Source organism: Aegilops tauschii, chromosome 5 (genome assembly GCF_002575655.3).
Source record: "Aegilops tauschii subsp. strangulata cultivar AL8/78 chromosome 5, Aet v6.0, whole genome shotgun sequence".
NCBI lineage: Eukaryota > Viridiplantae > Streptophyta > Magnoliopsida > Poales > Poaceae > Aegilops > Aegilops tauschii.
In genome coordinates this window covers 565113766-565185854 of record NC_053039.3, presented here as the reverse complement: position 1 = coordinate 565185854, position 72089 = coordinate 565113766, and the positions used below count along the sequence as shown (strand labels likewise).

Here is a 72089-nt window from a genome sequence, read left to right as displayed (position 1 = left end):
GAGGATCAAAGCCTACGACAAGCATGTATTAACCGCAATGATCAAAAGCAACAAGATGAACAATGACGAGCTAGCTCATGCACACGATGTTGATAATGCAGTAGGATCAGGAGATGTCGGATCCTGCTGAAATATGGCAAGAGAAAGGTAACTTCTGCGAGACTAAACTATATGAGCTACGGTCCAACTATTATAGCCTTATATTTTTGTTTTGTTTCTTTGAAGGAAAAATAGCTTCCCATATCTATTGGTGGTATACTTTTCCGTCACTCACATTTTTTTATTGTGTTCATTGCTTGCACAAAGTTTCTTCGCACTGAGTCACCGTGTGTTGCGCCGTGTCTTGATGTGGTAGTCAAGAACAAGGATACATCAGAACAAGCAACTCGAACCATTGATGATGCTAGTGCATATGCATATGATCAGGAGATGTCGGATGCTTCGTCGCCATTTCTGTCCAATGTAAGACGTGATATATATTATTTGCACATGCTGTATGTTCATAAGTATACTTATCTCCATTTGTTCTTCATCTCACCATATAGGACCAGGAGAGCATCATTGGCAAGATAGCATGCATGATAGCCAAGAAAACCCTCAAGCACATAGAGTAAGCGACAAAAGACATGCTCAGGTCCAAATGCAGACGTCTCTTGGATTCAGATGGTGGATCGGACGGTGTATGGAATGCATTGATGGCGGATGTACAAGTACACAACTCAGGTGTCTATTTGATAACATATGAGTTGCATGTAAAATATTTTGCATACATCATTGCAAATGTAAGCATTATGTTTCATAAACAAAATCCAACCTCGCATGATAATTAAAATATTTATGTTCTTGTTCTGCTGCTTACAATAAAATAAAATCCAATTGCAGGAAAAGCGACAAGATCCAATAATCAAGATGAGACGGATCACAAGGGCAAGAAGATAATGCCAGGGGAAAATCACGGTACAGATGGTAAGTACTGCACATAATAACCTGAATATATTGCCCGAATAATGCGTTGAGAGATGCTTTATGTTGTCTGGACAGAAGCGTGCCGCAGTTACTGTAGAGACAAGATAGGGGTTAACACCCAGTTGAAGTCTAGGCTGAGCCGCACGGTCATGCATGATAGCAATGTGGTGGCCGCGGGACAGTCAAGCCCGCATGCATTAACTGATCAAGAACCCACACCTCACTTGCGCCCCGATTACCCAGAGTCATGCACACAGCAAGGTGCCAATCATCGTGTTTGCATATAATATGTTTATGCATCACCGTATCAAACGAGCTCATTTATGTTTCTGACAAATTCCAGAACATTTAGGCGGCACAGGGTCGCCTGAAGAGGAGCGTAGGAATGTGCAGGGAGCAGACGATCCAGAAGCTGCCATTGTGGCTGTATCAGATGAGAATTGTATGTGCAGTAAACACAGTATGCTCTAGTTTAGGCAGCACAGTATTTATAGACACACGCCTGACATATTAAATGCTCAATACAGGTGCTGACACTAACGTTCTGGCATCGAACATTCAACCTCTGCTCGTAAGCCCTATCGCTGTAGCATCTCCAGAAGCGGGTATGTCAACATCAGCATATCACTTAAATGCGACCGTGTATAGTTTTTCTGAAATAATCATTGATAATTGATGAAAAAATCATGCACTAAACCACATTATTACCAGTTAGAAGACGAGTACCGTTTTCCAAAGTACTAGTCATGATTAAATATTATCTATTAGATATGCTTACTAGAAAATGTATACTGGTTATCTGGTTATCAGGACGACAGCAGCCACTTCTAGCAGACATAGCAAGCCAACAGATGCCAACAGATCATGCCACTAATGAACACATCACATGTTACAATACAGACTTGTTGAATGTTCCGTCTTTGAGATACAACACTATTACAACTTGTTTTGACTCCACCGCCATCTCTAGCGTTGCTTTAACGTTTGAATGTTCGTGACTGCAGAATACATTGTGGACAATGATGTCGAGGCAACTCGCAATGTTCAAGTGCCCCAACAGGATGGAAGCCATATCTTACGCACAACCGGTATTAGCACAATTTAATTCCATATTCGAGCAAACATATGTCCATGGAAGTAATAACACAACACAAAATATTATTGGACTACTTGTGTGCTCCTTGTAATAAAACTTGCCTTGATAAAACCTATCAAATAATAAATGCAATTTTTTCATATGTGACATATTATCTCTAGAATGTGCTCATGTTAGTTGCCATGAAAAATTATACTACAATGAGTCACATTTTAAGTCTTTTGTAGATCACCATACGGACATTGGCATCCAAACGGTTCATCATTCAAACATGACTCCAGGAAGGATTAATCATGATTCTAACGGACATGGTGAGCAACGCTCCCAATAATCTTTCAATATTGTGGCCATACATAATTCCCGCTACAATTAGAAAGATTTTTATGACATGCATCTTTTTGACTGGAAAAATAATAGCTCAACAAATGCTTCCAGATATAACACATTCCTCGATTCCAGCTTCTACACCGATGGCTACTACATGCGAACATGTTATGCAGCTCATGGAATCTGGACCATCTGTAAGGTTTCATGAGCACATAAGCTCAGGGCCAATTTTTGACACGTCTGGTGATCACAAACACATCGAAATTTGTTTTATGATTACAACACACTTATTCTGATGCACAATGACATAATTGCAGTTGTGAACTCACATGTTATACCGTATGCAGGTGGCACCATTTCTCCACAGGCGAACTCGGTCAGGGTTAACGCAATACGGCGCGGAATCCTAGCACAGATTATCAATGATGGCTTCAGAGATGCTGACAACAATGATCTCCTTATCCGGTTCACCATGCCTACGCCTATAGCAAATCTTGATCATAAGACTGAGAGTAAATCTTTCCGCCAATGGCTTGAGGATTGCGCTACCGATGAGGAATTATCGAGGTACAACATACCATCGTCTACCGTCATAAAGTGCAACACGTCGTCCCTTGTTAATGTTGATGTACTAACTCCATTTTTTTTCTTCAGAACATGGGTGTCCATCGGTTATCCAACACGTGCCCATATATCTGGTAGTCATCTGAGGGAGGAGACTTTAGCTGAGGTTGATCTTCGTTGGGACACAGTTGATATTATTAGTGCACTAGTCAATCAGCTCGAGTCATCATTAAATGTGGGAGCGGTCTACGGACTAACTAGACGGCCAAGGAGACGTTTCCTATCACCCACTTGGACTGTAAGTACATGTGCCAACCAAAACAATTGTATCTATTCGAGTAGGCATAATATCCTCATACACTCTGTCTTCTCACGCATTCATCTGTTATATTGTACAGAGTGCATGCATCAGGTTCAATGAGCGTCCACCACGCAGACACGTAGAACGTATGTTTGGTGTGCAAGCACTTGGACACACTCCTGACATGAGTACTGAGGTAAGTTGCTGGAAACTCCGGATCAAGATGCATTTGTGAAGATGGATATTGTGAATGCGTATCATCATTATGATACTATTCCAAATGCATTGCAGTACATAAACTTTGCGAGGCTACATGATGTGTGGGCAACTTACATATTCAACACCAGCAAGAAAGAGGTCAGGGTGGTTGATACGACCATCGGAGATGATGATTCAGCTGCGCTACATCTTAGACATGACTACTTTGTTCACTGTCTCGTTAGTTCGCTGCACTACTGTCTTGATGAAATTTTTGATGAGGCGCCGTGGCATAAGGACGATGTATCGCAGATCACACATATGAAGCATGGAAGCGCCAACCTTGACGGGTATGTTTCAATTTCATCCTCTCTCTATTACAATCAGCATGCTGACACTTGAGGAGAAATGATGGTATCATAATAACTGACATTATATCGCTTTTATCAAACGAACTCCAGTGCTGACAATGGTCTCCGAGCTACATATGCTGGCTGGCATTGCGGTGGGACGAGGCTCAAGTCCCTCAAGGATGAGGTTAGCAACAATAAATCTTCTGACGAATAACCCATCGCAAATTACAATGCATGTTATGTACCAGCTCAATAATTTTTTGATAACGAAGCAACTGTTTTGCTTTCAGAGAGTTCACAAATACTCCAAACGGCTCGCCTACCTCATGGTCAGGATGCAGGGTAATCTCTTCAAGGAGGCAGTCACTGAGATGATGGAGAACATCTACCTTATGACATAGTCCGTCAGATGTTTACTCCCTAGAGTTTCACGACATCTTATTTTGCGTTATATGTAAGCGTAGTATGGACATGTGGACCATCAGTTATATCGTCGCTGTTGTATTCTGAAAAACTATGTTGTCTTTCCTCCTTTATCAGTTCCAAGAACATTGGGTAATCAACTACTTGCTTCGTTATGGCATCTTGTTATGTTCATCTGATATCTTCAAAAAAAAACGGGGCGCGGCTTGTGAGATTGTGTAGAATTATTATACACGTCGCGTAGAATTATCTTGATATGTGGATTAAATCATGCATATATTTAGTTCCAAAATTTTATTCGTAAATGGTGTTCCAGACAATTAAAAAGAAAGTGCAGTCTTTCGGCCCCAATGACTAATTAACAAAATGGGTATGATACAAAGGCGTCAACCACTGCGATATCAGACCAACGACCACGAAATACATTAGAGTTGATTCAAGATGATCCGATCTCTAATCATCACAAGATATATGAGATGGAAAAACAACAGAACATGAACTGCAATAATAACACCGTTTCAAGGGACAAGAAGGCTTAATACAAAGGTGCACACCACTGGAAAGCCACACCAACGACCACGGAGGGAATACATATCCTTGAAGACAATCCAATCTCTATTCATCACAATATATATGAAATGGAAAATTAACTGCAAGCAGACCACTGATTCAAGGAACCAAAAAGGCATAATACAAGAGTGCTGATCACTGGAATGTATTACCAACGATTACACCAATGCACTACATATTCTCAAAGATGATCCAGTATTTAATCATCAAATGACGTGTGACATGAAAAAACATCAGAACAATAACTAAAACAATACATCTCATGCAAATGGGAGTAAAAAAACCGCAACGGCCGGCATCATCATCGGCCATGGATTGGAGGTGGGGAATATTCTATCACATCAATATAAGGACACCCGATCCCGTCGGTCGTAGATCATGATAATAAACATATCAAACTAGTTCTTGTGGACATGTCTATATCCAGATCTGGTCATACATTCAAAGCAACATGACACAAACCGTTAGCATTCAACATATATCGTACTACATTTGGGTCACATGCAACTCACATTATATGCCTCTAAGACTGCAAGTCTTCCTGTTATGTCCGATTGTCTTGCATCTTCCACATTTGATTCGCTTCCCAGAGGGCGACTGAAGGGCATCAGCTTCCATTGTCACACTGTGATCATTGATCTTGCATGGCTGTGAGTTTTCATTGCCATATAAGCTAGCAACAGGTTTGTTCTTCTGGCCAAATACCTTTACGTACTCCAACTTTGATTTTTGACGAACTGTCTTTGGCCTACCCTTTGATTTCACACGCTTAGGCGGCTGCAAATCTAGATTTTGGCAACTGTTGGTTACGTTACCGTCATCTGGCCGACAATGATTCTCTTGTAACACCATTGTTGCATTTTCATTACGCTTTGCAATCGCTTCTGTCTTCAGCTCACGAAAAACCTGCAAGATTTTTCTAGCATGCTCTTACATTGACATATTTCTTTCACTGCATCTACAACCGCTATGTATAGTATGTTTTGCCGTGCTGCTGAATCATCCATATCCTCACTGTTCAGGCTAGGGCAACCGATATCATCAAATCCTTCTTTCGCTTGCCGTGTCCATCGTTTCAATATGTTGTTAGCGGGTATCTTGAATATGTCTTTACCCACAAGTACCTAGCAGGGGTCATGAGACGTCATTACAACAATACAAAATCTATATTATCACACATAATTTTCATTTCTGTGGTTATGATGCCGGATTGCAACATGATGCCTATATCTAGATGGCAGCATAATGAAATACATATGATCGCTAATCGGAATCAATTTTTTACCTTTATAGAATGCTGGCATAGCATTCCAACATGCTGAAAATACCCACAGTTACACAATATGAGATCACCGCCCTCGCTCAAAGTCACCGTGTATGACTTCGTCTCATAATCGACCATGAAATCCTGGTGCGCACGTGTGTGTTGGGGAACGTAGCAAAATTTTCTACGCATCACCAAGATCAATCTATGGAGTCATCTAGCAACGAGCGAGAGGAGTGCATCTACATACCCTTGTAGATCGCGAGCGGAAGCGTTCAAGAGAACGGGGTTGATGGAGTCGTACTCGTCGTGATCCAAATCACCGATGATCCTAGCGCCGAACGGACGGCACCTCCGTGTTCAACACACGTACGGAGCAGCGACGTCTCCTCCTTCTTGATCCAGCAAGGGGGGAGGAGAGGTTGATGGAGATCCAGCAGCACGACGGCGTGGTGGTGGAAGTAGCGGGATCCCGGCAGGGCTTCGCAGAGCGCAAGCGGGGAGGAAGAGGTGTCACGGGAGGGAGAGGGAGGCGCCAGGGCTTAGATCTTGCTGCCCTCCCTCCCCCCCACTATATATAGGGCCAAGGGAGAGGGGGGCGCAGCCTTGGCCCTTCCTTCAAGGAAGGGTGCGGCCAGGGAGGAGTCCATCCTCCCCAAGGCACCTCGGAGGTGCCTTCCCCCTTTAGGACTCTCCCTTTCCCTTATCTCTTGGCGCATGGGCCTCTTGGGGCTGGTGCCCTTGGCCCATATAGGCCAAGGCGCACACCCCTACAGCCCATGTGCCCCCCCGGGGCTGGTGGACCCCCTTGGTGGACCCCCGGACCCCTTTCGGCACTCCCGGTACAATACCGATAAAGTGCGAAACTTTTCCAGCGACCAAAAAAAGACTTCCCATATATAAATCTTTACCTCCGGACCATTCTGGAACTCCTCGTGACGTCCGGGATCTCATCCGGGACTCCGAACAACTTTCGGGTTACCGCATACTAATATCTCTATAACCCTAGCGTCACCGAACCTTAAGTGTGTAGACCCTACGGGTTCGGGAGACATGCAGACATGACCGAGACGACTCTCCGATCAATAACCAACAGTGGGATCTGGATACCCATGTTGGCTCCCACATGCTCCTCGACGATCTCATCGGATGAACCACGATGTCGAGGATTCAATCAATCCCGTATACAATTCCCTTTGTCTACCGGTATGGTACTTGCCCGAGATTCGATCGTCGGTATCCCGATACCTTGTTCAATCTCGTTACCGGCAAGTCTCTTTACTCGTTCCGTAACACATCATCCCGTGATCAACTCCTTGGTCACATTGTGCACATTATGATGATGTCCTACCGAGTGGGCCCAGAGATACCTCTCCGTTTACACGGAGTGACAAATCCTAGTCTCGATTCGTGCCAACCCAACAGACACTTTCGGAGATACCTGTAGTGCACCTTTATAGCCACCCAGTTACGTTGTGACGTTTGGTACACCCAAAGCATTCCTACGGTATCCGGGAGTTGCACAATCTCATGTTCTAAGGAAATGATACCTGACATTAGAAAAGCACTTAGCAAACGAACTACACGATCTTGTGCTAGGCTTAGGATTGGGTCTTGTCCATCACATCATTCTCCTAATGATGTGATCCCGTTATCAACGACATCCAATGTTCATGGTCAGGAAACCGTAACCATCTATTGATCAACGAGCTAGTCAACTAGAGGCTTACTAGGGACATGGTGTTGTCTATGTATCCACACATGTATCTGAGTTTCCTATCAATACAATTTTAGCATGGATAATAAACGATTATCATGAACAAGGAAATATAATAATAACCAATTTATTATTGCCTCTAGGGCATATTTCCAACAGTCTCCCACTTGCACTAGAGTCAATAATCTAGTTCACATCACCATGTGATTAACACTCACAGGTCACATCACCATGTGACCAACACCCAAAGAGTTTACTAGAGTCAACAATCTAGTTCACATCACTATGTGATTAACACTCAATGAGTTCTGGTTTGATCATGTTATGCCTGTGAGAGAGGTTATTAGTCAACGGGTCTGAACCTTTCAGATCCGTGTGTGCTTTACGAATATCTATGTCATCTTGTGGATGCTACCACGCGCTACTTGGAGCCATTTCAAATAACTGCTCTACTATACGAATCCGGTTTACTACTCAGAGTCATACGAATTAGTGTCAAAGTTCGCATCGACGTAACCCTTTACGACGAACTCCTTTTCACCTCCATAATCGAGAAAATTCCTTAGTCCACTAGATACTAAGGATAAGTTCGACCGCTGTCATCTGATCCATTCCCGGATCACTATTGTACCCCTTGACCAACTCATGGCAAGGCACACTTCATGTGCGGTACATAGCATAGCATACTGTAGAGCCTATGTCTAAAGCATAGGGGACGACCTTCGTCCTTTCTCTCTCTTCTGCTGTGGTCAGGTCTTGAGTCTTACTCAATACTCACACCTTGTAACACAGCCAAGAACTCCTTCTTTGCTGATCTATTTTGAACTCCTTCAAAAACTTGTCACGGTATGTATTCATTTGAAAGTACTATTAAGCGTTTTTGATCTATCCTTATAGATCTTGATGCTCAATGTTCAAGTAGCTTAATCCAGGTTTTCCATTGAAAAACACTTTTCAAATAACCCTGTATGCTTTCCAGAAATTCTACATCATCTCTGATCAACAATATGTCAACAACATATACTCATCAGAAATTCTATAGTGCTCCCACTCACTTCTTTGGAAATACAAGTTTCTCATAAACTCTGTATAAACCCAAAATCTTTGATCATCTCATCAAAGCGTACATTCCAACTCCGAGATGCTTACTCCAGTCCTTAGAAGGATTGCTGGAGCATTGCATACTTGTTAGCATCTTTCAGGATTGACAAAACCTTCTGGTTGTATCACATACAACCTTTCCTCTAGAAAATCGTCGAGGAAACAATGTTTTGACATCCTATCTGCAAGATTTCATAAATAATGCAGTAACTGCTAATACAATTCCAACAGACTCTTAGCATCGCTACGAGTGAGAAAGTCTCATCGTAGTCAACTCCTTGAACTTGTCGGAAAACATCTTAACGACAAGTCGAGCTTTCTTAATGGTGACACTTACCATCATTGTCTGTCTTCCCTTTAAAATCCATCTGTACCTAACAGCCTTACGACCATCAAGTAGTTCTTTCAAAGTCTATACTTTGCTTTCATACATGGATCCTCTCGGATTTTATGGCCTCGAGCCATTCGTCGGAATCCGGGCCCACCATCGCTTCCCCATAGCTCATAGGTTCATTGTTGTCTAGAAACATGACTTTCAAGACAGGATTATGTACCACTCTGAAGTAGTACGCATCCTTATCGACCTACGTGGTTTGGTAGTGACTTGATCCGAAGTTTCATGATCACTATCATAAGCTTCCACTTCAATTGGTGTAGGTGCCACAGGAACAACTTCCTGTGCCCTGCTACACACTAGTTGAACTTGTGGTTCAATAACCTCATCAAGTCTCCACCATCCTCCCACTCAATTCTTTCGAGAGAAACTTTTCCTCGAGAAAGGACCCGTTTCTAGAAGCAATTACTTTTGCTTCCAGATCTGAAATAGGAGGTATACCCAACTGAAGATGCATTTATCCGCTTTGGGTTCGAGCTTATCAGCCTGAAACTTTTTCACATAAGCATCGCTGCCCCAAACTTTTAAGAAACGACAACTTAGGTTTCTCTAAACGGTGTCGTCTCAACGGAATTACGTGGTGCCCTATTTAAAGTGAATGCGGTTGTCTCTAATGCTTAACCCATAGACGATAGTGGTAATTCGATAAGAGACATCATGGTATGCACCATATCCAATAGGGTGCAGTTATGATGTTCGGACACACCATCACACTGTGGTGTTCCAGGCGGTATTAATTGTGAAACACTTTCCACAATGTCTTAATTGTGTGCCAAACTCGTAACTCAGATATCTCTATGATCATATCATAGACATTTTATCCTCTTGTCACGACGATCTTCAACTTCACTCTGAAATTACTTGAACCTTTCAATAATTCAGACTTGTGTTTCATCAAGTAAATATTCTCAGCATCTACTCAAATCATCAGTGAAGTAAGAACATATCGATATCCACTGCGTGCCTCAGCACTCATTGGACTGCACACATCAAATGTATTACTTCCAACAAGTTGCTCTCTTGTTCCATCTTACTGAAAACGAGGCCTTTCAGTCATCTTGCCCATGTGGTATGATTTGCATGTCTCAAGTGATTCAAAATCAAGTGATGAGTCCAAACGATCCATCTGCATGGAGTTTCTTCATACCAATAGACATGGTTCGCATGTCTCAATCTTTTCAAAAACGAGTGAGTCCAAAGATCCATCTACATGGAGCTTCTTCATGCGTTCTATACCAATATGACTCAAATGGCAGTGCCACAAGTATGTGGTACTATCATTACTATTTTTTTTATCTTTTGGCACGAACATGTGTATCACTACGATCGAGATTCATTTTAGGTGCAAGACCATTGAAGGTATTATTCAAATAAACAGAGTAACCATTATTCTCCTTAAATGAATAACCGTATTGCGATAAACATAATCCAATCATGTTTATGCTCAACCAAATAACAATTATTTAGGTTTAACACCAATCTCGATGGTAGAGGGAGCATGCGATGCTTGATCACATCAACCTTGGAAACACTTGCAACACATATCGTCATCTCACCTTTAGCTAGTCTCCGTTTATTCCGCAGCTTTTATTTCGAGTTACTAACACTTAGCAACCGAACCGGTATCTAATACCCTGGTGCTGCTAGGAGTACTAGTAAAGTACACATTCATATAATGTATATCCAATATACTTCTGTCGACCTTGCCTGCCTTCTCATCTACCAAGTATCTAGGGTAGTTTTGCTTCAGTGACCGTTCCCCTCATTACAGAAGCACTTAGTCTCGGGTTTGGGTTCAACCTTGGGATTCTCCACTAGAGCAGCAAATGATTTGCTGTTTCATGAAGTATCCCTTTTGCCCTTGCCCTTCTAGAAACTAGTGGTTTTACTAACCATCAACAATTGATGCTCCTTCTTGATTTCTACTTTCATGGTGTCAAACATCGCGAGTTACTCAAGGATCATCATGTCCATCCCTGATATGTTATAGTTCATCACGAAGCTCTAATAGCTTGCTGGCAGTGACTATGGAGAACCATCACTATCTCATCTGGAAGATTAACTCCCACTCGATTCAAGCGATTGTGGTACTCAGACAATCTGAGCACATGCTCAATGATTGAGCTTTTCTCCCTTAGTTTGCAGGCTTAAGAAACTTGTCAGAGGTCTCTTACCTCTTGACGTGGGCACTAGTCTGAAATCCGAATTTCAGTCTTCGGAACATCCATATGCTCTGCGACGTTTCAAAAACGTCTTGTCGCCACAATTTTAAACCGTTAGCATCACATACTAAACTATCACGTAGTCATCAAAACGTGTATGTCAGATGTTTCGTAACATCTACAGACGACGCTCGAGGTTCAGCACACCGAGCGGTGCATTAAGGACATAAGCCTTCTGTGCAGCAATGAGGACAATCCTCAGTTTACGGACCCAGTCCGCATAATTGCTACTACCAACTTTCAACTAAATTTTCTCTAGGAACATACCTTAAACAGTAGAACTAAAGCGTAAGCTATGACATAATTTGCAAAGACCTTTTGACTATGTTCATGATAATTAAGTTCATCTGATTATTTAATGAACTCCCACTCAGATAGACATCCCTCTAGTCATCTAAGTGATACATGATCCGAGTCAAACTAGGCCGTGTCCGATCATCACGTGAGACGGACTAGTCATCATCGGTGAACATCTCCATGTTGATCGCATCTACTATACGACTCATGTTCGACCTTTCGATCTCTTGTGTTCCGAGGCCATGTCTGTACATGCTAGGCTCGTCAAGTCAACCTAAGTGTTTCGCACGTGTTCCGAGGCCATGTCTGTACATGCTAGGCTCGTCAACACCCGTTGTATTCGAACGTTAGAATCTATCACACCCGATCATCACGTGGTGCTTCGAAACAACGAACCTTCGCAACGGTGCACAGTTAGGGGGAACACGTCTCTTGAAATTTTAGTGAGGGATCATCTTATTTATGCTACCGTCGTTCTAAGCAAATAAGATGTAAACATGATAAACATCACATGCAAATCATAAAGTGACGTGATATGGCCAATATCATCTTGCGCCTTTTGATCTCTCTCTTCGAGGCGCGGCATGATCACCTTCGTCACCGGCATGACACCATGATCTCCATCATCATGATCTCCATCATCGTGTCTTCTTGAAGTTGTCTCGCCAACTATTACTTCTACTACTATGGCTAACGGTTAGCAATAAAGTAAAGTAATTACATGGCGTTATTCATTGACACGCAGGTCATACAATAAATTAAGACAACTCCTATGGCTCCTGCCGGTTGTCATACTCATCGACATGCAAGTCGTGATTCCTATTACAAGAACATGATCAATCTCATACATCACATATATCATTCATCACATCCTTTTGGCCATATCACATCACATAGCATACCCTGCAAAAACAAGTTAGACGTCCTCTAATTGTTGTTGCATGTTTTACGTGGCTGCTATGGGTTTCTAGCAAGAATGTTTCTTACCTACGCAAAAGCCACAATGTGATATGCCAATTTCTATTTACCCTTCATAAGGACCCTTTTCATCGAATCCGATCCGACTAAAGTGGGAGAGACAGACACCCGCTAGCCACCTTATGCAACTAGTGCATGTCAGTCGGTGGAACCTGTCTCACGTAAGAGTACGTGTAAGGTCGGTCCGGGCCGCTTCATCCCACGATGCCTCCGAATCAAGATAAGACTAGTAACGGCAAGTAAATTGACAAAATCGACGCCCACAACTACTTTGTGTTCTACTCGTGCATAGAAACTACGCATAGACCTAGCTCTGATACCACTGTTGGGGAACGTAGCAATAATTCAAAATTTTCTACGCATCACCAAGATCAATCTATGGAGTCATCTAGCAATCAGAGAGAGGAGTGCATCTACATACCCTTGTAGATCGCGAGCGGAAGCATTCAAGAGAACGTGGTTGATGGAGTCGTACTCGTCGTGATCCAAATCACCGATGATCCTAGCGCCGAACGGACGGCACCTCCGCGTTCAACACTCGTACGGAGCAGCGACGTCTCCTCCTTCTTGATCCAGCAAGGGGGGAGGAGAGGTTGATGGAGATCCAGCAGCACGACGGCGTGGTGGTGGAAGTAGCGGGATCCCGGCAGGGCTTCGCCAAGCGCAAGCGGGGAGGAAGAGGTGTCACGGGATGGAGAGGGAGGCGCCAGGGCTTAGATCTTGCTGCCCTCCCTCCCCCACTATATATAGGGCCAAGGGAGAGGGGGGCGCAGCCTTGGCCCTTCCTCCAAGGAAGGGTGCGGCCAGGGAGGAGTCCATCCTCCCCAAGGCACCTCGGAGGTGCCTTCCCCCTTTAGGACTCTCCCTTTCCCTTATCTCTTGGCGCATGGGCCTCTTGGGGCTGGTGCCCATGGCCCATATAGGCCAAGGCGCACACCCCTACAGCCCATGTGGCCCCCCGGGGCTGGTGGACCCCCGGACCCCTTTCGGCACTCCCGGTACAATACCGATAAAGTGCGAAACTTTTCCGGCGACCAAAATAAGACTTCCCATATATAAATCTTTACCTCCGGACCATTCCGGAACTTCTCGTGACGTCCGGGGTCTCATCCGGGACTCCGAACAACTTTCGGGTTACCGCATACTAATATCTCTATAACCCTAGCGTCACCGAACCTTAAGTGTGTAGACCCTACGGGTTCGGGAGACATGCAGACATGACCGAGACGACTCTCCGGTCAATAACCAACAGCGGATCTGGATACCCATGTTGGCTCCCACATGCTCCTCGATGATCTCATCGGATGAACCACGATGTCGAGGATTCAATCAATCCCGTATACAATTCCCTTTGTCTACCGGTATGGTACTTGCCCGAGATTCGATCGTCGGTATCCCGATACCTTGTTCAATCTCCTTACCGGCAAGTCTCTTTACTCGTTCCGTAACACATCATCCCGTGATCAACTCCTTGGTCACATTGTGCACATTATGATGATGTCCTACCGAGTGGGCCCAGAGATACCTCTCCGTTTACACGGAGTGACAAATCCCAATCTCGATTCGTGCCAACCCAACAGACACTTTCGGAGATACCTGTAGTGCACCTTTATAGCCACCCAGTTACGTTGTGACGTTTGGTACACCCAAAGCATTCCTACGGTATCCGGGAGTTGCACAATCTCATGGTCTAAGGAAATGATACCTGACATTAGAAAAGCACTTAGCAAACGAACTACACGATCTTGTGCTAGGCTTAGGATTGGGTCTTGTCCATCACATCATTCTCCTAATGATGTGATCCCGTTATCAACGACATCCAATGTCCATGGTCAGGAAACCGTAACCATCTATTGATCAACGAGCTAGTCAACTAGAGGCTTACGAGGGACATGGTGTTGTCTATGTATCCACACATGTATCTGAGTTTCCTGTCAATACAATTTTAGCATGGATAATAAACGATTATCATGAACAAGGAAATATAATAATAACCAATTTATTATTGCCTCTAGGGCATATTTCCAACAGTGTGACCACAAATTCATTGTCACCGATGCAATCGGAAACACGCAGAGACATTGACTTATAAAACTCATCTTCAAATTTATTGTACACTGCACTCGTATAAACATCTCCGGCGTGCACCTCTAGAGGGTGTCCCATATTGTACTTCCTTCTTTTCTGTCATCATATATTTCAAAACACAATGAGTCAGTCATATTAATGAACAAATGCAGTAAAGAAGCAACTATTTAGCACATAGTGATCATCGTTATCTTATCATACCGCATTGGTGTTGTGTTGTTCCTTTCCTTCATCCGACCTTCTTGACCTTAGTAGGTTATTGTACTGCTTCACAAACAAGTGCATAGGCGATGATCTAGGAATGTACTGCTTCAAGAGGTGGTTAGCGCTTTCACTTCGTTGAGTGCTCGTCATGCCAGCACAGAAAACATCTGAAAAATAAGGTTTAGCCCACTTCTCGCGATTCGAATACAAATTGCTTAGGTACTTATTTTGAATCAGATCATGCTTATCCAGGAGTTTGGCCCATTTGTCCTCAAACTGGGAAACGCAAAGGATCTCATTTATGAGTTTGTGGAATTCTTCTTTGACTAAACTCTTCTTGCTGTAGACACCTCCGAGATGTTCTTTAGCACACTTCATGACATGCCATTTACACCAACGGTGTCTTGTATTTGGAAGTACATTTCTTATTGCCCCTTCCATTGCTCTACACTGATCTGCACATGCATATATAATCAGTCAAGTCAATAGATCCAACGAATTTCACAGCAAACATATTAAGATGAAATACAACATTATGGTAATATCCATGCGGCATCGACCTGTTAGGATGGTGACCGGATGTTTCCGATTCATAACTTCAACAAAATTTCTGAAAGCCCACTCGAATCCAGCTACTGTTTCCTCGCGCATGAGCACACCTCCAAAAATGGTTGACTGGTAGTGATTGTTCACGCCAACAAAAATACCAAATGGCATATTATAAAGATTGGTTCTGTATGTTGTGTCGAAAGTGACCACATCACCAAAGTACACATAATCCTGTTTATTCTTCCCAGTACACCATAAGATGAACTTAGGGGAACCCTCATGATCGATTTCTACACATACTGACAGGCTTGGATCCACACACTTCATTTCATCTAGCAATTTTACAGTTTTTTCCATATCGTCAGATATCGAATCCTGAGCAATCCGAGAGCATAGATACCTTAAAGATTGCTTACGGAACAGTGCAACAGCCTGATCACCATGTGTTGCATTTAGTATGTTGTGCACCTTGCTGAGACTGATATTGTTCTCTCTCAAATCCTTGATGAAGTTCATAAGTACGGGGTTGATCTCACTGTGTGAATGCCATTCCCTTGTCTCCTCTCGATTTCCAGATAGATGATGGTTATGCTCATTACTGAAGAACTAACGTACCAACCATGGTCTTCTGTACGAAGAAGCCTCATCCTTGCCTTGCATTGAGTTTTACATGATACATAATTCTCCTTCTCTGGTTTGCCCTACATTTTTGCATTTGATGGAATTATTGTGAGAGATGAAACATATATAACAAAACGTTGACAAAAAATCAGTACAGTGACGGTGTAAAAAGTAACCTGGCATTGACACACAATTTCATGCATTAGCTGGTATCGTCCATCTCCCCATCTAGACTTGCCGTGTCGAATACCAAAACCATTCTCCCAAGCAAACAAATTGTACTGCTCATACGCTTCCTGACAGGAATCGAATGATGACCCCACAATAGGAGCAAATGTATCAGGAGCATGTTTACCTTCAGAGTTTAGTAGACATCTTTCAATAGATGTGAACTTGCTTGGCATTGCCCTTGCTGTGAGCCTGTCACCCGTTTGATTCCTGTATGTATCACCACCAAACTAGTCAATACGTGTGGCATCACTTCAATTCACATTTTTCATAATGCAGCCTGTATATTAGCCATGGAAAACACGATTATTAATGTTCTTGTTACTATCTATTTTTAGCGCATGAAACCGGTTTCTTCTTCTGAAAGCATTCACCCAAAACTGACACTAAATAACTCAAAATTACTGAGAATGTAAATAACACACTATGACTGAACCATTTGCACTGCTATAAATTGAAGTTTGAGTAGATCAAATCAGGAGCAATGGTATTGAACCAAGCAAACCTCAGGCATCGTTTTCCAAACACAAGGAATTGGTTGCAAGGATTCACTGAAATGCCTACTACAGCATATTTCTCAAGTTTAACATAGTCCTGCTTCTCTTCTGAATATTGTTTAGAAACAAGAAAATCATCTGTCCTCTTGTCCATTCAGAACACATTTACTACACCATGTGTCTGAATGCTAAATAATCCAGACACAAAACTGCAATCCGGCATTTTTATCATGAGGACTTTGTGAATGTTGTTCTCATAAAGCGAGAATCAACTTCTGAAATTAGATACAACTGAACTCATGAATTACCTCCGTTTCCATCCACAAGCTGGTGGGTATTGACAAGAGTTCGTCCCGTCATGCCGGGTCGCTGCTGCGTTTGATGTATGAACATCGCCCGAAATCGTAACAAAAGAACCACCATCCACCACTTCCGATCTGTATATCAGGGTCCGTTTAAGTTTCCGATCTCAGAAAACTCGATGTATCAGTACAAGGGCGACGAACTAACCTGGGTGTTGATTGCAGATCCAGGCCGGCGGCTATAGATGCCAGAAAATCAATCCCATGAGCCGCGACCTGATATCCTTCCGCTTCAATTGCAGTGCGGGGCGCGTCGCCTGCCTCGCGGACATACCGTTCCGCATCCTGGACATGGGAGTCCATAGATTGAAATGTAATCCGCCGGGGAAGATGGAAGGTGAACCAGAAGCGCAGGGGGAGTTGAGAATGGGGATCACTACTGTGCGGCGCAGGATGGGGAAGATGCAAGTGCAAGATGCAAGATGAACCAAGATGTGAACCAGAAGGGCAGGGGCAGGGGGAGTTGAGAATGGGTGGATTGAAAGAATGGCCGACATGTCTAGTCCCTCAGAATACTCTGCCAGGCAGACATGGCAGACATGTCGTATCACTAGACATAGTTTACCTTGTCAGGTGTGTCGCAGCTCTGCTGTACTAGACATAGTTTATTTGGGTGCTGTCGTAACATCCTACGCCTAATCAAGAACAGACCTGGTATTATATTGATTCGTTTAGCAGCTTGGCACACATCTCAACGCACCAGAGATGCACGAACGGTCCAGATAACCGGGTGTCTAGGCACCCGGGATCTAAAAGTCTACTCTCTTTTTTATTTCCCAAAGGTTTGTTGCAAATAAGGGTACGAAGCTTTTTGTACTGGCTTAGGCTCAACAAGTCATACTTGTATATGTCTTTGCCAATGAGTACGGACAAATGCCGGACATTCTGAGGAACCCTTTTGAAGTCAACAGTCCTTTTCACAATGAAACAATCATCCTCGGAAACTTTTTGTGCCATATCATGCAACAAGTCATGGATTAAGTATTTGCCTTGAACTTCTTGAAAGAAGGACCGATTTAAAAGGTCATTAAAGTATTGACAACCAATATGTTGAAGTGGAACAACACCTTGACATTTCACAAAGCCTTCTGCAGCCCAAATTTCAGCTAGATAATCCCGTTCAAACTCCCTATCTTTGGGGTACACGGCACAAAATGAGAAACATCTTTTCAAGTGGAATGGTAAATACATGTAACTCAACCGAAGGGCTGGCAAAATTTTAGTTGTCTCTTGGTCCAACTCCCACAATTCATTGTCTAGTATACAATTCCAGTGTGATGTCCGAAGGTCATTCTGTAACATTCTTCCAAGAGTTTTAGCAGCTAAAGGAGAGCCCTTTAACTTGGGAACTATTTTTCTACCAATCAGCTCTAACTCTGGAAAATCATCAGAACTCTCAGACCCAAATGCACATAGTTTGAAGAAATTCCAAAAGACACCATCGTCTAATCCTTCCAATATAATTGGTTCCATACTTTTAGCCACTAAACCAGCAACCTTTGGAGATCTAGTGGTGACCAATATCATACTTCCTTGTAGCACATCTTGCAGAGGTGCACAAAACCTCTTCCAGCACTGGCCATTTTCCTTCAGAGCATCATCCCACATATCATCGAGGACAATCAAGAACCTTTTATTGTGCACTATCTTTGAAAGAGCATTCTGAAGAGAATTTAGATTGTCACTTGTTGCTACTTTACCAGGATTAGATTCGATAACCTCTTTAGTCAATCTCTTCACATCAAAATCATCTGAGACACAAATCCAAATTATTGGGTTGAAGTGAGATTTCACTTGTGGATGACTGCAGATATGCTGGGCCAAAGTGGTCTTTCCAACACCCCCAATTCCAACTATCGGCAAAACCATAAGATTTGGTATTGATTCATCTGCACTAGTTTCCCTCTTGTGTTTCAAACAAGTGTTACTATGTTTAGGCACGAGCAATCCCAAGATCTGCTCTAGCTCCATGCCACGACCAAATATTTTTGTTTCATTGGGGAAAGAGCTAGTCTCCGGCCTAACTGTTTTGTCAAACCGTGGTGTCAATTCACCAAGCCCCATTTTCTCTAGGATATTGGAAATATAATCCAACCTTTCATGGATATCATTCAAATTGATGAAGCTATTAAAGAAGTCAATAATAGATGATTGGCTAGCATTGCCCTCCACTATCACCTTATGGTTGTACCATCTTAGCTCATCAAGAAGGTCTTCAACATCATAGACCACATCCTTTAGTTTTGGAAGGAGCCCAACCACACCATCTTTGTGGTTTCTCCACTCTACTCGATTAATGAGGTCATACTTTTCAGGAAGTGTATCACTAAGACGTTGCAAGCCCCTTCCCAAGTGTAACAGTTTATTTTGAAAGCCTTTCTCCTCAGTGCCTCTCCATTTCGATGAAATAGCAGATCTAGCCCACTGAAAAAGATTGACATACTCATTGTTGTCACTAGTAACCCCAGTAATATCCATTCTATCCTTGGTGACAAGAGTATGAACACTTCCTTCCTCCCTAACGAATCCAGAACAACTGCACCAAAAGAGCACTAAATAGCTGAACGGAAAAATGAAAAACAAATGAATAATAATGCGAACTCACTAAATATAATAATAATAATAATAATCACTACAGGAAAATCCCGTTTTCCCGTGTGTTAGTCTATAAGCCGTGAGCTATTTATCGGGAACTCGACTTAATAATAATAATAATAATAATAATAATAATAATAATAATAATAATAATAATAATAATAATAATAATAATAATAATAATACAGAATTATGCAAACGCTCAACAACAGGATCTGCTATATTTGTTATAGTTTGTTTATATATACTACCCGCATCACAAGGCTGAAACATGTGTTATCCAATTATGGAATAAATGTACCAAACTAGTAATAAATATTACTCTAAGTCGGTATTTTCTAAGCTGATTTTGTTAACCTCAGAAATTCATGCTTTGAAAGAGGGTACTTAGGTATAGTGATTACAAACTATATATAAGTAACCACATAGTTAGGAATAATAAAGAAATAGCCTTAGTGGTGGTAGTAGCACATTTGACTATGTTTTGGTAGTGTTCTTTTTTTTTGCGAGGTGTTTTGGTAGTGTTTTCTCGAGTACCTGGTCTCAAGCTTAGGTGTGAAAAACCCCGGTCCAACCTTAATTGGTTGTACCTGACAATTATGGTGTTTTTACACCATTGGAATGCATCATTTGGAGTTTCCTTGAACTTAATATTTGGGGTAGAAATCCATGGTCTTGACTTAAGTGGTTGGATCAGGCCACGGCGACGCACAAGCATCGCTCCTGTTGGAATTTATGGGTTGTAGATCTTGTCCCTAACTAGTTTGGCGCCATGAAAATTTCAGAAAATGGTGAGAAATCAAAGGGGTGGGAGATCTGGGAACTTTAGTCCAAATTTCCTAGAGAGAAAGACTTGGACTAACATATAAGGACACATCACATGGTCCATTTGGATGCGAGTACAAGACAGAACGATGCTAATTGTACCCAAATGCACGCTCGCTCACTTGCGTTTAATTACAAATGACTTGCGAGTTTGGGACTAGATAATGCGCGACCACGGCATTGGTAATTTGTAATTCCTTTTTGTGGGTTCGGTCTTTAACTTATCCACCTGCGACTGTCTAGCGCATGTACTGGGAATAACTATGCACGTGAACATACGGTTATTGGGTCATGGGTAGTAGAAATATCCCAGGGGTTGTTCCTGCCATATAGGAAGTAGTTTTACCTACGAGTTATTGGTGCGCCCCTATAAGAGGGAGACATCCCTCTCAAGAGGATCACAATTCGTAAAAACCATCCTTTTGTTCTCTTTTGCCCCGCCGCCACCAAGTTCCGCCGCTCCTCTCCCTGTGGTGCAGCGTGGAAGGATACAATAGTAGTCTTCGAACGTACCCCAGTGATCGACAACCTGCAAGGGTAGCCGGGTGCTAAATCTGGAAGTGCTCGCACAATTGTTTCACCCTTCTTCCTCGATATCATCTACATCCACTACTTTGTCGACTTCGTCTACATCCACTACTTCCTCGACTCCCCACTGTCATCTTCATTAGCAAACCCATTGTAAGGAAAATTCACCTGGCGGTTTATATTGTTCTTGGTAGATCTGCTTGTCATGTCATTATTATTGAAACTAGGGTTTATCTTTTGGTTGATACATTTATGTCATTCATACTTATGAGTAGATTTGGAATTACATTAATGATAGCCATCAAATTATTTCCAAATAGTCCAGAAACGTTATATATGTTCAATGGCTCGACCATCTGATGTGATGAAGCCTGAGAGGTTTGCAGGAAAGAACTTTAAGAGATGGAAGACCAGGGTCAAAGTTCTGGCTCATGCCCATGAACTTGTGGTGGGTGATATGTTCCCACGGTTGAGAGGCAGCTCACGTAGCAACAAAAACGTGAGTGGGAGGTCCTCGAACATGACCATATGCTGCCTGCTCTCCCTCCCAACTAAACAATTGTGTGACATATACATGAACTATGCCACTCCTTCCCTAGTATGGGAAGCACCTGATCGGAAGTATGGTGAGTTGGATGCTGGGTGTGAGCTGTACGTGAATGAAACTCTATCATTATTTCAAGATGGTCGATAATAATTTGATCGTACAACATGCTAGAGAGATCTAGCTTCTGGTGGGGGAACTCGCTGAATTTGGAGTTGTTCTGTCTGACAAGTTCGTGGTGAGGGGCATTATTCTAACCTATCTCAATCTTGGCGGAGCTTTGCCACCGCCTCAAGCAGAGGAGGAAGGTGATGGCTGTTGAAAGTCTCGTCGCAGCTCTAGACGTTGACGAAAAGGCAAGAACAAAGGATGAGAAAACCTCCATCCAGTCAAGGTGACTCCCAATGTCAGTGTGGTGCATAATGAAGGTTGCGGTTCAGGTGGAAAGAATCCTATATACCTAAATAGTTCATCCCCACTATACCTCTATTATCATAACATGCACGCATTCCACCTTATGAAAGACCCACCACAACATGCATGAGAAAAAGTTTTCCACTATTAGATGTTCTCATGCACACATTCCACCTCACCACACATGCCACCTCATCAAAGGTCCACCTAATATGCATGTGAAAAGAAATTCATTACATTATGCCACTTATATTCAAAATATTTTCGACTACACAATCATCAAATACAATACATAATATGTGTTTTTAGTTTTAGTTCATATACCATTAATTCAAGTATTCATGTTTCATACAATCAAATCACTCGAGATGTATTGCAATTGATTCCTGCAACAACGCACGGGGTATTCTCTAGTTGGATGAACAAAGGAAAACCAAAGCATATCACCAACTTTAAATATATAAAGAATGACAATGGGTACTTCAATTGTTTTGTGTGTGGTGAACCTGGGCACATTGCCAGGAAGTGTAACCAGCGCAAAGGTATGAAGGGTGGCAATCAACAGTCTGTCAATGTCACAGTTTCAAAGGTAGGTGCAGGATATGGGTATGCTCGTAGCATCCTCCTAGCATGCCAATCCACCAATTGGTGGATAGATATTGGAGCAAATGTACATGTATGTGCTGCCTTCAACTTGTTCTCCTCTTATCATGCTTGCAGCAGTTCCATTGTCATGATGGGGAATGGGACACGTGTTGGAAATACTTCCTAGAGGCAATAATAAAGTTGTGATTATTCTATTTTCATATTCATAATTAAGTTCAGATTTCTATGCTAGAATTGCCTTAGTTCTTGAGTGTGAGATTCCGAGGAAACCTGTTGCATGTGTAGAAAGATAAACGTCGAACAGAACCCTAGTGAGGCCTCCGGACTAGCTCATTTATTTTTGGTTATACTGTTTTCCTAAACATGGGCATAGTTAATGTAACGAGGACGCTGGCAATAATGAGAGCACGTTGTTAGAGTAACAATGGTTTTGGATAGGCCCAACTTATGAGATACTACGAGATCACGCCGTCAATATTTTGTCTGTATTTTCTCATGTAAGTGTTAACATTTACTCACGTCCTTAGACCATGAGGATATCATAGATCCAGATACCAAATGGTTACTTTTGGGTTGTCAAATGTTACTCCTTAACTGTGTTATTTTAGTGATGACTTTCGGGCACACCGGGAAGTATATCGTGGTCCTAGATATGTCAAGGCTGAGATTTTCCCCTCCAGCGTTGGAGAGATGCAATCTGAACCCACTCTGGATATTATAGTGTCTGGCTTCGCCTGGCCATGTATTGTGACTAAGGAGTTAGCCAGAGGGATACAAGAACATATTACGAGAAAATACTACAAACTGGTAACAAGGACAACTAGGTATAGTGGTCTACGAGTTTATCACGGGGATAGCATTAAAATCTCACCTCGGGTTGTGTAATACATCATGGGCCAAAGGGAATTGTATGCCGTGTACATTTGAAAATGTTCCGGAAGGTGCCAAAATGATTTTGGAAGTTGAAGGAAGTTTCCAAAACGGTCAGAAAGGTACCAGAAGGTTCTAGACCATCGGGCCCATGTCGTCCAGACCCCCCCCCCCCCCCCCCCACCTTCGGGGGAAAGTGATAGCTTGAGAAATGGTGACTTTTTATAAGGAGTTTTGACTTGGTTTTCATCGGGTCTTCCATATTTCTCGGTGGATCACCAGGAATTTAAAGATCTCCGGTTCAAGGATGGTGATTCCATTGAAGATTTCGTGTTGCGGTTCACTTGGGTAGTTGCTGACCTGGAGCTATATCGCGGCCCGGTGACTGAGCACAAGGCGGTCCAGAAGTTTCTTCGTGTCGCACAATGCAAGTACCGCCGGATGGCCATGGCCATTGAGTCTCTCATCAATCTGAAGACGATGATGATAGATGAGCTCACCGATCATGCTTGGTGTGTGGGATCATTATGACCTCGATGATGCCACCCACTCCACCGGCCACCTCCTCCTCACTGAAGAGGAGTGGCCGCGCGTCAACAGCAGCGCGCAGATAGTTCGTACTCTAGCGGGACGGAAAAGGGAGGTTGCTGGGCAAGCCCGTGGTAGGTAACGACGGCGGCGATACATACAGTGGATCCGGTAGGAAGAAGAAGGGAAGTGCCACTATTGTGGCAAAATCGGGCATTGGAAGAAAGAATGCAGGACGTACCTGCGGGAGCAGGAGCTGAATGGGCAACAGGAGCAAGCCAATCTTGCGCGTGGTGGCGACGAGCACGATCAGGGCCTCCTCATGGTCATGATCACGGATGCCACACCATCACAGATCGTGAAGGTGATTCATGTGGCCTCGCTGGACGATGTGTGGTTCTTTGACACCAGCACAAGCGGCCACATGACCAGCGAGAGGCATGTCTTTGCGTCTTTGGACGAAACCGTGCATGGCACAGTCAAATTCAATGGTGGGTCACTCGTGGTAATCCGAGGGCGCGGCTCTGTGGTTTTTCACTGCCAAAGAGGAAACTAGCGCACACTCATTGGCATCTTTTTCATCCCCAGTCCGCGAAATAACATCATCTCCGTGGGGCAGCAGGACGAGGGCGGTTGCATGATGACCATTAAGAGCGGGGTCATGTGGATCTGAGACCCTGTGCGTGCGCATGTTGGCACGCATCAAGCGGACAGACAAATGGTTGTACACGGGGTGCTCACCATTGACTCCCCGACATGTCTGATGGCACCACATGACATGTGTGGTTAGCTATCTTACGCTAAGTTGAGACAAGTATTTGTGGAAGAAGAAGAAGAACGGGACATGTCTGATGGCGCAGGGCGATGACGCGACATGGCGGTGGCATGCACGCATGGGCCATGTCCACCAAGCAGCTCGTGTGCGGCATGCCCATCATTGATCTCGTCGAGAAGTACTGCAACGGCTGCACGCTTGGGAAACAACACCATGCGCCATTTCCTCAAGCCACGGCGTACCGAGCAGAGTACGGCCCGGAGCTCGTACATACTCAACTGTGCGGGCCTATTACGCCGATGACTCCCGGAGGCAACAAGTATATTTTGCTAGTCATGGATGATTATGGCCGATATATGTGGTTGGGGCCCTTGAAGTCCAAAGACGAGGCATTCGAGCGCGTTATAGATAGAGAGAATCCTTATTTAATACTGTCTTAAACTTTTTCTTTCTTATTTAACATCGAGTCTAAATTTTATGCCTTTTACGACACTTTCGTCTATTCTTAGCTTTAACGGTGTTAAATGACACCTGAAAAGTCCTATTTGCCCTTTATATGGTGTATCAGGCCGACTCGTTTTGTGGCGTTGTATCCGAGTGCTTGCCGGCGTACAGCCGTACAAGGTTAGCTCGAGAACTTTTCAAGCAAATGGGTTCCGTATGAGGCTAGAACGTACCCCCTCTGTAAACTAATATAAGAGCGTTTAGATTACTAAAATAGTGATCTAAACGCTTTTATATTAATTTACGGAGAGAGTACACATCAAGAATCAAGCAGGCAGAGGCATGTGGATCGATTCTAGTTGGACGTGTACTGATATACTCCCTCTGTAAACAAATATAAAAACATTTACATCACTAATTTAGTGATCTAAACACTCTTATATTTCTTTACGGAAGGAGTATGTAGTAGAGAAACCTAACTAGCACCGAGCGTCACCGGTGCGGCTTAACCGCCACTCCTGCACCAAAAACACGAACGACACGTTCTCGTGGGCATCAACTCATGACTCACGTGCATGTGTTTCTCGCATGTGGGGAACAGCCATCAGCGTCCTGTACATGCGTGTCTAGCCAGTGGCTGAATCGATCAACTAGTTAGTTTTTGATGTGAGAATTCAAAGCCAGCTTCGATGTGTACGTCAACCCCGACCGCCACGGCGCCTGCACCCCTGCCTGTCCGAGCTAAGGGACTCTATCTCTATGCATCGTTCGTATCAGCTGCCATCAGTTGAGAGCACAAGACGCTTTGCGGCCAGCCGGCGCCGCATCGGAGGCCAAGAGGTGCGAGCAGCACCAGTACGCATCCAGCCGTACGAATTGTCACCGGTGCTTGTCGGTGACGTACACAAAACGAGTCGGCCGAATACACACATAAACGTAAAATTTTGGTCACATGCCACATGAAGGGCAAATAGGTCTTTTCAGGTGTCATTTAACATTTTTAAGGCTTAAAATGAACGGAAGTGTCGTAAAGGGCATAAAATTTAGGCGCAGTTGTTATATAGGGAAGAAAAAGTTTTCCAGTGTCAGATAGGGAATCAAAATTTAGAACAGTATTATATAAGGAATTTTCTCTTATAGATATCCAGGTCATTCCCCAAAAAAAAGAGATATCCAGGTCATGGCTGAGGCGTCGGAAGTGCAAGCCGCGGGCGTTTCGCTCGGACCGTGTCGGTGAGTTTAACTCCAGTGAGTTCCTGGAGTACTGCGAGGGGCACAATGCCACACACTTCGCCACCGCACGGTATCCACCTCAGCAAAACAGAGTTGTGTCAAGGGGCACAACCAAACGGTTGTCAAGATGGCGAGGTGCTTGCTCAAAAGCATGGGATGTTGTTGTACTTTTGGGCGGAGGCCGTGAAAACTCTCGTCTATATACTAAACCGAGGCCGTGAAAACTCTCGTCCATCGACGGTGGTTGTTGTTCTGGTGCGTCGATCCTCTCGGGCCTTAGCACAAAGATTTCCGGACAGTCTACTACAATAAGATTTGCCCGGCTGCGGTGATGGAGGGGAGATGACAGCGGCGCACCTTCGGCTCGCTCCAGTGTTTGTAGTCATCGCTAGGTGGTCCATGGACGTGCATGTAATTTTTTCTTCTGATGTTTGCATTGACAATTGATGAATAAATCAGAAGTTATTATGAAGAAATCGGAAGTTCTTACAAAAAAATTTCGATAATCATACTACCGTATTTCTATATCTTATCTATACCTAATATTAAAAGGAGGATTGTTTCTTCCAATTTTTTGTCAAAAAAATAGGCTTCGTACATCGTCGTCCGCCCACCTCGGTCTGTTCGTTCATCGCTCGCCTGGGTCGAGTTAGCTTCTGGCCCACCATGAAAAAAACTTAAGCTGCTGCTTGTAAGCTAATAACAAACAGCGCGAACATTTATGATCCAAATACAGCGGCAGATTAAAAACAGAAATTTGTCAACCATATGTTGGAAAAGAGTAAAAATGAATTTCTAAAAAAATGTGAATGGTGTTTGAAATACTGAACAAGTTTCGAAATTGGAAACAAAAATTAAAACGTGAATTGTTTTTCTGAAAAATTGATCAAAAATTGAAAAACATGAACAATTTTTTTAAAAGTGAATGAAATTGAAAAATAAATTATAACGTGATGTTTTTTTTGAAAATGTGAACAAAATTTCGAAAACATGAACAACAAATTTCAAAGAAACTGTGAACACATTTCAATTCCCAAACAATTTAATGTATGGTGAACAGTTTTTTGAATGATGAACATTTTTATACACAAAGGACATTTTTTATACATGGTGAACATTTTTTATGCACAGTTAGCATGCTTTTTATGTACGGTGAACATTTTTTAAATGTGATTTCTTTTTTAAAAACGTGATTGTTATTCTTTTTGTTGATCCAAACTTTGGGGCGACAATGATGGATTGCCGGATGTGATGGAACAAAAGGACCAAGGGGTCTTGGGCGGCAGGGAGGTCGACCGACCTATTGTAGGTCGAGGAGGATCCGAAGCAACAATTAGATGTGGAGGTGGAGGCTCGATAGCAGGATCAGATGGGGAGGAGATGCAAGTGGTAGAGGTGGAAGTGAAGGTGGGAGGGTCTTGAACCCTGGGATGGCCTCGAGAGGAGGAAGAGGAACGGAGGTCGCGGGAGGAAGAAGAATGGGAGAGGGGGAGGAAGGTAATGAGGATGTTGTACCCCATTATTCTAACCCACATCGTTCGATCTTACCACCACCACCACTGCCTCCCCGTATCTGTACACATGTCTACTCTTTCTTGTGACTATGTAGCCGAATACTCTGCTATGCCAGTCTCATGTTTGGAGGAAAAGTGGCATGCAAGGATTTGTTTCTCCCATTGCAACGCACACATTTTTTCTAGTATATGTAAATGACCATAAGAAAGGAGCCCATGCGGGGTTTACGGACTTAGAAGATACCTTGCGGGGAGTATGCCTAAAGACTTACCACTCCCACCACCACAAACACACGCGGGAACACAAGGAACACACATAATTTTACAAACAATAGAGATAGAATCGCTAATCAGTCCTACGCACATTGCTTTAATTGTGTTCCTAGTACCCATCGAGTTTCCCACCAACTCCCTAAATCACTTTGTAACTGCCATTATAGTATGTCTCGGTATAACCCTAAAAAAACAGAACTAGGGCTACTAACCAACTTGGGAGCCGTCTTGTATACATCGGCACCTTTGGTGAGATTGTATCCCAGAATTAGTGATTTTTTAACTCGCCCTTGCTTACTTTATTACTAAGTTATCAAAGCCTATTATAAAATAAACACACCACAAAAGTCCACCAGTCGCTAACTATGCCTTACCATGATATGGTAAGTTATGTTGTTCCAATTCATTGCATTGTTATGTTAGCAAGCTTTTAAGCTATCATTGCAAGTTCTTATGTTGCAACACTGTGATTTACTTTCAAATCTCCACACAAAAATACCAAATTCTAAATCATATCCATCCCTAGGAGTGGTTGATTCCTCCACTTTGAAATTTTCTATCTTGTGCTTGGAGCGTATTTTTAGCACGTAGAACTAGAGACCAAACCAGAGCTCAGCAAAATAGAAAGTGTCATGGTACATCATTCTCCCTTGAAAGGGAACTTGAATGCCGGAGTAAGAAGACACATTCAATTTGATATATGTAGTGTAATGTGCCAAAACGTTAGTCAAACCACCTAGGTTGTGTTTGCTCCGGGGAGTTTAGACAGTCCGACCGATCTGAGTCATCTTTCATTTTATCCATGTTTTGATCTTTATTTTGAGTCGAGAGGTTTTGTAGCATCCCAGCAGCATCCATGCGTGAGAGAGTCATATTAAGGATAGAGCTAATGCTTTCCCCTTCAACCCTTGCAAAAAAGTATTGAAATAGATTGAAAATTTTGGATAGGTGAATTTGCAGTATCTGAACAATCAGGACACCATAAAAAAATTGCCTTTTATATTTAGTTTTTTGATACGATTTTTGCCGGCTTTGCGTAGATTGTTACACCGATATCAAAATGATAAGATGTGGAATCGACAAAGTTTCACTCATGAGTGCATAAAAGGAGTTAACATATTGGCGCAAAAAATTGCAATCCCTTGTCATTAACCCCTAGCATATGCTTAAGGTACATGCTAATACTCTCCCTTGTTTTTAAATAAAATATTTTTTTGACATAACACCATCTCTAGTATACAAGTTTGACCATTAAATTGTTATACAAAAAGGAAACGAACATGAGTAACTGTAAGTGCTTTCGAAATTAAGAATGCTCTTATTTCAAAAATTGCAAATGGCATACGTGTTTCACAAGAAGATAAACCTGAGATTTGGGTTCTGGAAGCGGTGACCCTGATTGGTCTGCAACACATCCGCATGCCCTCCAATAGCATGGGACTCCGGGTTCCTGCGACATTCAAATGACAAGTCTAGAGTAAGTAGAAAGCACATCTTCTTGAAAATGAAAATAGGAAAGATAGAATATATTAACCTCATGACGGACTCGTGTTCGTAGTCCATAGGGTTAAGAGCGAAATTGAGCTGGCTGCTGCTAGCATGGGCCCCTATCGAAGCTGAGGAGGTAAAAGAGCTCAAAAATATATCACAACGTGATGTATACAATAAATTAATATTGCTCTATGGTACTGCAATGTTCTAATGTAAAATTTTAAAGCAAATACTACTTCTCTCTGCACGGTGCAACTGCTCAAGAAGTAAGCAATGTTGCTTTTGTGCTTATGATGAGACAATCAAATATCTCTTTTTTCAATGCAAATTTGCACGTTCTACATGGTTAGCCATCTAAATAGCGTCAAATTTATATCCGTCCATAAGTGTTGCCAATATATTTAGTCATTGGTTGGACAACATTTCAAATAGGTTCAAAACGCTAATATGGGTTTGTTCAGGAGCGTATGCCTTACTTTGGTTGCTTTGGCTGTGTAGAAATGATTTGATTTTTAATGACAAAAAGGCTTCTCCTCTACAGGTTATTTTTTGTTGTACGCACTTGCTTCGAACGTGGTCTACGTTAGAACGACCGGAGCACCAACCGTTGTTCAAGCCAGTGTGTACACGGTTGGAGCAGGCGGCTACAGGTTTTTTTTTGCCAACATGGGTGGCAGAATAACCTACAGAACAATGCACCACCACTTTCCACATAGGCATAGTACCGGTCTATAGGACTCTACCATTGCAGATTTGTCGGTTTTGTTACATTTTTTTCTCAGACTTTTCTTGGTTGGCTGCGTGCATCCTCGTTATGTAGAGGCTGGATGTTACTCATCATGTTTTGTATCCGCTTGATGTACATTTTAAGATAACAAAAATGCTCTTTTATTGAAAAACTGCTCTCTCTCTCTCTCTCTCTCTCTCTCTCTCCCTCTCTCTCTCTCCAGCATAATGTACACTAAACCAGGATGAATATTACACAATATTTGACTATTAAAGCATTCAAATATTTCAAACAATCAAAACACTAAACCCTAAAATGTAGTTGTTCACACTTTTGGATTTTTCAGGGAGAAAATATAATTAGCAGAGGTGCGCTTGTAGTACTCAGATTTTGGAAGGAAAACATGTTGGAAATATGCCCTAGAGGCAATAATAAAATGGTTATTATTATATTTTCTTGTTCATGATAATTGTCTATTGTTCATGCTATAATTGTGTTATCCGGAAATCGTAATACATGTGTGAATACATAGACCACAACATGTCCCTAGTGAGTCTCTAGTTGACTAGCTCGTTGATCAACAGATAGTCATGGTTTCCTGACTATGGACATTGGATGTCATTGATAACGGGATCACATCATTCGGAGAATGATGTGATGGACAAGACCCAATCCTAAGCATAGCACAAGATCGTGTAGTTCGTTTGCTAGAGCTTTTCCAAATGTCAAGTATCATTTCCTTAGACCATGAGATTGTGCAACTCCCGGATACCATAGGAGTGCTTTGGGTGTGCCAAACGTCACAACGTAACTGGGTGGCTATAAAGGTGCACTACGGGTATCTCCGTAAGTGTCTGTTGGGTTGGCACGAATCGAGACTGGGATTTGTCACTCCGTATGACGGAGAGGTATCTCTGGGCCCACTCGGTAATGCATCATCATAATGAGCTAAATGTGACCAAGTGTTTGGTCACAGGATCATGCATTACGGTACGAGTAAAGTGACTTGCCGGTAACGAGATTGAACAAGGTATTGGGATACCGACGATCGAATCTCGGGCAAGTAACGTACCGATTGACAAAGGGAATTGTATACGGGATTGATTGAATCCTCGACATCGTGGTTCATCCGATGAGATCATCGTGGAACATGTGGGAGCCAACATGGGTATCCAAATCCCGCTGTTGGTTATTGACCAGAGAGTCGTCTCGGTCATGTCTGCATGTCTCCCGAACCCGTAGGGTCTACACACTTAAGGTTCGGTGACGCTAGAGTTGTAGAGATATTAGTATGCGGTTAATCGAAAGTTGTTCGGAGTCCCGGATGAGATCCCGGACGTCACGAGGAGTTCCGGAATGGTCCGGAGGTAAAGATTTATATATGGGAAGTCCTATTTTGGCCACCGAAAAATGTTCGGGATTTTTTGGTTACCGGGAAGGTTCTAGCAGGTTCCGAAGTGGGGCCTACCTGCATGGGGGGACCCACATGAACGTGGGTAGTGGGGGCAAGGCCCCACACCCCTGGTCAAGGCGCATCAAGATCCCACCTTAGAAGGAATAAGATCATATCCCGAAGGGATAAGATCAAGATCCCTAAAAAAGGGGAATAACAATCGGTGGGGAAGGGAAATGATGGGATTTCTTTTCCCCACCTTAGCCAACGCCTCAATGGACTTGCAGGGCAAAAAACAGCCCCCTCCACCCCTATATATAGTGGGGAGGCGCATGGGAGCAGCACCCCAAGCCCCTGGCGCCTCCCTCTCCCTCCCGTGACACCTCTCCCTCTCGTTGAGCTTGGCAAAGCCCTGCCGGGATCCCGCTACTTCCACCACCACGCCGTCGTGCTGCTGGATCTCCATCAACCTCTCCCTCCCCTTGCTGGATCAAGAAGGAGGAGACGTCTTCCCCAACCGTACGTGTGTTGAACGCGGAGGTGCCGTCCGTTCGGCGCTCGGTCATCGCTGATTTGGATCACGACGAGTACGACTCCATCAATCCCGTTCACTTGAACGCTTCCGCTCCCGATCTACAAGGGTATGTAGATGCACTCTTTTCCCTCTCGTTGCTAGAAGACTCCATAGATTGTTCTTGGTGATGCGTAGAATTTTTTTTAATTTCTGCAACGATCTCCAACAGTGGTATCAGAGCTAGGTCTATGCGTAGTTTCTATGCACGAGTAGAACACAAACTTGTTGTGGGCGTAGATGTTGTCAATTTTCTTGCCACTACTAGTCTTATCTTGTTTCGGCGGCATCGTGGGATGAAGCGGCCCGGACCGACCTTACACGTACGCTTACGTGAGACAGGTTCCACCGACTGACATGCACTAGTTGCATAAGGTGGCTAGCGGGTGTCTGTCTCTCCCACTTTAGTCGGATCGGATTCGATGAAAAGGGTCCTTATGAAGGGTAAATAGAAGTTGGCATATCACGTTGTGGTTTTACGTAGGTAAGAAACGTTCTTGCTAGAAACCTATAAAAGCCACGTAAAAACATGCAACAACAATTAGAGGACGTCTAACTTGTTTTTGCAGCATATGCCTTGTGATGTGATATGGCCAAAAGGATGTGATGAATGAAATATATGTGATGTATGAGATTGATCATGTTCTTGTAATAGGAATCACGACTTGCATGTCGATGAGTATGACAACCGGCAGGAGCCATAGGAGTTGTCTTTATTTTTTGTATGACCTGCGTGTCATTGAATAACGCCATGTAAATTACTTTACTTTATTGCTAAACACGTTAGCCATAGAAATAGATGTAATCGTTGGCGTGACAACTTCATGAAGACACGATGATGGAGATCATGGTGTCATGCCGGTGACGAAGATGATCATGGCGCCCCGAAGATGGAGATCAAAGGAGCAATATGATACTGGCCATGTCATGTCACTATTTGATTGCATGTGATGTTTATCATGTTTTACATCTTATTTGCTTAGAACGACGGTAGCTTAAATAAGATGATCCCTCGCAATAATTTCAAGAAAGTGTTCCCCCTAACTGTGCACCGTTGCGAAGGTTCATTGTTTCGAAGCACCACGTGATGATCGGGTATGATAGATTCTAACGTTCGAATACAACGGGTGTAAGCCAGATTTACACACGCAATACACTTAGGTTGACTTGACGAGCCTAGCATGTACAGGCATGGCCTCGGAACACGGAAGACCGAAAGGTCGAGCATGAGTCGTATAGAAGATACGATCAACATAAAGATGTTCACCGATGTTGACTAGCCCGTCTCACGTGATGATCGGACACGGCCTAGTTGACTCGGATCATATTTCACTTAGATGACTAGAGGGATGTCTATCTGAGTGGGAGTTCATTGAATAATTTGATTAGATGAACTTAATTATCATGAACTTAGTCTAAAATCTTTACAATATGTCTTGTAGATCAAATGGCCCACGCTAATGTTGCCCTCAACTTCAACGCGTTCCTAGAGAAAACCAAGCTGAAAGATGATGGCAGCAACTATACGGACTCGGTCCGGAACCTGAGGATCATCCTCATAGCTGCCAAGAAAGATTATGTCCTAAAAGCACCGCTAGGTGACGCACCCATCCCAGGGAACCAAGACGTTATGAACGCTTGGCAGCAGTGTGCTGATGATTACTCCCTCGTTCAGTGCGGCATGCTTTACAGCTTAGAACCAGGGCTCCAAAAGCGTTTTGAGCAACACGGAGCATATGAGATGTTCGAAGAGCTGAAAATGGTTTTCCAAGCTCATGCCCGGGTCGAGAGATATGAAGTCTCCGACAAGTTCTTCAGTTGTAAGATGGAGGAAAATAGTTCTGTCAGTGAGCACATACTCAAAATGTCTGGGTTACACAACCGCTTGACTCAGCTGGGAGTTAATCTCCCGGATGACGCGGTCATTGACAGAATCCTTCAGTCGCTTCCACCGAGCTACAAGAGCTTTGTGATGAACTTCAATATGCAGGGGATGGGAAAGACCATTCCTGAGGTATATTCAATGCTGAAATCAGCGAAGGTGGAGATCAAAAAGGAACATCAAGTGTTGATGGTGAATAAAACCACTAAGTTCAAGAAAGGCAAGGGTAAGAAAAACTTCAAGAAGGACGGCAAGGGAGTTGTCGCGCCCGGTAAGCCAGTTGCCGGGAAGAAGCCAAATAATGGACCCAAGCCTGAGACTGAGTGCTTTTATTGCAAGGGAAGTGGTCACTGGAAGCGGAACTGCCCCAAGTACTTAGCGGACAAGAAGGCCGGCAACACCAAAGGTATATGTGATATACATGTTATTGATGTGTACCTTACCATCACTCGTAGTAGCTCTTGGGTATTTGATACCGGTGCGGTTGCTCATATTTGTAACTCAAAGCAGGAGCTGCGGAATAAACGGAGACTGGCAAAGGACGAGGTGACGATGCGCGTCGGGAATGGTTCCAAGGTCGATGTGATCGCCGTCGGCACGCTACCTCTACATTTACCTATGGGGTTAGTTTTAAACCTCAATAATTGTTATTTAGTGCCAGCTTTGAGCATGAACATTGTATCAGGATCTCGTTTAATTCGAGATGGCTACTCATTTAAATCGGAGAATAATGGTTGTTCTATTTATATGAGATATATGTTTTATGGTCATGCCCCGCTGGTTAATGGTTTATTCTTAATGAATCTCGAACGTAGTGTTACACATATTCATAGTGTGAATACCAAAAGATGTAAGGTTGATAATGATAGTCCCACATACTTGTGGCACTGCCGTCTTGGTCACATTGGTGTCAAACACATGAAGAAGCTCCATGCAGATGGACTTTTGGAGTCTCTTGATTACGAATCATTTGACACGTACGAACCATGCCTCATGGGTAAGATGACCAAGACTCCGTTCTCCGGAACAATGGAGCGAGCAACCAACTTATTGGAAATCATACATACTGATGTGTGCGGTCCAATGAGTGTTGAGGCTAGCGGTGGCTATCGTTATGTTCTCACTCTCACTGATGACTTGAGTAGATATGGGTATGTCTACCTAATGAAACACAAGCCTGAGACCTTTGAAAAGTTCAAGGAATTTCAGAGTGAGGTTGAGAATCAACGTGACAGGAAAATAAAGTTCTTACGATCAGATCGTGGATGGGAATATTTGAGTCACGAATTTGGCACACACTTAAGGAAATGTGGAATAGTTTCACAACTCACGCCGCCTAGAACACCTCAGCGAAATGGTGTGTCCGAACGTCGTAATCGCACTCTATTGGATATGGTGCGATCTATGATGTCTCTTACCGATCTACCGCTCTCATTTTGGGGCTATGCTTTAGAGACTACCGCATTCACTTTAAATAGGGCTCCGCCGAAATCCGTTGAGACGACACCGTATGAATTATGGTTTGGGAAGAAACCTAAGCTGTCGTTTCTAAAAGTTTGGGGATGCGATGCTTATGTCAAGAAACTTCAACCTGAAAAGCTCGAACCCAAGTCGGAAAAATGCGTCTTCATAGGATACCCTAAGGAAACCATTGGGTATACCTTCTTCCTCAGATCCGAAGGCAAGATCTTTGTTGCCAAGAACGGGTCCTTTCTGGAGAAAGAGTTTCTCTCGAAAGAAGTAAGTGGGAGGAAAGTGGAACTTGATGAAGTACTACCTCTTGAACTGAAAAGTAGCGCAGCTCAGGAAGATGTTCTTGTGGTGCCTGCACCGACTAGAGAGGAAGTTAATGATGATGATGATCAAGGTACTTCGGATCAAGCTCCTACTAAACTTCGTAGGTCCACAAGGACACGTTCTGCGCCAAAGTGGTACGGCAACCCTGTCTTGGAAATCATGTTATTAGACAACGGTGAACCTTCGAACTATGAAGAAGCAATGGCGGGCCCAGATTCCGACAAATGTCTTGAAGCCATGCAATCCAAGATAGGATCCATGTATGAAAACAAAGTGTGGACTTTGATAGACTTGCCCGATGATCGGCGAGCGATAGAAAACAAATGGATCTTTAAGAAGAAGACAGACGCGGATGGTAATGTTACCATCTATAAAGCTCGACTTGTCGCTAAGGGTTATCGACAAGTTCAAGGGGTTGACTACGATGAGACTTTCTCACCCGTAGCGAAGCTGAAGTCCGTCCGAATCATGTTAGCAATTGCCGCATACTATGATTATGAGATATGGCAAATGGACGTCAAAACGGCATTCCTTAACGGCTTTCTTAAGGAAGAATTGTATATGATGCAGCCGGAAGGTTTTGTCGATCCTAAGAATGCTAACAAGGTATGCAAGCTCCAGCGCTCCATCTATGGGCTGGTGCAAGCATCTCGGAGTTGGAACATTCGATTTGATGAGATGATCAAAGCGTTTGGGTTTACACAGACTTATGGAGAAGCCTGTGTTTACAAGAAAGTGAGTGGGAGCTCTGTAGCATTTCTCATATTATATGTGGATGACATACTGTTGATGGGAAATGATATAGAATTCTTGGGAAGCATAAAGGCCTACTTGAACAAGAGTTTTTCAATGAAGGACCTTGGAGAAGCTGCTTATATATTAGGCATCAAGATCTATAGAGATAGATCAAGACGCCTCATTGGTCTTTCACAAAGTATGTACCTTGACAAGATATTGAAGAAGTTCAATATGAATCAGTCCAAGAAGGGGTTCTTGCCTGTATTGCAAGGTGTGCAATTGAGCACGGCTCAATGCCCGACCACGGCAGAAGATAGAGAAAAGATGAGTGTCGTCCCCTATGCCTCGGCCATAGGGTCTATTATGTATGCCATGCTGTGTACCAGACCTGATGTAAACCTTGCCGTAAGTTTGGTAGGAAGTACCAAAGTAATCTCGGCATGGAACACTGGACAGCGGTCAAGAATATCCTGAAGTACCTGAAGAGGACTAAGGATATGTTTCTCGTTTATGGAGGTGACGAAGAGCTCGTCGTAAAGGGTTACGCCGATGCTAGTTTCGACACAGATCTGGATGACTCTAAGTCACAAACCGGATACGTGTATATTTTGAATGGTGGGGCAGTAAGCTGGTGCAGTTGCAAGCAAAGCGTTGTGGCGGGATCTACATGTGAAGCGGAATACATGGCGGCCTCAGAGGCAGCACAAGAAGCAATCTGGGTGAAGGAGTTCATTACCAACCTAGGTTATTCCCAATGCGTCGGGCCCGATGACTCTCTTCTGTGAGAACACTGGAGCTATTGCCCTTGCCAAGGAGCCCAGGTTTCACAGGAAGACCAGGCATATCAAGCGTCGCTTCAACTCCATTCGTGAAAATGTTCAAAATGGAGACATAGATATTTGTAAAGTACATACGGACCTGAATGTAGCAGATCCGTTGACTAAACCTCTCCCTAGAGCAAAACATGATCAACACCAGAACTCTATGGGTGTTCGATTCATCACAATGTAACTAGATTATTGACTCTAGTGCAAGTGGAAGACTGTTGGAAATATGCCCTAGAGGCAATAATAAAATGGTTATTATTATATTTCCTTGTTCATGATAATTGTCTATTGTTCATGCTATAATTGTGTTATCCGGAAATCGTAATACATGTGTGAATACATAGACCATAACATGTCCCTAGTGAGCCTCTAGTTGACTAGCTCGTTGATCAACAGATAGTCATGGTTTCCTGACTATGGACATTGGATGTCATTGATAACGGGATCACATCATTAGGAGAATGATGTGATGGACAAGACCCAATCCTAAGCATAGCACAAGATCGTGTAGTTCGTTTGCTAGAGCTTTTCCAAATGTCAAGTATCATTTCCTTAGACCATGAGATTGTGCAACTCCCGGATACCATAGGAGTGCTTTGGGTGTGCCAAACGTCACAACGTAACTGGGTGGCTATAAAGGTGCACTACGGGTATCTCCGAAAGTGTCTGTTGGGTTGGCACGAATCGAGACTGGGATTTGTCACTCCGTATGACGGAGAGGTATCTCTGGGCCCACTCGGTAATGCATCATCATAATGAGCTCAATGTGACCAAGTGTTTGGTCACGGGATCATGCATTACGGTACGAGTAAAGTGACTTGCCGGTAACGAGATTGAACAAGGTATTGGGATACCGACGATCGAATCTCGGGCAAGTAACATACCAATTGACAAAGGGAATTGTATACGGGATTGATTGAATCCTCGACATCGTGGTTCATCCGATGAGATCATCGTGGAACATGTGGGAGCCAACATGGGTATCCAGATCCCGCTGTTGGTTATTGACCGGAGATTCGTCTCGGTCATGTCTGCATGTCTCCCGAACCCGTAGGGTCTACACACTTAAGGTTCGGTGACGCTAGAGTTGTAGAGATATTAGTATGCGGTTAACCGAAAGTTGTTCGGAGTCCCGGATGAGATCCCGGATGTCACGAGGAGTTCCGGAATGGTCCGGAGGTAAAGATTTATATATGGGAAGTCCTATTTTGGCCACCGGAAAATGTTCGGGATTTTTCGGTATTGTACCGGGAATGTTCTAGAAGGTTCCGAAGTGGGGCCCACCTGCATGGGGGGACCCACATGAACGTGGGTAGTGGGGACAAGGCCCCACACCCCTGGTCAAGGCGCACCAAGATCCCACCTTAGAAGGAATAAGATCATATCCCGAAGGGATAAGATCAAGATCCCTAAAAAAGGGGGATAACAATCGGTGGGGAAGGGAAATGATGGGATTTCTTTTCCCCACCTTTGCCAACGCCCCAATGGACTTGGAGGGCAAGAAACCAGCCCCCTCCACCCCTATATATAGTGGGGAGGCGCATGGGAGCAGCACCCCAAGCCCCTGGCGCCTCCCTCTCCCTCCCGTGAGACCTCTCCCTCTCGCTGAGCTTGGCAAAGCCCTGCCGGGATCCCGCTACTTCCACCACCACGCCGTCGTGCTGCTGGATCTCCATCAACCTCTCCCTCCCCTTGCTGGATCAAGAAGGAGGAGACGTCTTCCCCAACCGTACGTGTGTTGAACGCGGAGGTGCCGTCCGTTCGGCGCTCGGTCATCGGTGATTTGGATCACGACGAGTATAACTCCATCAACCCCGTTCGCTTGAACGCTTCCGCTCGCGATCTACAAGGGTATGTAGATGCACTCTTTTCCCTCTCGTTGCTAGAAGACTCCATAGATTGTTCTTGGTGATGCGTAGAATTTTTTTTAATTTCTGCAACGATCTCCAACAAAACATATGTTTTTAGAGTTTATGGCTAGGGTTTTTAGTATTGTAACATGAATTACCAAATTTTTCTAATTTTTTACTCGCAGAATTCATTAATTTGAAGATGCTTGCATGTCTACATTTACATCTCATCGAATAGTGTACACTAACCATTATTTAGCAAAGCACATACATGGATTGCATTCTACTTTTACTTAAATAATTTACCTCTTCTAGCACGCTAATCTCCAATGAAACTTTAGTTGCCTCATATTCAGGAACATGGTTTCCTTAGGGCGTGTGCAATGTTGTTCAAAACACAGGGCTAAGACCTCTTCGGCTCGGGTCTAGCAGCTGGAGTACCCATATGTAAGAAAATTGTCTCTGGATTGACTGTAGTATTAAGCTATCAGGTTGATATATATGGGGGCATGGTGACATAGCATAACCACAGAGGGAGAGAGAGAGAGAGAGATATGGCCCCGGATCTTCTGGCTAAACGCTTGCACACATATGCCCTTCGGCATCTTTAGGAGTTGGTAATTTGGAACGTTTTAGGGAGTTTGGATTTGAGTCTATATATTTGTTTCAAAAGTGATGGCAAACTCACCACTACAAAACCGTCCTTCGGCCTACCAAAGGCAAAATGCAAAACTTGCTCCTGACAACCAAGTTAGAGATGGATCTATAGGATGTCCATCGCAATCGAGCACATTTTAAGGTCGTCTATGATAGATCATAGTGGGACTAGAAAAACATCACATGGGGGCTTGGCGAACACCCGTATGTATTAGGCTTATTTCATAGGCAGTGGTAGATGCTTACCGACTACAATTACACAACCATCACAGTAGGTCTCGCACCTTAGGTAATGTTATACATCCAAAGCGCGGGCATAGGTACCTGGCTGACTGTGATGCTTTAACCACTTTATCGTAAGCATGCTAGGAGCTTAGTTGGTATTTTCCATCCATTTTCCATTTGTTAGCTCTTGCCCGCACCATGTCCTATCACTAGGTCTTACTCTACAACCTTTGCACTTCATTGTCGATCCTAATGGATCTTAAGATTGCATGGAAGATCTCCTTCTCTAGGCCATCGTAGCACCTCTGGCACTATCGAAAACGATGTGTGCATGGTTGTTGCCTCGGGATTAGCCGGAAGTATGGCCCCGCCGCCTGACCTTTGTTGCAACAACACCCTACCTAATTTGAGTTGGGGTTCTCCATCCCTCCCTGAGCTTATATGCGATGGTCCCCACCATGAACTATGGGCCGCCATGCCCCACTACGCGGTCCTATGCCTTCCCCAAGGTAACCACTCCTTCAAGGTATATATTTCAATTATTCCACTTATGAAATGCAAATGTAACTTAAAATTCTTTGTAGGACTTAATTTGTTATAGGCTAAGTTTGCGATGGAAAGTATGAGCAGTAATACAAAATACGAAGGGTGACCAAGGCCCTACATTGTCGCATGATATTTGTGTTACTATTTCAATAACTTGTTAGTATTCACACTTTCCACATATGTTTTCTCGGGAGTTTGTGGGGAATGGGTGGGTTTAGAGGTCTCGGGGTTTCCTATGGCTGTTGTGACACTATAAGAGTGTATTTTGTAGTGTCTGTCATGACACTGTAAGAATGTCTTTGGTAGTGCCGAAAATGATTATCACAACAATGACAGTGCAAAAGAAGTTGTCCATGTGGAGCACATAATCATTTGGTGAAGATAATCTGAACTTCCCATTCATTCCTCCGGAATGCCATTTGTAAATAACCAAGCTCTGACTGGTTCGTAGTTGCATCTTGAAGGGAATAATTTTGGGATTATTTACAATTGTCATACCACCATTGGATGAGCTTATATGGTTCTGGCAAGAACTTCACAATTTCTTCCCTGCATGCGGCACAAATGTTCAACTTGACCATGGTGCACCATCATCTCACCAAATTTCGTAGTATTTCAATTGAGTATACACGTTCATGCATGTTTAAAAATAGTTGTCCATTTTGTATTTTGCACCACAGCACTTGCACTGAACGAAAGGATGTGTGAAACACAATACTTTAAGGTGAGGCAAAGGGATGATGACATCGAGAATGGCGTTGCAAAGAGCAAGCTCCATGGAGCTTTTTTTTTTAAATCAAAATATATTTAAAAGTTCCAAAAAATGTCAAATTGTTTTCTACAAATACATATGCATATTCTTCAATTGTGTATCAAATTTCATCAAGTAATTTGATTTTTTGCATGTTACACAAAAAAAATCTGGCCCAAATACAACAAAGAAAAAGTCCATTTTAATATGTATATTTGTCTTGTTTTTTCTACACCACATATGAATATATATGTTCATGAAATTTTGTATATGTATACCAGTATATCTCTACATGTATACTTTTTTCACATTTTTTTTGAGGTGTGGAAAAAATATTTTCGCTGAAAATAAATAAAGAGCTCAATGGAGCTCGGCCTCTGCAAGCACTTCTCGTGATGACATCGTGCTACAAGAACAACAATGTTCCAGAGGCATGGTGGTCGTGCTACAGTAGGAACACTAACTAAGGGCATGTCCAACGCTGACCCACCATCCTACACTAACTAAGGGCATGTCCAATGCTGACCAGCCAATTTGCTCGCGCATCTATCCGTGGATAGGTGGACCAGTCCGAGAACACGGATGCGGGAGCCGGCCATCCAATATTGCGCACATACATTTCAATCGCTAAACAAACCGGATTAACTTCATTCAAATCGGATAATATTCATACAAACCGGACGAGAACATTTATGTTTCAGATTAACTAAAAACTATACCGGACTAAGGTAAAACTACTCTACAGCCGTCGCCGGCGGATATCCATTCACACGACATGGATACACTAAACTAGTCTACGTTCGGCTGCAGCGGATCTCGCTTGTCTTTCCCATGTCCGGAAGCCCGCTCATCGGTCCGTCGTGAGCCCCGTAGGTATATCCTTCAGCGCAAAGGGCAAGAGTAGCCTCCACTTCCCCTTGTTTTGGAGCGCCTCTCATCGGAGTGGCAACAGAGCGATATGGCAAGGGTGCCCTCCCCTTCCATGAAGCACATATGAGGGTTGTTTTTTGGGGCATGGGGGCGATGGTGGCCTGCGAGCGGGCAAGTCACCGTCTGTGCACGTCAGCGATGCGTCAGCAGTGGCCTTTGTGGGAGCCAAGCGACAACAGCCTCCCATGTTCTACTTTTCCTCATTGATAGCGGCAGGCGCCTTCGTGCTGGCCGTCGCGTCATCGATCTCCGTGAAGCTGGTCTCTATCTCCCCCGGCAGGGCGGGGTTCCGCCAACATTGTCGGCGAATGGTGCGGTCGCAGGCACTGGAGGAGCAGTACAACAATACCTCGTCCATGGGAGCCACGATGGCCGTGCCGCCGAGCTCCCTCCCGTGTCGGCCTGGAGAAACGCCACCACATGGGCTAGCTGGGTTGGAGCAGCGAGTTGTTGAACCTCGCTCCGGCTTGCAGCGGCCTCCTCCACAAGCTGGCCTGCAGCGGCCTATAGGGCGAGGGAGGTGGAGCAGAAAGTTGCCTGGCTCTTATCCGGCGGGCTCGGCAGGCCACATAATCTGGTTTTATGCCGGAGAACTCCTCTTCCTTCTCGTCAGATGCCATGGAGAGTGTGGAGAGAATGTTGCAAGGAGGAGATGGGGGAGCGAAGATGGGGTGCGATTTTTTTCCAGACGTCTCGCATCTTTTAAATTGTGGGTGGAGGCCCAGAGCCAACCAACATTGTATTTAGTGCCAGTCGACTAGCGAATGGATGTGTCACCGGAGTAGGTTTCTAAGCACATGCGCGGGTTTAATGGAGGAAGGCGGGCAGTCTACACCCGTTTAAATGCGGCGAGGAGGCCAGCCAGGCGTGCAGCAGGCGGCACTCTCTCTGCCGGCACGCCGCTTTAATGCCTGCAGTGAGAGGTCACGTCAGCTCGGGACCATCGTCAATGCAGAGTGGCCGCTCTACAGCGGCATGAATGCGGGCAACTGGCCACAGGAAGGAACGCACACGGGCGAGGGAGGATGGTCTTGGGTGGGCCACGGTTGCAAGACGTGAACTTATCAGCGATTCAGATGCCCACAAACACCACTCCCCCCACTTTGTCTCCGGTTTGCGGACCGATGCATGACGCGGAAAAAGCACATCCGGACTGGCCTGCGGACCGATGCATGACTGCGTTGGATGGAAACACACGTCCGTACAACATGGTCCTAACGGTTGCGGATGGTTTGAGGTCAGCGTTGGAGATGCCCAAAGAGGTTTATCTTGTTGGGCGTGATAAAATTCCAAAGTGAAGAGTTGTCCGAGAGGATCAAGCCATTTCAATTTAGCTTGTGACTATAAATCTCTTGTGCTGAATATATGGTAATTAATGATAAATAGTTGTATGATTTTTCTTATATGTGATTTGTGCAATGTATATAGTGCTTTGTGTATAAAAATTTTCCCGCATCACAGACGAATCCTTGAGGAATATAGAATACCCGCCTTCAAAGGAGGTTCACGAGGGCTTCCTCCCTACTCCCATCGCCGCCTCCTCCAGACCTCCTATGAGAGCCTGGCTTAATAGGAATGATAGACTACTCCTATCAGCAAGGAATTCCTTCTGTTCCGGGAGCTCATTCGCAAAGAACTCCAAAGTTAAACGTGCTTGGCTTTGGAGCGATTTGAGGATGCTGACTGACCAGAAAGTTGCCAGGTGTGTATGGGTGAGGACAAAGTTCACAAAAAAGACTAGTGTTGGTCTGTTGAGGATTATTGTCAAGATCCCGCTAGGCATAATGGTCGAGAACCGGTGGCTATGACCGGGGTATTACAATTGGTATCAGAGCCAACCCTCATGGTTAAACGAACATGTGTGGGTCAGGTGCGTGGGCATGTGGTCTGTTGTGGTACACATCATGAGACAAGTGCCGGACTAGACGCAAATACTTGTGCCAAGAGGGAATGTTCCTGATGGGCCGACGAAGACGTCGGTTGCTTCTACTGGAGGTGTATGTGAGAGCCTGACTTAATAGGAATGATAGAATACTGATATCCATAAGGAATTCCTTATTTTCCGTGAACTCATCCACAAAGAACTCCAAAGTTAAGCATGCTTGGCTTTGGAGCGATTTGAGGATGGGTGACCGACAGAGAAGTTGCTCCCGGGTGCGTATGAGTAAGTACAAAGTACGCAGAAAATACTAGTTTTGGTCTATGGGGATAGTCTACATCCAACCAGGCATTTTGGCCGGGAACCGGTGGCTATGACCATGGCGTTACACCTCCTCCTACTCCTCCCAATCTCTTCCTCCTCCCGCCGCTACCCTCCTCCAGACCTCCACTCGATCCCCTCCTCCACCCACATGTACCTCTGCGTCGCTTCCTAGGGTGACGTCAAGGGACCAACCCTAGCACCGCCAGAAGTCGCTGATCTTGAACCCTCCTTCTACTGCTGCCGCTGGCGTTGATTACCATGGCGGTGGCCCGGTACCGAAGGTGCCGGGGCAGCTAGTCACAGGTAGGGCGCTGCCAGCGAGGAGATTGTGCACGGCGGCCAGGGCAGCATCCCTTGGTTGTGCGACGGCGGCTTTTGCCTCCATGGCCTACTCTGGCGATGGTTGGCGGTAGTGTTTAATGGATATGATTCCCTCACAAACCAGTCGTCGGTCTGGCTCGTGGCCAGCCGACAGCGCGTTGAGGGACTGGTGAGGGATGATCGAGTTCCTTGCCGATGTTCTGGCGGCTGCGCATGCGTCCATGTTGCGGCTCCACGCGGATTCAACCAGCTGCTGATTCTGAGTGGCGTGACTGTTGATGAAAACCGTGCCGATTTTTGTCATGGCGGACGATGGTAGCGTCTTAGGCATCGTTTTCTTGTCGAACACATCATTGTTGCAATCGTCGTCACCTTGCCCTGCCTGCTTCGAGGTGGGGGACCCTAGATCTGGGTCTCCCGGATCAGATGATGACAACGTCTTCAGTGTCGCTCTCCCTTCTGGGGGTATTTTCAAGGAGCAGATGTGGACCGAGGTCGTGGATGAGCAGCCTTGGTGCCACCCTGCGAGGAGAAGCACGTGGGCTGCAAGACGGCATGGAGAGGATGCCGGATCTGGACCGGGCAGGTGCAGGGGAGGCCGGAGAAGGGAGATCGGGCGGCGGAGCCGACCGCGCAGGTGGGTTCGCGAGAGCCATGTCTAGTCGTGTCTCTTTACTGATCAAGGAAACTCATGTGGAACTTCGCTCAGACCCCATGAATTTAGGACGCGTCTAGCGAGCAGCCGTTGGCTCGCTAGCGCTCCGTGGCAGCCGGTAGTTTTTGGTAAGTGTTTGTCCCATTGTCTTTGATTAGGAAAGATTCCCTGGTCCCAACTAGTTAAGCAGGAAATAGCCCACCAACATGTGTATTAAATGGTCCACATGCATCCGACTGTGTCCTTTTTTACTTCATATGCGTGGATGGTTTTCTATCATTTAATTCACGATTTACAAATTTTAAAAAACTATAACTTTCAAACCGCAGTCGAAATTAAGATCCGTTTTCACTTTTGGAACCCTTGTGACGTGCTCTTTGAAACTAGATCCCGCATGGGCATGTTTCGGTGAATTTTTTTGTGCAATTTAGTCCCTCATTTTGTGCAACTACTTAGGAGTTAATGTGCTACTAGCTGACAGTGGTTGTGCAACTTCCCGCCTACCCGTGAATGCAATTGTTACTAATGGCACCTCCACCCCCAAACTATTTATTTCTAGTGAGATGTGCAACTTCGTCTATTGTCCTAGCCAACTACCTAGCAGTTGATGTGCAACAGTCCTCATGCCCGTGGATGTGCTTTCACTATTTGTTGCATCGGCCAACTGCCTAGTAGTGAATGTGTAACTTCGGATACTATCATGGCCAACTATCTAACAGTGATGTGCAACTTTTCCTAAATGTGTGATTTTCCTGCTAGCACCTAGTCCAAACCACCCCTGCTAGTGAGGTGTACAACTTTCGAGATGTGCAACCTTGTATGTTGCCCCGGCCAGCTGCGTAGCAAACTATATGCAACCCCGTTTGTTGCCCTTGCCAACTAAAACTACATATTCACAAGTAGGAAGAGGTAAGGAGTTGCACATCGACTAAATAGACAGTTGGCTTTAACAACAGACTAAATTGCACATATCGTTGCTAGTGGAGGTGGGGCAGAGTGCGCAAATATTGAAAAACTATACATCCACGAGATCACGAGTAGGGAGAAGGGTTGCACATCAACTACTAGGTAATTGGTCGGGCAGTAGACTAGTTGCACATCAGGTTGTCATGGTTGCTAGGTTGCAAGCACAAAGGAATTTGGCTCATACAGCTCCAAAAATTGGTTTTGAAAAAAAGTTGCACAATACAATACTAAAGTTGCACAATGCAGTACTAAAGTTGCACCATATAGCATCAAAGTTGGCATAGAAAAGAATTCGTCGAAACATATCCATGCGGGATCTAGTTTGAAAGATATCGCCGCGAGGAATCCAATGGTGAAAACGGATTTAAATTTCGACGCGCGGTTTGAAAGATATGGCTTTTTAAAATTTTGAAAACCCAAAATAATTACACAGACCTGTTCTTTTTTTCTGATGTGACCAGTCTTATCACATGTACTAGCAGACAAAAAAAAGTACACATGCATGCGAGTGATAGCGCGGCCGCTCGTTTTCTCTTATGAGCGCGCGCGGGCACTTTTAAAATTTCCGGGTGAATTTATCACCAACGTGTGGGAATTTGGAGGATGCGTGAACATCGACCTCCCTGAGCATGGTCGTCGCCATCAACTCCAACAAATTTTCCTTAGGCCCATCACCCCACGTCGTGACCCCCACCCGCCTCTCACACCGTATTCCCCTCACACCGTATTCCCCGTCCACACCTCCTCCAAGTCTCGATTCTCCAGCCCCTGTTGTTGTACGCGTTACTCGGCTCCTACTAGCTCTCCAAGCTCCAGCGCTCCCAGGTATTGCTGCCTACAATCTCCTATGCTTGGGTTGGTGGTGTCCTCATTTACTACCTCCTTCGTCTCATAATATAGTAGTGTCAAAAAACATCTTACATTATAAAATAGAGGGTGTATTATGTTGCTTTTTGTTGAATCGTTGATCAGGTGAATGCCCTGGTGATCGTGAATTTGTGATGGGTGCCCCTTAATCCATCACTAAATCGCCTACAGGCTACACGTGGTCTTACTCTGTTCCTACAGGCTACAGGTGGTGCAGGGCAGACCGAAATTGGAATCCACTCGGCATGTTGGTGCTTACTTCCATATATAGGATTGTGGACTATCTACTGCCAACACTTCCATAATTATGTTCATAGATGAGTGAATGTCGTAATGCAATGCATGCTCATTGGTTGGTCTTTTGGACTGTTGTCGGATAGTGTTATCTGATTTCCTAAATCGGAACAACAAAGTATAATTGTTATGGTACATGGAGGGTTGGGCTTCCTTGATTTAAGACTGTTTGAAATCTTCGTACCGAAATAAATTAGGTATAGTTCTGATGCTCGCATTTTATTTCACTTTACCCTCTCATATCATATGGCCATATATCCATATTTCCTTTTCAGTGGTTACTACTTGGCTACACTAGCTTTGAAATTTGCGTCCAGGTGAATAAATGCCTCTATTGAAGAGACGTCCTAGCCAGCCGCCGCCTACCCAAAAAGCTAGGGTTCCTCTGTCTCCCGCCGGCGCCAGCGTCGGTCCGTCCCGTCTCCCGTGGCCTTAGGTCCACGAGGGCGGAGTGGATCCCGGCACTTGCCGGCGGGAGGGCTCCGTTTTTAGATCTTTTTTCGAGGTTTGTTAGGGTTTGTGTCCTACTCAGGAAGGCGAGACGGCGGCGACTCCCTGTCGATGGAATAAAGTTCTCCCCGCCTAGCCCCTGTTCCGGTGATGCGTCTAGCATCGTCGGTGGGCGTGTGGAGGTGTGTCTCCGATGGATCTGTCTTTGGTGGATTTGCTCGGATCTGTTCGTCATTCGTCTTTGTTCGTGCGTCTTCAGGTTGGATCCTTCTTATCTACACTCTTCATCGGCGGCGGTTGCTGTTCTGGTGCGTTGGTTCTATGTGGCCTTAGCACGACGACTTCCCGACTGTTACTACAATAAGGTTTGCCCGGCTCCGGCGAGGGAGGGGCGATGACAGCGGCGCGCCTTCGGCTCGCTTCAGTGCTTGTAGTCGTCGATAGAAGGTCTACGGATCTGGATGTAATTTTTATTATTTCTAGTATTTGTTATACTACCATGATTGAAGATGAATAGATCAGAAGTTTATCCCGCAAAAAAAATGCCTCTATTGAAGTCACTACAGGCCAACCAAGTGCACTCGAATTATTTCAATGATTTTACAAAGCTAACTTGATTATTAAAGGCAGGAATGCCATAGTGTGCTATGTCTTTGTAAGTTTATACCAAATTGTATTCGTTCAACATAAATATCAATGTTTGATTGGATCTTTAGTTGTTAATTTTATTTCACTCCATCACACTTTTCCTTGAAGCTGCTTAAGAAGGCAAAAAGTCTCACAACAATGCACGGGGTATCATCTAGTTACGGAGATTGGTAACCAACTAAAAGCGGCACTCTAGCTCGGCACTTAAAAGCAACATGTCACCTTACCAAGGAGACTATTTTGAGTCCGCACCATTGATCCATATCCAAAAGTGCGAGGTTACTAAATATGAGAACAAAGCAAAAATCTTGCATCAATGGAGATACTTACCTGAGTTCTTGTAATGGTTATAGGCCAATGCCACCCTGCTTTGTAAGTTAATAGCCTACAAACAAAATTCATTATAGAGGGTTTAGTCCATGTTCGTAGAAGCCTCTGATTAAGCAGTATTTTGTGAAATTATGTATACTATACTAGAACAATATTTTTTAGAGGAACGTAAACCAGATTTCAGTGATCAGTGACTGCTTGGAAGTTGCTGCATGGAACAAACTTACTAGCGCTGTATCCACAAAATAATTAGGTGGCAAATGTGGACAAATATTTTTGCTATATTTGATATATTTTGGTTGGCCTGGATAACTTTTCACGATTTAGTCATCAACGAAAATGTTGTGCCGAGAAATTTGTAGTGATCCAACTATCCTCTTACTTACCCCCTCTTCCGGTAAATAAGGCTTGCACATTTTGACCATATTTCATTGGTCAAATTGATGTTCAAGAAATATGTGCAAGCCATATAAACAGTAAGGGAGAGACTACATCTATAACCCCCCTAGAAACCATAATACTTTAATGTGCAAAAATAATGATTTTCACTATGTAGTTTTATTGTTTCTTAAAAAAATGTCTCAATAGCTAGTGCGAAAATATCACTATTCATTCAATACCTCATCTCTAACTGAAGAAATGTCAATATCAATCCTATCAAGTTCATCAACGATGTCTTCAATATCGATCCTATTAAGCTCATCGACGACCTCTCTTATAGTGGGCCTTTTATGTCGGTCATACTCCAGACATCTTAATGCTATTCTGATGCATGCCTTAACTTCTTTCCATGTGTGTGACCACATTGCTGGATGTACTTTTTTTCGCCATATTTCACATACCTAAAAAGTCAAACAAAATGTTGGCATGTGGCATACATGTACCGAGAAAGAATAAGACAGAAAATAATGTTATGAAAAGAAGAGTATTCATGAGTTTGATCTTTTTTTCTTACAAGATCAATGAAATTTTCAGAAGGAACACTTCCACAATCGCAGTAGTTCTTGCGTCCTGCCATTATTTGTATGAGTATAGCACCCAAACTGAACATGTCATATTTTGATGAGATTTCTTGTTTGTCAATATATTCTGGTGGCATGAATCCCCTGCATGGTATCGTATCCACAATTAAGTTTCAACACATTATATTGGAATTGTTACTTCTCATAAGGCACCAACTCACATTGTCCCTATCAATGTTCCTGGTTTGGTGGTAATGGTTTTTGATGAAGGTAAGACTCTTGATATACCAAAATCTCCTATTTTCGGCATCATGTTGTTGTCCAGCAATATATTTGCTGGCTTTAAGTCTAGATGGTAAATATCTACGCTATGAAGATACTTCAAACCTGCACACACTCCCCGAATTATTTTGTAGCATGTCTGCCAATCAAGTCCGCATGGCTGCTCTTCTGCTGAAATAAACATGGAACATATTCAAAGGCATCAATTGAGAGATTGAAAAAGGTCTTAAACTAGGTATAATTAATGTTTCTTTTCATGCAAAATAAGATAGTCTTAGTAGCGGGTTATACCAGAAAGGTGTCTCCCAAGGTCTCCACCGTGCAAATATTCAAAGCAGAGAATTCTTGTTGGCTCATGACCAAAAACATATTGTTGATTGTGCTCAATCCATCTACCTGGATGATAGCAGTAGCCAACATACTGTACAATATTTTGATGACGCGCCCTAACAATGTTATTGAACTCATCTGCAAATTTTGTGTCTTCAGTCCCTGTGTGAGTAAGCTTTTTCAGGGCAATCTCTTCCCCATTGTCCAATACTCCCTGTTAAGTATTTGTTCTTCATGTGGCACATGGGTACTTGAAGTTCGCAGTAGCAGATCAGGTAAGAAAATATAAAATGTAATTAAAAATCGCACCTTGTAAACTACTGCAAACCCACCCTCGCCAATTATGCGGTCCTCAGAAAAGTTATTCGTAATACTTTGTAAGAACTCGAGTGGAAACTCCCGTGTCAGTGGACTTTTGTTCTGTAAATTGCTCGCCATAGTACCCTATATCTCCGGCTGGCTGCTAAGACGAGCCTTCATGTCCCAATAATCTTAATAACACAGAAATTGTGTCAGATAAGCAGAAACGTTGTATATATGCATAACTTTCACAAAGAATTTTTTATGATTAAAAAAAAGAATAAATATGTTGGTATACCTTGTTCTTCTTACATGTACTCTGACTCAGAAGCTCAGGTATTGTTATGTCAGGATTGAAAATCTCATATTGACCTACTTGATGAGGTGCATAGCACTAGCACCATCTTCATTTGTTTGTGGCAAGAGCAGCAGCAAATTAGCTAATTAAGAGGATATAAAATCCATATTGTTACCATTGGCAAAGTAATAACCTTCAAAAGAGTAATTAGTTTCATGACGTCAACAAACACAGCAAGATGAAAATCAAACGAGCGAAGAAAACCAAAAGAAAATGGAAGCAGCTAGCAGGTTCTTAGACGCAAATCAAGCAAAAGGATAGAGGAACAGAGAAACCATTACCCTTGACTAAACTGGAGAGGGCCCTTCCAAAGGCAGATATTTCCGGTTAGTACCAATGGAGAAGAGGGTGAGCAAGAGAAGGGACTATGGCGAGAAAAGAAGAGAAATTATATGGTGATATTTCTGGTTAATGATCCAGAATCGACCAAATTTTCGTAGCCATTTCTTACATGAGAGAAATGCAAGCTTAAAGATAAAGAAGAAGAGAATGGGAGGCCGAGGATGCAAGAAGCATTGACAGATAAGTACGTACGTCCTTGCCAAACAATTGGAAAATGGAGGCACACGAAACTGACGACTATTCTTTGCATTGCCACTTGCGTTCTGGAATCTTGGACTAGGACCGCAATAACGTCGGGAGTCGGATTGTCTATCTACAAGGTCTCTAAGACGTGTGGATGATATAGCTAGAGTCAATAGTGCTGACCATGTTTTTTTTTTCTTCATTATAGACGCAAGCATATACGAGACGGACAAGATCGATCGACCATCGGCAGCCCGGCACACCGCCGTTGCACTGAGCTTGCGTTGCCAACTCATGCTTGCTCCATTGGTCTTGACGTCCACACGAATAGCAAAGGCGTCGGAAATGTAAGGCTACTTCCAATGCATTGATGCTTAGATGAGGTGCTAAATGCATTAAAGAGTTTAGCAACTAAAGTGCACAATGCATAGATGCTTATCTTGTTAGCAACTAAAGTGCACAATGCATAGCAATTAAAGAGTTTTCCTTTTTATTTAATTTAATAATCACAGAGGAAAAACATTAATTGGTTCTACTATTTACGAATGTGTATGAAAAAAGTTGATCTTGTATTTAAAAAGTGTTAATCAAGGAATTGAAAAAAATCTTAATTATGCATAAAAAAGTTCATCATATACTTAAAAATGTTAAACTTGTATGGAAAAATGTTCCTAATATACCACAAATGTACAATGTATATGAAAATCTTAAATCATCAACCACAAAATATTAATAATGACAATCATCTATTTCAAAAAATTTAAACATGAATACAAATGTTCCTGATATTTATGAAAAATGTAGTGTATTAAACTATAACATAAGAACATATATTTTGAAAAATTCAAACATGCATTAGAGAATGGTCCTGATATATACCAAAATTATGCAGTATGTATGAAAAAAATAGTCATCAAACATAATTATTATTTAAAATGTTAATCATGTATTTTAAACATGTTCCTATTGTATACATAAAATGTGTATTGAAAATATAGACATGTGTTGAAGAAGGCAAAACAAAGAAAACGGTGCAAACCGAAGAAACAGAAGAAGTAGACAAGAGAAACATCCCAGATAGGAAGAAAAGCGGAAAACCCATAAGCAAACGAAGAACAACAAAAAAAACAAAAAAAAAAAGAAAAGAAAAACAAAGAAAACTAAGCAAGAAACCAAAAAAGGAATAAAATAAATAAAATAAGAAAGAAAAGAAAACAATAAGTATGGAGAAAGGAACAACAGAAAACCGAAGAAAAATGAAAGAAAATAAAAAATCGGTAAAAATAGAATAAGATGAAGAAAACCGACGGATAACAAAGTAAAAATGATGAAGAAATAAGAAAATCAATGAAAAACAAGAACGAAAAAAATAGAAAAACGGAACGCATTAGCGACGAGACTGAAGAACGACCTATCAAGAAACATTCTTCACCCGGCCCATAGGCGTACACACTGCAGGACATGTCAGGTGAGACCAGCGGGTGAGCCCATGTCTCGCTTTCTGTTTTTTTTTTTGAGACACAGCCCATGTCTCGCTTGAAGCGAGACACTATGACTCTCACTTCAAGCAGCCGCTAGAGCGCGGACACAGACCTTCCACGCATTTTTTTTCAGTTTTATTACCTTTTTGCATTCTTATTTTGTTTAATTTTACTTAAATTTTGAATGTATTTCTAAACTCTGAATATGTATATTATAAAAATAAATTTATATAGAAAGTTAAAAACGTTAATCATGCATTAAAAAGTTAGATGTGTATAGAAAAAACAATTTGATGTATACAATAAATTCACAATGCATATTGAAAAAGCGAAAATAAAAGTAATTTAATTTTTGAAATTGTTTAAAAATGTTAAATGTGTATAAAAGAAATGTTTGCAATGTATACGAAAGATATACAATGTGTCTGAAAAATATAAGATTCCTAAAATGTTAATCATGTATTTGGAAATGAAACGTGTATATACAAAATGATCTTGATGTATAAAAAAAATATAGAATGCGTGTGAAAAAGAAAAAATCAAAATATATATGTGTAAGAGATGTTAATCATGAATTCGTAAAATGCTAAACATGTATATACGAAATGTACCTACTGTAATCAAAAAAATCCTAATGTTTACAGAAAAAGTAGACATAAAAAACCTAATTTAAAATATTAATTATGTATTTTAAAATTTTAAAAGTCTATATAAAAAATATTCTGGTGTATAAAAATAATGTACTATGTGTTTGGACAAATAGACATCAAAATGTAAAAAAAAAATCCTGTATTTGGAAAATGTGAAACTTGTATATCAAAATTGCTCCTCATGTATATGAAAAATATACAAAGACGACGATGAAAAAGTTTGAAGTTCAAAATATTCAAAAATATGATATTGTGTGTGGCATGCGGTGGTTTCCGTTTGAAACCCTGACACTTCAGGGTGGCGGACGTCTTATCATGCCCGCCACAGCTAACTTAGGGGTGGCAGGCCATTTGCAGCGCCTCCACGTGGAAACCCAAATCCAGTACATAGGACTTTGGGTGGTCATTCGAATTTCAATCCACCCTCTCACCTTCTTTCTCTCGTTTCTGGATCCCATGTGAGCCTCCCTTGCCATTGTCGTCGTCCTCCCCGAACTCCACCTTCGTCGCTCTGCGTCGCCGCCCCGCCCTCGCACCCCGAACTCCACCTCCGCTGCCCCGCCATGGCGGCCGTGCACCCTGGCCCTTTGCATCGTTGCAGCTCACCCCTCTCCACCTTCTTCTCCAACACCGTCACGCCTCCTCCACCACCATCTAGGTATTGACCATTTTTTGCACATTCATTGAGTTAGGTGTTCGACAAAATTCTAGACAAGTATATTGGTGCCGTTCGATATTTGTTACAAATTATATTGGTGTTGTTCGATGTGCCAATGTTTCAAAAAAATGCTAGGCATCTAATGTGTTTGATAAATTCTCGACAAGTGTATTGGAGTTAATTAGGTGATGTTAGACAAGTATATACATGGAGTTTGATTTGCAGGAATTAATATGAGTGCCAATATTTTGACGAAACTTCTATTTGTTTCACCATTACATCGAATTTGTGGCATTCAATATGATCTTATTTTAGCAAAAGCCATGCCAAAATTTTCCGTCGATATTTAGTTTTTTTTCATAACTCTTGGTTACAAATTGTATTGGTGCAGTTTGATGTACGACCACAAGGTTGTGTTTGATTTGTAGGAATTAATATGAGTGCCGATATTTAGACCAAACGTTGATTTGTTTCCGTTTTGTCAAATTTCTGACACTCAATATGGCCTAATTTTAACCAGTCCACTTATGTGATGGCCGACGAGTGCGGTGAACTCATCGTGCATGGCAGGGAGCAAGTTGGGGGAGCGAGCAGTAGAGCACACGGAGCAGGGTAGCAGTGAGATGTCCGGTTATGGGGACGACGTGATGACCAGGGTGTAGTCGTCGGCATAGCATAAGTTGGGTAGGAAGATCATGCCACTAGAGACACCGGCAGAAAAACGCCAGAGCCATTGAGTACTTGCAAAATGTCATTATCATGATTTATTTTTGAATTAAACCAATCAAAAGATTGCTAATTTATCCATAACAAGTTGGAACTAGGAAGAGTTGTTGACGCCGCTTTCCTTGCCGCGCCAGCAGGTGTTTGCATAAATGCCTGAGTCTTTGGTGTGTTGGGTGCACTTTGTGCATTATTCTCTCCGAGCGCTAGCAATAATTGCCCTTCCCGCACCACTCTTTTTCCACTCCCACTCTCACCGGCGGCAACGGCGTTCAGCGGATCGAAGAACAGCAAGGCGACCACCGGCCTCCTTCACCAGCATCCGCAACATCATTGGCAGCACTTCGACAATGGCAGTAAGCACTTTTTTACCTCCTCGCTTACTGTTGCGCATTCGATCTGCGTTTAGATTTGATCTGCATTAATTAGGGGAATGGGGAATCGAGTAAATAGCCATAGGAGTGATCATAGCATCATCATGAATTTCTAGTAGAGTTCCTAGTAGCGATGGATTTGAGGATCCCGATCCGGATTGAGTACAAGGGGACTGGGAATTTGAGGTTAATCCGACACAGTAATCTCAAATCTTAGCCCCGGCGACCCTGGAGGCAGTTGGAGCGACGGGTGCCCTTGGCCTTCTTCTTGTCCTTGTGCTGGACAACCGTCTCTCGTTTCTCGCCGGAGTCCAGATCGATTGGCATACTACGGTGTCCTGGCTCCGGCGCCCTTACATCCATCGCCACCGCTTCTTCCACCTCCATCGCCACCGCTTCTTCTTCGTCCTCCACCGTCACCACAGTCCTTGTCGTCAAGTACGCTGCGGCACGCTGGTCATTAGGACGCATGTACTCTCTGTACTTGGCTCACCTTGCCCTGTGTTCTTCCGCTTGGTGTGAGAAGGGGAACGAGCGAGAGAGGGTGCGGGAGAGAGGTGGGATTTAGGGTCACTCTGTGTGACTTGGATGGTGACGTGGCGGTCAAACCCAAAAGACATTCAAGTTTTGGCCAACACTGTATTGAGATTGGACGAAAACCACCCGAAAGCAGTACGAGAGACTACATATTGGGTTTGAGAATTGAGAAGTTGAAGGACTATGTTTAAAAATCTACTTCCCACGCCCAATCACTACATGAACTCCCTCGCGCAAACTTGTGTTCTCTTGCCCCCAATGGTTAACATGATGAAGCTTATCATCTGTAACAAAACAATGTTCCATATGCTGCGTGCTATTGGGATCTGGATGTTATAGTTGAACTGTACCCAGCAAGGAGAGTTTTTCAATTCAGCATGTAGTGGTAGTTGCAAGGAACTCCCCCTGTTTCTTTTCTTGTTGCTGAAGCTGTGGGCAGAGTTTCATACAGATGGTAGTCAAGTCAGAATGGTGGGAACAGATAAAGATCCTCGATCCTTTGTGGCTTGTTTCAGCGAACCTGGCCGCCACCAACGATGTGCATAGCTAGGTCAAGGCTTCAGATCTTATTCAGATTGTATGGCGACTGACGCAGAGAATTCAACTGGATGTATGGATGAACTCATGAACAATTTGTAAGATGGCATCTGATGTCTTGACTGTTGATTGATTCGCGTGTATATACATACTACAATCTTGAGAACTTCTTAAGAAACAGGAGGCTACGTACTACAAAATCCTGGCGAACACGTACACTTGACTCTTGGCGGGATCACCGGAGCGCGGGCCGCCTCCGGCTGAACCGGCGGGCGGTGGCGAGCAGCCCGACCCCGACGCACACCGCCCAGGCACCCATCTCCAGCGCCCACCGCATCGTTTCCGCCTCAACCTCCTCCTCGTGCTCCTTGAACTCGTCGCCGACGTGGCCGACCATCTCCCACTCGTCTCCGCACGCCCCGCACTCGCACGGCGCGTCCTCTTCCTCCGGTATCCCCTCGAGCCGCGTGGCGCATCCCATCCTCCTCGCCGCCGACGCCCTGGCCCTGGCTCTTACGACCACGCCGCCCTCCGCGAGGACCAGCACCTCCACGACGCGCGCGTGCGACGCGACCGGGCGGCGGCACTCGACGCGCCACCCGCCGTTGCGCCGCGCGAAGGCGCCCTCCGCCGCGAGCCCCTCCTTCCCGGCGTACACCTCGAACCGCGCGCCCTCGGCGGCAGAGACGCGGTCCGCGCTCCCGTACGCCGGCGCGTCGTCGTTGCCGCGCACGCGCAGGAGGGTGACCTCGGCGGGGCAGGCCGGCGGGAGCGCGCGGCCGGCCAGCTCCAGCGCCGCGCCGCCGATGGCCGGGCGGTACACGAGCGTGAGCTCCGCGGGCGGCGCCGACGTGGACGTGGATGACGAGGAGAGGCGGAGGTAGAACGCCCGTACCTCGAGCCGCCGCCGGGCTCCGAGCGGGCGGAGGTCGTCCACCGTTCCTCTGCACATTGCAGACGAGTTGTTTCCGTGGGTCTCCGGGGTTGGCTGGTTGCCGCGTGATCTCTCGGTCGATCGGGTGGGTTGGCGCCGCTCGGATGGAATGTAGTAGTAGTAGTAAAGCGCGGCGGGAGATGGGGGTGAGATCGGTGGTTTCGGGCTCGTGGTTTTTGGTGGAAACGGGGGGTGCGGACGCGGCACGGCACGACTCGGGACTGAGAACGTAGCACACGGTTTGGGCTTTGGTTGGTGCCGACGACCGCGCCGCGCGCCTGATATTTTCGGTTTGTCCTCTTGCTCCGGGCTGGGAAATTGGGGTGGCTTTGGCGTGGAGTGAGCACGCGGTTCGGGTTTGGGTGCCCATGGCGGCATGGCATGCGTGCCACCTGCGGACGGCCGTGGAACCACGTACGAGTACGGCGCGACGACGGGAGCCTCTGCTTGCCTCGCAGCTGGCACAGTTGATGGGGGCATCAGTCCAGTCATCACGTCACCAGAGTAGAGTAGAGTCTGGTTTCCTGACGAAACTGCTCCTCTGCTCCCAAAGCTCATTTCAGTATTTCAGTTTGTGATGAACAGTACAAGCCAGGAAAAAATAGATCTTTTTTCACAAACTTCGAACAAATGTTTTATGTGTTTGGGAATATTCATCATGAAACAACACTCGTAGAAGTGGCGGCAAGAAAAAAACCAGCATCAATTTTTTTTTTTGACAAACATGGGGCATCTATTTTTTTCACGAATCTCATTTCCTGATAAATTTTTGCAAGTACACCAACCATTTTTCAAAGTTTGCCACAATTTTTTCATTTTTTTACTATTTTTCTTGGTTTTACTGTTCATCCAAGAGCATTTGAGCTTGGGAGCAGATAGTCCACATCCGGTTTTTGAAGTCATCTCTTTCCCTCTTCCGAGGGCACTGATGGGTGATCGGAGCATGAACCGATAAGCATTTTCCTCGTGAGAAAATTTGCCATTGTTTTCTCGCTTGACTTGCTCCACTCCACCCCATGGACGTATCGTGTGGCCGTCTAGGCAATCCCTAGAGTTCTCATGGCGATTCTGATATGTGGAATCCCGGTTGACCGGTGCAGCTCCCCGATCGTTCCCCTTACAAGCCATATAATAGGGCAATGATATATGTTCGATGAATTCAATCTCTCCCACATTCCAGTCGTTCTGCTTACAATGATTTACAAGCACACGCACGACGCCTAAAAAGGGGAACCGCCTCAGTAGCATCAGCACCGGTTAGGGCACCCACCAGGCAAGGCCCCGCGGGCGCATTGTCAATAGCTCGCCCTTTGTAGAAGTTTCTGTTGCCGATTCCAGCAACCCATGTGTCGTCGTTGGCTCACTCGTAGCACCTTTTTTCGTCGCCGGTTCCAGGAACCTTTATTGTCGGTCCCAGCACCTGTCGACACTAGGAGCACGGGTTGTCGCGGGGGTCGCAGCAATCGTGGTGGCCAATACCAACAACTGTCGTCGCCGGTTCTAGCAACCCATCGGCATATCAGCAAAATTTGTTCATCAAATTCAAAAATTATTCAGCAAATATGGAAAATATTCAGTTTTTAAATTTGTGAACATTTTTTGAAAAGGCAAACATTTCATGAAATTCATGTACATCTCTTCCACATTAGTGATTTTTTTAAAAAAATTGAACATGTTTTAAAACTGGTGAACTTATTTTAAAATTCGTGAACATTTTCTAAATTCATGAACATACTTTTAAAAAATTTAAAAAATTATGAACATTTTTGGAAATGACGAATTTGATGTAAATAAAAAGATAACAAAACAGAAAAAAAGAGCAAAAACTAAAGGGAAAAATGAAAAAAGGGGTTCCCGCCCCGCATATGGGCCGGCCCAAAAGGGCGTGTTTGGGGGGTGGGGGTGGGGGTGGGATGTGTGCTCGTTCCAACACTTCCCATCTCGCTGCTCATAATCTCTAAGAAAACATCTGATCCATTTCGTGGTAAAACACATAAGAGCATCTACAGCCAGACGCTCCAAAGCCGTTTCAAATGCCCGGGCGGACGGCCCAGTCACAATAATGTCTTCCCAAAAACGAATCTCCGACCCGTCCTTTATCGCAAAAGACGCAAACAAAAAATGATAATTCTTTGCCGTCATTAGGCCACCCCAAGAATGCGAGTCCCCGGGTTTCTTATATGTGTAAGACACCGCCTTTTGGCCAACAAACAATGCTCCATTTGGCCGGTCTGTATTATTTCTTTCATTTTGTTGTTCATATAATCTCCCATGGGAAGACCCTTGTTAGGCCGATTAGAGGTCTAGGTTGCCATTCAGTTTCCCCTTTTTCAGCTTTTTTTTAGCGACTTCCTTATGTACGGTGATGGATTGTACAAACATTGTTGGCACCTCATGACACTGTCGTTTTTCTCTGATTAGTGCGGTTTCATGCGTGTGTAGAAGCATCAGAGAAACGGCTATCACATGCAAACGCCCAGGAAATGCCATCACGAGCTTGGTTGTGATCATTCCTTGGGCCCTTGGTTGGTGTTAGAAAGTAAAACGAGAGAGACGATAGACATGGATGTAAAGTGAAGGGGTATTTTTATTGATGATTGAGTACAAGCATATATAGCCCCGAGGGGATGCATCCAACAGACGCGATGGTCCGGAGAGACACGAGCGAACAGTCGTGTCCCTCGTACATGGCGGTTAGGGATAGTGGAGATTCTCCATAATTAACACATGGGTTAATTAAACTCAACACTCCAACTAATCTATGCTATCCTTGTAGACATCATCATCTTAAATAAAAGCTCCTCAAAAACCCTGTGGGAAAAAAATGTTAGGAGTATAGCGTCTGATATGTTGCTAAAACTCCTGCAATCCCAGTGAAAAAAATAAGGAGAAAATGATGCAACATATAATGGTTATTGTCTCTTTTAACTCAATACGAGAAAACCCATAGAGTTCAGAGGACAATAAATATGTCGTATATACTTTCCTAAAAACCCAGGTGGGGAAAACTGAAAGTATGACATATGATCACATGTTGATATTACCTCATAAAAAACCTTTATAAGAATCTGTATAGTAAACTCATGAAGAGAAAAAAGTACAATACGATGCATTGAACAGGAACAATTTAGGAAGACACTCCCCTTGATTCTTGTAAATTCCAAAGCCGTCATATACCAATTCCATGAACATGTTTATGGAATGTAAAAGTTGGTAGAGACTTGGTGAACAAATCAGTTGCATGATTCGAGTGCAAGATATGCAATATAAAGATGTTGCTTATTAGTAACATGTTTGCATCCGGGCAACACAAGCAACATTATCTTTGAGATAATGGTTGGTGGATGTAGCTATGAGGTATGTTTTGAAGACTCTTCATGAGAGGGCTACCACACCTAGTAAGATCACTAAGCTTGTCTATGATCTGACATAGTGGGGATCTGATCGATGTATCCAATGATATCAGTGTTCACATTTCTGTGAAAATGAAAAAAACCAAGGCAAGATATTTGATGCCTTCGAGATATCAAAAGATATTCTTGAGTACCAACCAATTGTGTTTGATGGATCCAATGGCATAATGGAACGTTCAGTCCCAATATCTCATTTCCATCATCTCTTGGTCTAAATAGACCTTTCTCTATGGATGGATAAGATTTGTCCACAATGAATTTCTCCAATATATTTTGGATATAGACAAATAGTATACCATAATGTATGAATGAAGATGCTCAAGTTGTAGTAACGAGCGGTATTTTGGTTTACCCAAATCCTTCATTTTAAACTACATCATTTAGATAATTACATGTGTCGTCATTGCAGACACATAAACATGGATAATCATCATTGTAGAATTAATCCTTGTGAATAAGGAACTCACTACGTCAGTTGTACCAAATTTACCGACGACAATAATAAGTTATATGGTGACTTATTGATTTTACACAATGTATGTTGCATTTTGTACTTCGATTCAGAATTGAGGTTCCGCCGGGAACCATCTATATCTGAATTTTTTTTTGAATATTTACTGTGAGGCAAAGCCCCACAGCCCTTTATTAAAGAAAGCACAACTGTACAAACAAATTACAGACTATACAAGGAAGGAATAAAGAAAAGAGTCTACCTATGGCTAAACAACCCTACCTGCTTTACAACAAAGTATCAACCCAAGCCAAGAGTTTTGGTTTAATACAATCCTTCACCCTATGAGCAAGCAAAGAAATATCATGGATGAATTTACACTTCCAAGCACTGAAAGTAGCTCTCTCAGCTATATCTGAATATATTGATCTACATGGATATGTAATCACTACATCTATCAACTGCACAGATAGATGATTTTGAACTGCCAATGACATAAGTTATCGGAATGAGATTCCACCTCTGGAGAATAGTTGGGTATCTGCGTGAACCCTTGTGCTACAATACTTGCTCTTTGTTTCACCACCTCGTTGTTCTCAATTCTGTTTCCAGAGGAAAACTGGTGTAGGTATTATTGCTTATGAATACCTGCCATTATTAAGCAAGATCATTTCTACCTAGATTATACCCTTTGCTTGAGTTCAGTCCGAGAGTTGTTCACACTTTTCCATAGCCATGGTCTTTGGATCTGAATCATTTGAAAGGTTTTTGCAATCTAGTTGAGAAATGTATGTCGACAATTGTAGACTTCCGGTTATACGATTCTCTAGAATCTATATATCAATATATAGTTGATGGAAATATCGTTACCCATGATGACTGCTCGTGATGTCCCAATGCGATTGAGTCGGGTATTCCGATGTCCTGGTCATTGCATGCACTATGACCTGGGTTGGTGGAGGTTTCCCGTCCACTTGGTTTATACTACCCATTAGGTGTCTGTCAACGTGAAGTTGACTTGCATTTACTGATTCACAGGCCTTGATATCCATTCTTGCGAGAAGCAGAATCCTGATGTACTTCTGCCATACATCTCCCCTTGTTGATTTGAACGGGGAGTGGAGTGGATTTTGTTGGCACTCCACTTTTTCAGGCGTACTTTTGCAGGATTGTAGGATTGTGTGACACCTTTATAGTCAGTAAATGAATCTGGCAGGTGATTTAAAATGTATTGCAAATCTTCTGAACGCATAGTTCAGATCTTTGACTGCATGGATTTGAGACAGAAATGTGTTGAGCATTCCACTAATTTCTTGGCATTCTTAATGGTACTTGAAATCTCCCCCTAATGCTTGGAAATGTTCCTCATTGAATCAGCATACTGGCCTTGAATAACTCCCCATGCGAGGGGCTTGAGGTATTGACAGAAATACAGTTATTCCTCACATAGATCCCAACTATATGTTGAGGGGCCAATGATGTATGTCGGGTGGTGATATCAGTATGTGATACGTCTCCAACGTATCTATAATTTTTGATTGTTCCATGATGTTATATTATCAATCTTGGATGTTTTATAATTATTTTATAGTCATTTTATATCATTTTTTTGTACTAACCTATTGACATAGTGCCAAGTGCCAGTTGCTGTTTTCTACATGTTTTTTACATCGCAGGAAATCAATATCAGACGGAGTCCAAATGCCACGAAACCCTAGCTACGGAGAATTTTTATGGGCCAAAAGGAACACAATAGGCCCTGGTTGCGCCTAGGGGGTGCCCCGAGGGGGGCACAACCCACCAGGGCGCGCCAGGAGGCCCAGGCGCGCCTTGGTGGGTTGTGCCCACCTCGGGTGCCCCCGGACCGCCTCTTTGCTCTATAAATACCCAAATATTTCAGAAACCCTAGGAGGGTCGACGAAATATTCATCCAACCGCCGCAGAGTCCAGAACTGTTGGGGAACGCAATATTTCAAAAAATTTACCTACGATCACGCAAGATCTATCTAGGAGATGCATATCAACGAGACGGGAGAGTGTGTCCACGTACCCTCGTAGACCGAAAGCGGAAGCGTTTAATAACGCGGTTGATGTAGTCAAACGTCTTCGCGATCCAACCGATCCAAGCACCGAATGTACGGCACCTCCGCGTTCAGCACACGTTCAGCTCGATGACGTCCCTCGATCTCTTGATCCAGTTGAGGATGAGGGAGAGTTCCGTCAGCACGACGGCGTGGTGACGGTGATGACGAAGTTACCGGCGCAGGGCTACTAGGACTCCAAGTCCTAGTAGGATTCCACCTGGAGGAAGGGGGAAGAAGGAAGGGAGAGGGGGAAGGGAAGGAAAGGGGGGCGCCGCCCCCTTCCCCTAGTCCAATTCGGACCCAAGGGGGGGGGGCGCGGCCAGCCCCCTTGTGGCCCTTCTCTCTCCCCACTAAGGCCCATCAAGGCCCATTGGTTCCCCGGGGGGTTCCGATAAGCCTCCGGCACTCCGATAGTTATCCGGTACCTCTCGGAACGCATCAGGTGTCCGAATAACATCGTCCAATATGTCAATCTTTATGTCTCGACCATTTCGAGACTCCTCGTCATGTCCGTGATCTCATCCGGGACCCCGAACAAACTTCGGTCATCAAATCACATAACTCATAATACAAATCGTCATCGAAAGTTAAGCGTGCGGTCCCTACGGGTTCGAGAACTATGTAGACATGACTGACACACATCTCCGGTCAATTACCAATAGCGGAACCTGGATGCTCATATTGGTTCCTACATATCCTTTGAAGATCTTTATCGGTCAAACCGCATAACAGCATACGTTGTTACCTTTGTCATCGGTATGTTACTTGCCCGAGATTCGATCGTCGGTATCATCATACCTAGTTCAATATCGTTACCGGCAGTCTCTTTACTCGTTCCGTAATGCATCATCCCGCAACTAATCATTAGTCACATTGCTTGCAAGGCTTATAGTGATGTGCATTACCGAGAGGGCCCAGAGACACCTCTCCGAAACACGAAGTGACAAATCTTAATCTCGATCTATGCCAACTCAACAAACACCATCGGAGACACCTGTAGAGCATATTTATAATCACCTAGTTACGTTGTGACATTTGATAGCACACAAGGTGTTCCTCCGGTATTCGGGAGTTGCATAATCTCATAGTCTGAGGAACATGTATAAGTCATGATGAAAGCACTAGCAATAAAATTAAACGATCATTTATGCTAAGCTAACGGATGGTTCTTGTCCATCACATCATTCTCTAATGATGTGATCCCGTTCATCAAATGACAACACATGTCTATGGTCAGGAAACCTAACCATCTTTGATTAACGAGCTAGTAAAGTAGAGGCATACTAGGGACACTCTGTTTGTCTATGTATTCACACATGTACTAAGTTCTGGTTAATACAATTCTAGCATGAATAATAAACATTTATCATGATATAAAGAAATATAAATAACAACTTTATTATTGCCTCTAGGGCATATTTCCTTCAGTCTCCCACTTGCACTAGAGTCAATAATCTAGATTACATAGTAATGATTCTAACACCCATGGAGTCTTGGTGTTGATCATGTTTTGCTCGTGAGAGAGGCTTAGTCAACGGGTCTACAACATTCAGATCCGTATGTATCTTGCAAATCTCTATGTCTCCCTCCTTGACTTGATCGCGGATGAAATTGAAGCGTCTCTTGATGTGATTGGTTCTCTTGTGAAATCTGGATTCCTTCGCCAAGGCAATTGCTCCAGTATTGTCACAAAAGATTTTCATTGGACCTGATGCACTAGGTATGAAACCTAGATCGGATATGAACTCCTTCGTCCAGACTCCTTCATTTGCTGCTTCCGAAGCAGCTATGTACTTCTCTTCACACGTAGATCCCGCCACCACGCTCTGTTTGGAACTGCACCATTAACAGCTCCACCATTCAATATAAATATGTATCTGGTTTGTGACTTAGTGTCATCCGAATCAGTGTCAAAGCTTGCATCGACGTAACCATTTACGACGAGCTCTTTGTCACCTCCATAAACGAGAAACATATCCTTAGTCCTTTTCAGGTATTTCAGGATGTTCTTGACCGCTGTCCAGTGATCCACTCCTGGATTACTTTGGTACCTCCCTGCTAAACTAATAGCAAGGCACACATCAGGTCTGGTACACAGCATTGCATACATGATAGAACCTATGGCTGAGGCATATGGAATGACTTTCATTTTCTCTCTATCTTTTGAAGTGGTCGGGCATTGAGTCTGACTCAATTTCACACCTTGTAACACAGGCAAGAACCCTTTCTTTGACTGATCCATTTTGAACTTCTTCAAAACTTTATCAATGTATGTGCTTTGTGAAAGTCCAATTAAGCGTCTTGATCTATCTCTATAGATCTTGATGCCCAATATATAAGGAGCTTCACCGAGGTCCTTCATTGAAATATTCTTATTCAAGTATCCTTTTATGCTATTCAGAAATTCAGTATCATTTCCGATCAACAATATGCCATCCACATATAATATCAGAAATGCTACAGAGCTCCCACTCACTTTCTTGTAAATACAGACTTCTCCAAAAGTCTGTATAAAACCATATGCTTTGATCACACTATCAAAGAGTATATTCCAACTCCGAGAGGCTTGCACCAGTCCGTAAATGGATTGCTGGAGCTTGCACACTTTGTTAGCACCTTTTGGATAGACAAAATCTTCTGGTTGCATCATATACAACTCTTCTTTAAGATATCCATTAAGGAATGCAGTTTTGACATCCATTTGCAAAATTTCATAATCATAAAATGCGGCAATTGCTAACATGATTCGGACAGACTTAAGCATCTCTACGGGTGAGAAGGTCTCATCGTAGTCAACTCCTTGAACTTGTCGAAAACCTTTTGCAACAAGTCGAGCTTTGTAGACAGTAACATTACCGTCAGCGCCAGTCTTCTTCTTGAAGATCCATTTATTTTCTATGGCTTGCCGATCATCGGGCAAGTCAACTAAAGTCCACACTTTGTTCTCATACATGGATCCCATCTCAGATGATCCCTCATAAAATTTCAAGAAAGTGTTCCCCCTAACTGTGCACCGTTGCGAAAGTTCGTTGTTTCGAAGCACCACGTGATGATCGGGTGTGATAGATTCTAACATTCGCATACAACGTGTATAAGCCAGATTTACACATGCAAAACACTTAGGTTGACATAACGAGCCTAGCATGTACAGACATGGCCTCGGAACACAAGAGACCGAAAGGTCGAACATGAGTCGTATAGTGGATATGATCAACATGAGATGTTCACCGATAATGACTAGTCCGTCTCACGTGATGATCGGACACGGCCTAGTTGACTCGGATCATGTATCACTTAGATGACTAGAGGGATGTCTATCTGAGTGGGAGTTCATTAAATAATTTGATTAGATGAACTTAATTATCATGAACATAGTCAAAAGGTCTTTGCAAATTATGTCGTAGCTCATGCTTTGGTTCTACTATTTCAGATATGTTCCTAGAGAAAATTTAGTTGAGAGTTGACAGTAGCAATTATGCGGACTGGGTCCGTAAACTGAGGATTGTCCTCATTGCTGCGCAGAAGGACTATGTCCTTAATGCACCGCTCAGTGTGCTGAACCTCGAGCGTCGGTTGTGGATGTTGCGAACATCTGACATACACGTTTTAATGACTACATGATAGTTCAGTGCGTAATGCAAAATGGTTTAGAATTCAGGCACCAAAGACGTTTTTGAAACATCGCAGAACATATGAGATGTTCCAAGGACTGAAATTGGGATTTCAGGCTAGTGCCCACGTCAAGAGGTATGAGACCTCTGACAAGTTTCTTAAGCCTGCAAACTAAGGAGAAAAGCTCAATCATTGAGCATGTGCTCAGATTGTATGAGTACTACAATCGCTTGAATCGAGTGGGAGTTAATCTTCCAGATGAGATAGTGATGGTTCTCCAAAGTCACTGCCACCAAGCTGCTAGAGCTTCGTGATGAACTATAACATATCAGGGATAGATATGATGATCCTTGAGCTATTCGCGACACCGCAAAATAGAAATCAAATAGTAGCATCAATTGTTGATGGTTAGTAAAACCACTAGTTTCAAGAAGGGCAAGGGAAAGAAAGGGATACTTCATGAAACGGCAAATCAGTTGCTGCTCTAGTGAAGAAACCCAAGGTTGAACCCAAACCCGAGACTAAGTGCTTCTGAAATAAGGGGAACGGTCACTGAAGCAGAACTACCCTAGATACTTGGTAGATGAGAAGGCTGGCAAGGCCGATAGAAGTATGTTGGATATACATTATAATGTGTACTTTACTAGTACTCCTAGTAGCACCAGGGTATTAAATACCGGTTCGGTTGCTAAGTGTTAGTAACTCGAAATAAAAATCTACGGAATAAATGGAGACTAGCTGAAGGTGAGATGACGATATGTGTTGGAAGTGTTTCCAAGGTTGATGTGATCAAGCATCGCATGCTCCCTCTACCATCGAGATTGGTGTCAAATCTAAATAATTGTTATTTGGTGTTTGCGTTGAGCATAGACATGATTGGATTATGTTTATCGCAATACGGTTATTCATTTAAGGAGAATAATGGTTACTCTGTTTATTTGAATAATACCTTCAATGGTCTTGCACCTAAAATGAATGGTTTATTGAATCTCGATCGTAGTGATACACATGTTCATGCCAAAAGATATAAGATAATAATGATAGTACCACATACTTGTGGCACTGCCATTTGAGTCATATTGGTATAAAACGCATGAAGAAGCTCCATGTTGATGGATCTTTGGACTCACTCGTTTTTTGAAAAGTTTGAGACATGCGAACCATGTATATTGGTTTATACGCATGAAGAAACTCCATGCAGATGGATCGTTTGGACTCACTTGATTTTGAATCACTTGAGACATGCAAATCATACCACATGGGCAAGATGACTGAAAGGCCTCGTTTTCAGCGAGATGAAAGAAGAGAGGAACTTGTTGGAAGAAATACATTTGATGTGTGCAATCCAATGAGTGCTGAGGCACGCAGTGAATATCGTTATGCTCTTACTTCACAGATGATTTGAGTAGATTCCAAGTATATTTACTTGATGAAACACAAGTCTGAATTATTGAAAGGTTCAAATAATTTCATAGTGAAGTTGAAGATCGTCGTGACAAGTGGATAAAATGTCTATGATATGATCATAGAGACGAATATCTGAGTTACGTGTTTGGTACAGAATTAAGACATTGTGGAAATTGTTTCACAACTAATGCCGCCTGGAACACCATAGTGTGATCGTGTGTCCGAACATCATAGCTGCACCCTATTGGATGTGGTGCATACCATGATGTCTCTTATCGAATTACCACTATCGTTTATGGGTTAGGCATTAGAGACAACCGCATTCACTTTAAATAGGGCACCACGTAATTCCGTTGAGATGACACCGTATGAACTATGGTTTAGAGAAACCTAAGCTGTCATTGTTGGGTATCGTAGCATAATTTTAAAATTTTCCTACGCTCACCAAGATCCATCTATGGATTATACTAGCAACGAGGGGAAAGGAGTGCATCTACATACCCTTGTAGATCGCGAGCGGAAGCGTTCCAATGAACGTGGATGACGAAGTCGTACTCGTCGTGATTCAAATCACCGATGACCGAGTGCCGAACGGACGGCACCTCCGCGTTCAACACACGTACGGTGCAGCGATGTCTCCTCCTTCTTGATCCAGCAAGGGGGAAGGAGAGGTTGATGGAGATCCAGCAGCACGACGGCGTGGTGGTGGATGTAGCGGATCTCGGCAGGGCTACGCCGAGCTTCTGCGAGAGGGAGAGGTGTAGCAGGGGAGGAGGGAGGCGCCCAAGGCTGTGTTATTGCTGCCCTCCCTTCCCCCCCCTTTATATAGGCCCCCTGGGAGGGGGGGGGGGGGCGCCGGCCAAACCCATCTAGGGTGGGGGGGGGGCGGCGGCCAAGGGGGTGCCTTGCCCCCCAAGCCAAGTGGGAAGCCCCCCCACCCTAGGGTTTGCAACCCTAGGCGCATGGGGGGAGGCCCATGCGGGGGCGCCCAGCCCACTAGGGGCTGGTTCCCTTCCCACTTCAGCCCACGGGGCCCTCCGGGATAGGTGGCCCCACCCGGTGGACCCCCGGGACCCTTCTGGTGGTCCCGGTACAATACCGGTAACCCCCGAAACTTTCCCGGTGGCCGAAACTTGACTTCCTATATATAATTCTTCACCTCCGGACTATTCCGGAACTCCTCGTGACGTCCGGGATCTCATCCGGGACTCCGAACAACTTTCGGGTTTCCGCATACACATATCTCTACAACCCTAGCGTCACCGAACCTTAAGTGTGTAGACCCTACGGGTTCGGGAGACATGTAGACATGACCGAGACACCTCTCCGGTCAATAACCAACAGCGGGATCTGGATACCCATGTTGGCTCCCACATGTTCCACGATGATCTCATCGGATGAACCACGATGTCGAGGATTCAATCAATCCCGTATACAATTCCCTTTGTTAATCGGTATGTTACTTGCCCGAGATTCGATCGTCGGTATCCCAATACCTTGTTCAATCTCGTTACCGGCAAGTCTCTTTACTCGTACCGCAATGCATGATCCCGTGACTAACGCCTTAGTCACATTGAGCTCATTATGATGATGAATTACCGAGTGGGCCCAGAGATACCTCTCCGTCACACGGAGTGACAAATCCCAGTCTCGATCCGTGACAACCCAACAGACACTTTCGGAGATACCCGTAGTGCACCTTTATAGTCACCCAGTTACGTTGTGACGTTTGGCACACCCAAAGCACTCCTACGGTATCCGGGAGTTGCACGACCTCATGGTCTAAGGAAAAGATACTTGACATTGGAAAAGCTCTAGCAAACGAAACTACACGATCTTTTATGCTATGCTTAGGATTGGGTCTTGTCCATCACATCATTCTCCTAATGATGTGATCCCGTTATCAACGACATCCAATGTCCATAGTTAGGAAACCATGACTATCTGTTGATCAACGAGCTAGTCAACTAGAGGCTTACTAGGGACATGTTGTGGTCTATGTGTTCACACATGTATTACGATTTCCGGACAATACAATTATAGCATGAACAATAGACAATTACCATGAACAAAGAAATATAATAATAACCATTTATTATTGCCTCTAGGGCATATTTCCAACAGTCTCCCACTTGCACTAGAGTCAATAATCTAGTTACATTGTGATGAATCGAACACCCATTGCGTCCTGGTGTTGATCATGTTTTGCTCTAGGGAGAGGTTTAGTCAATGGATCTGCTACATTCAGGTCCGTATGTACTTTACAAATATCTATGTCTCCATTTTGAACACTTTCACGAATGAAGTTGAAGAGACGCTTGATATGTCTGGTCTTCCTGGGAAACCTAGGCTCTTTTGCAAGGGCAATGGCTCCAGTGTTGTCACAGAAGAGAGTCATTGGGCCCGACGCATTGGGAATCACCCCTAGGTCGGTAATGAACTCCTTCATCCAGACTGCTTCCTGTGCTGCCTCCGAGGCTGCCATGTACTCCGCTTCACATGTAGATCCCGCCACGACGCTTTGCTTGCAACTGCACCAGCTTACTGCTCCTCCATTCAAAATATACACGTATCCGGTTTGTGACTTCGAGTCATCCAGATCTGTGTCGAAGCTAGCGTCGACGTAACCCTTTACGACGAGCTCTTCGTCACCTCCATAAACGAGAAACATATCCTTAGTCCTCTTCAGGTACTTCAGGACATTCTTGACCGCTGTCCAGTGTTCCATGCCGGGATTACTTTGGTACCTTCCTACCAAACTTACGGCAAGGTTTACATCAGGTCTGGTACACAGCATGGCATACATAATAGACCCTATGGCCGAGGCATAGGGGATGACACTCATCTTTTCTCTATCTTCTGCCGTGGTCGGGCATTGAGCCG

At 43.9% G+C, this 72089-nt stretch overlaps 2 protein-coding genes across 8 annotated transcripts; both read right to left on the bottom strand.

The window, feature by feature from the left end:
- Positions 1-14756: 14756 nt before the first annotated feature.
- Positions 14757-52457, bottom strand: LOC109742810 (putative disease resistance RPP13-like protein 1). Of its 7 annotated transcripts, none has more exons than XM_045229360.2 (16): positions 52102-52457; positions 51761-51953; positions 51472-51653; positions 51124-51376; positions 50772-51003; positions 50544-50694; positions 50209-50430; positions 49589-49643; positions 30004-30085; positions 29836-29919; positions 17469-19856; positions 17267-17395; positions 16410-16671; positions 15624-16313; positions 15061-15518; positions 14757-14955 (listed from the first exon to the last, which is right to left on the bottom strand). In XM_045229360.2, the coding sequence occupies exons 3-11, from the start codon at positions 51598-51600 to the stop codon at positions 17978-17980; spliced, it is 3087 nt and encodes a 1028-aa protein (XP_045085295.1). In that variant the 5' UTR covers positions 51601-51653; positions 51761-51953; positions 52102-52457; the 3' UTR covers positions 14757-14955; positions 15061-15518; positions 15624-16313; positions 16410-16671; positions 17267-17395; positions 17469-17977. The 7 variants fall into 7 exon arrangements, with proteins under 7 accessions (XP_045085295.1, XP_045085297.1, XP_045085298.1 ...); XM_045229362.2 differs by having other exon boundaries at positions 50772-51000; positions 52102-52448; XM_045229363.2 differs by having other exon boundaries at positions 51124-51324; positions 52102-52388.
- Positions 52458-57400: 4943 nt separating this feature from the next.
- LOC109742811 (uncharacterized) lies at positions 57401-58431 on the bottom strand. The gene has a single exon (XM_020301908.4). The coding sequence runs from the start codon at positions 58255-58257 to the stop codon at positions 57541-57543; it is 717 nt and encodes a 238-aa protein (XP_020157497.1). The 5' UTR covers positions 58258-58431; the 3' UTR covers positions 57401-57540.
- Between the last annotated feature and the right edge of the window lie 13658 nt (positions 58432-72089).

Excerpts from the sequence above, each read along its gene's own strand:
- LOC109742810 (XM_045229360.2), bottom strand. The coding sequence starts at position 51,600 with ATGGCGAGCAATTTACAGAACAAAAGTCCACTGACACGGGAGTTTCCA. Across the intron at positions 50,431-50,543 it reads CTGAAAATTTCATTGATCTT|GTATGTGAAATATGGCGAAA; the intron begins GTAAGAAAAAAA and ends TTGACTTTTTAG. Across the intron at positions 49,644-50,208 it reads TTTCTTCAGTTAGAGATGAG|GCTATTAACTTACAAAGCAG; the intron begins GTATTGAATGAA and ends TTTTGTTTGTAG.
- LOC109742811 (XM_020301908.4), bottom strand. The coding sequence starts at position 58,257 with ATGTGCAGAGGAACGGTGGACGACCTCCGCCCGCTCGGAGCCCGGCGG.